Here is a 60,948-nt window from a genome sequence, read left to right on the forward strand (position 1 = left end):
GGGCTGAAAGCACTCCATCAAGCCTGAAACCACCCCGTCGGGGCTGAAACCACTCCGCCGAGCCTAAAACAACTCTGTCAGGGCCAAAATCACTCCGCCGAGCCTAAAACCACTGCGTCAGGGCCAAAACCACTCTGCCGAGCCTAAAACCACTCCGTCGGGGCTGAAACCACTGTGCTGGGGCAGAAATTGCTCCGTCAGGCTTAAAAGCACTGTGTCAGGCCGAAAACCACTGCGTCGGGGCGGAAACCACTCCGCCGACATTAAGACCACTACGCCAAGCCAAAACCACTGCGTCGGGGCTGAAAGCACTCCGCCGAGCCTAAAACCACTGCGTCGGGGCCCAAACCACTCCGCCGAGCCTGAAACCACCCCGTCGGGGCCGAAATCACTCTGCTGAGCCTAAAACAACTCCATCGGGGCCAAAATCACTCCGCCGAGCCTAAAACCACTGCGTCGGGACTGAAACCACTCCGCCGACATTAAGACCACTGCGCCAAGCCTAAAACCACTCCGCCGATCCTGAAACCACTCCGTCGGGGCCGAAACCACTCCGCCAAGCCTAAAACCACTGCGTCGGGACTGAAACCACTCCGCTGGGGCCGAAACCACTCCACCGGGGCTGAAACCACTCCACTGGGTCTGAAACCACTCCGCCAGCGCCAAAACCACTCTGTCGGGGCCGAAACCACTCCGCCGGCCTTAAAACAACTCCGTCGGGGCCGAAACCCATCCGCCGGGGCCGAAAACACTCCGCCGAGCCTGAAACCACTCCGCCGAGCCTGAAACCACTCCGCCAAACCTGAAACCACTTCGCCGAGCCTGAAACCACTCCGTCGGGGCTGAAACCACTCCGCTGGGGCTGAAACCACTCCGCCAAGCCTAAAACCACTCCGTTGGGGCCGAAACCACGCCGCTGGGGCTGAAACCAGTCCGTCGGAGCTGAAACCAGTCCACCAAGCCCAAAACCACTGCACCGGGGCGGAAACCGCTCCGTTAGGGCACAACCACTGCGTTGGGGCTGAAACCACTCCGTCGGGGCTGAAACCACTCCGCCAAGTCCAAAACCACTACAAGAGGCCGAAAACCACTCTGTCGGGGCCGAAACCACTCTGCCAAGCATAAAACCACTCCGTCGGGGCTGAAACCACTCCGCTGGGGCTGAAACCTCTGCGTTGGGGCTGAAACCAGTCTGTCGGGCCTAAAACCACTCCGCCGAGCCTGAAAACACTGCATCAGGGCTGAAACCAATCCGTCAGGGTCAAAACCACTGCTTTGGGGCTGAAACCACTCCGCCAAGCCCCAAACCACTGCGTTGGGGCTGAAACCACTCCGCCAGGACCAAAACCACTCCGCTGACATTAAAACCACTGCACCAAGCCTAAAACCACTCCATCGGGGCTGAAACCACTCCGCCGAGCCGAAAACCACTGCGTCGGGGCTGAAAGCACTCCATCAAGCCTGAAACCACCCCGTCGGGGCTGAAACCACTCCGCCGAGCCTAAAACAACTCTGTCAGGGCCAAAATCACTCCGCCGAGCCTAAAACCACTGCGTCAGGGCCAAAACCACTCTGCCGAGCCTAAAACCACTCCGTCGGGGCTGAAACCACTGTGCTGGGGCAGAAATTGCTCCGTCAGGCTTAAAAGCACTGTGTCAGGCCGAAAACCACTGCGTCGGGGCGGAAACCACTCCGCCGACATTAAGACCACTACGCCAAGCCAAAACCACTGCGTCGGGGCTGAAAGCACTCCGCCGAGCCTAAAACCACTGCGTCGGGGCTGAAACCACTCCGCCGAGCCTGAATCCACCCCGTCGGGCCTAAAACCACTCCGCCAAGCCTAAAACCACTCTGTTGGGGCAGAAGCTACTCCGCTGAGGCTGAAACTACTCCGTCGGGCCTGAACCCACTGTGGCAGGACCGAAACGAAGCCGTCGGGGCTGAAACCACCCCGTCGGGGCTGAAACCACTCGGCTGACCTTCAAACCACTCCATAAAGCCTAAAACTACTCCGTCGGGGCTGAAACCACTGTGCTGGGGCGGAAACTGCTGCGTCAGGCTGAAAAGCACAGTGTCAGGCCGAAAACCACTCCACCAGGGCCAAAACCACTCTGCCGACATTAAGACCACTCCGCCAAGCCTAAAACACCTCTGCCAAGCCTAAAACCACTCCGTCAGGACTAAAACCACTCCGCTGAGGCTAAAACCCCTCCGTCAGGGCAGAAACCACTGCGCCGAGCCTAAAACCACTCCATCGGGGTTGAAATCACTCTGCCAAGCCTAAAACCACTCCGTCGGGGCCGAAACCACTCCGTCGGGGCCGAAACCACTCCGTCGGGGGGAAATCCACTCCATCAAGCCTAAAACCAGTGCGTCAGGGCTGAAACGACTCCGCGAGGGCCAAAACCACTCGGCTGAACTTAAAACCACTCCGTCGGGGCTGAAACCACTCCGCCGAGCCTAAAACAACTCCGTCGGGGCCGAAACCACTGTGCCAAGCCTAAAACCACTCCGCCGGGGCTAAAACCACTCCGTCAGGGCCAAAACCACTCCGCAGAGCCTAAAACCACTCCGTCGGGGCTGAAACCACTGTGCTGGGGCAGAAATTGCTCCGTCAGGCTTAAAAGCACTGTGTCAGGCCGAAAACCACTGCGTCGGGGCGGAAACCACTCCGCTGACATTAAGACCACTACGCCAAGCCAAAACCACTGCGTCGGGGCTGAAACCACTCCAGCAAGCCTAAAACCACTGCGTCGGGGCGGAAACCACTCCGCCGAGCCTGAAACCACCCCGTCGGGGCCGAAATCACTCTGCCGAGCCTAAAACAACTCCGTCAGGGCCAAAATCACTCCGCCGAGCCTGAAACCACTGCGTCGGGGCTGAAACCACTCCGCCGAGCCTAAAACCACTCCGTCGGGCCTGAAACCACTGTGCTGGGGCAGAAATTGCTCCGTCAGGCTTAAAAGCACTGTGTCAGGCCGAAAACCACTGCGTCGGGGCTGAAAGCACTCCGCCGAGCCGAAAACCACTGCGTCGGGGCCGAAACCACTCCGCCGAGCCTAAAACCACTGCGTCGGGGCTGAAACCACTCTGCCGACATTAAGACCACTGCGGCAAGCCGAAAACCACTGCGTCGGGGCTGAAACCACTCCGCCGAGCCGAAAACCACTGCGTCGGGGCTGAAACCACTCCGCCGAGCCTAAAACCACTGCGTCTGGGCTGAAAGCACTCCATCAAGCCTAAAACCACTGCGTCGGGGCTGAAAGCACTCCGCCGAGCCTAAAACCACTGCGTCGGGGCTGAAACCACTGCATCAAGCCTAAAACCACTCCGTCGGGGCTGAAACCACTCCGCCAAGCCTAAAACCACTGCGTCGGGGCTGAAACCACTCCATCAAGCCTGAAACCACTCCATCGGGACTGAAACCACTCCATCAAGCCTAAAACCACTGCGTCGGGGCTGAAAGCACTCCATCAAGCCTAAAACCACTGCGTCGGGGCTGAAAGCACTCCATCAAGCCTAAAACCGCTGCGTCGGGGCTGAAACCACTCCATCAAGCCTAAAACCACTGCGTCGGGGCTGAAACCACTCCGCCAAGCCTAAAACCACTGTGTCGGGGCTGAAACCTCTCCGCCGAGCCTAAAACCACTGCGTCGGGGCCGAAATCACTCTGCCGAGCCTAAAACCACTGCATCGGGGCTGAAAGCACTCCATCAAGCCTGAAACCACTGCGTCGGGGCTGAAACCACTGTGCTGGGGCGGAAACTGCTGCGTCAGGCTGAAAAACACTGTGTCAGGCCGAAAACCACTCCACCAGGGCCAAAACCACTCTGCCGACATTAAGACCACTCCACCAAGCCTAAAAGCACTCTGCCAAGCCTAAAACCACTCCGTCAGGACTAAAAGCACTCCGCTGAGCCTAAAGCCACTCCGTGGGGCTGAAACCACTGTGCCAGGACCAAAACCACTCCGTCTGGGCGGAAACCACACTGTCAAGCTGAAAAGCACTGCATCAGGCCGAAAACCACTCCGTCGGGGCTGAAAGCGTTCCTCCAGGGCCAAAACCACTCCGCTGACATTAAAACCACTGCGCAGAGCCTAAAACCACTGCGTCGGGGCTGAAACCACTCCGCCGAGCCGAAAACCACTGCGTCGGGGCCGAAACCACTCCGCCAAGCCTGAAACCACCCCATCGGGGCCGAAATCACTCTGCCGAGCCTAAAACAACTCCGTCAGGGCCAAAATCACTCCGCCGAGCCTAAAACCACTGCGTCGGGGCTGAAACCACTCCGCCGAGCCTAAAACCACTCCGTTGGGGCTGAAACCACTGTGCTGGGGCAGAAATTGCTCCGTCAGGCTTAAAAGCACTGCGGCAAGCCGAAAACCACTGCGTCGGGGCTGAAACCACTCCGCCGAGCCTAAAACCACTCCGTTGGGGCTGAAACCACTCTGCTGGGGCAGAAATTGCTCCGTCAGGCTTAAAAGCACTGCGGCAAGCCAAAAACCACTGCGTCGGGGCTGAAACCACTCCGCCGAGCCTAAAACCACTACGTCGGGGCTGAAAGCACTCCGCCGAGCCTAAAACCACTGCGTCGGGGCTGAAACCACTCCGCCGAGCTTAAAACCACTGTGTCGGGGCCGAAACCACTCCGTCAAGCCTGAAACCACCCCGTCGGGGCCGAAATCACTCTGGCAAGCCTAAAACCACTGTGTCGGGGCTGAAACCACTCCGCCGAGCCGAAAACCACTGCGTCGGGGCCGAAACCACTCTCGCAAGCCTAAAACCACTCCGTCGGGGCTGAAACTGCTCCGCCGAGCCTAAAACCACTTCGTCGGGGCTGAAACCAGTGCCTCAGGCCTAAAACCACTGCGTCGGGGCTGAAAACACTGCATCAAGCCTAAAACCACTGCGTCGGGGCTGAAACCACTCCGCCGAGCCGAAAACCACTGCGTCGGGGCTGAAACCTCTCCGCCGAGCCTAAAACCACTCCGTCGGGGCTGAAACCACTCCGCCGAGCCTAAAACCACCCCGTCGGGGCCGAAATCACTCTGCCGAGCCTAAAACCACTGCGTCGGGGCTGAAACTGCTCCGCCGAGCCTAAAACCACTTCGTCGGGGCTGAAACCAGTGCCTCAGGCCTAAAATCACTGCGTCGGGGCTGAAACCACTCCATCAAGCCTAAAACCACTGCGTCGGGGCTGAAAACACTGCATCAAGCCTAAAACCACTGCGTCGGGGCTGAAACCACTCCGCCGAGCCGAAAACCACTGCGTCGGGGCTGAAACCTCTCCGCCGAGCCTAAAACCACTCCGTCGGGGCTGAAACCACTCCGCCGAGCCTAAAACCACTGTGCTGGGGCTGAAACCACTCCGCCGAGCCTAAAACCACTGCGTCGGGGCTGAAACCACTCCGCCCGCATTAAGACCACTGCGACAAGCCTAAAACCACTTTGCTGGGGCTGAAACCACTCCACCGAGCCTAAAACCACTGCGTCGGGGCTGAAACCACTCTGGCAAGCCTAAAACCACTGCGTCGGGGCCGAAACAACTCCGCCGAGCCAGAAACCACCCCGTCGGGGCCGAAATCACTCTGCCGAGCCTAAAACCACTTTGCTGGGGCCGAAACCACTCTGCCGAGCCTAAAACCAATGCGTCGGGGCTGAAACCAGTGCATCAGGCCTAAAAACCACTGCATCGGGGCTGAAAGCACTGCATCAAGCCTAAAACCACTCCGTCGGGGCCGAAACCACTCCGCCAAGCCTAAAACCACTGCGTCGGGGCTGAAACCACTCCGCTGGGGCTGAAACCTCTGCGTTGGGGCTGAAACCAGTCTGTCGGGCCTAAAACCACTCCGCCGAGCCTGAAAACACTGCATCAGGGCTGAAACCAATCCGTCAGGGTCAAAACCACTGCTTTGGGGCTGAAACCACTCCGCCAAGCCCCAAACCACTGCCTCGGGGCTGAAAGCGTTCCACCAGGGCCAAAACCACTCCGCCGACTTTAAAAACACTGCGCCAAGCCTAAAACCACTCCATCGGGGCTGAAAAGCACTCCGCCGAGCCTAAAACCACTGCGTCGGGGCTGAAACCACTCCATCAAGCCTGAAACCACCCCGTCGGGCCTAAAACCACTCCGCCAAGCCTAAAACCACTCTGTCGGGGCAGAAGCTACTCCGCTGAGGCTGAAACTACTCCGTCGGGCCTGAAACCACTGTGCCAGGACCGAAACGAAGCCGTCGGGGCTGAAACCACCCCGTCGGGGCTGAAACCACTCGGCTGACCTTCAAACCACTCCATAAAGCCTAAAACTACTCCGTTGGGGCTGAAACCACTGTGCTGGGGCGGAAACTGCTGCGTCAGGCTGAAAAGCACAGTGTCAGGCCGAAAACCACTCCACCAGGGCCAAAACCACTCTGCCGACATTAAGACCACTCCGCCAAGCCTAAAACACCTCTGCCAAGCCTAAAACCACTCCGTCAGGACTAAAACCACTCCGCTGAGGCTAAAACCCCTCCGTCAGGGCGGAAACCACTGCGCCGAGCCTAAAACCACTCCATCGGGGTTGAAATCACTCTGCCAAGCCTAAAACCACTCCGTCGGGGCCGAAACCACTCCGTCAGGGCCAAAACCACTCCGCAGAGCCTAAAACCACTCCGTCGGGGCTGAAACCACTGTGCTGGGGCAGAAATTGCTCCGTCAGGCTTAAAAGCACTGTGTCAGGCCGAAAACCACTGCATCGGGGCGGAAACCACTCCGCTGACATTAAGACCACTACGCCAAGCCAAAACCACTGCGTCGGGGCTGAAACCACTCCAGCAAGCCTAAAACCACTGCGTCGGGGCGGAAACCACTCCGCCGAGCCTGAAACCACTCCGTCGGGGCTGAAACCACTCTGGCAAGCCTAAAACAACTCCGTCAGGGCCAAAATCACTCCGCCGAGCCTGAAACCACTGCGTCGGGGCTGAAACCACTCCGCCGAGCCTAAAACCACTCCGTCGGGCCTGAAACCACTGTGCTGGGGCAGAAATTGCTCCGTCAGGCTTAAAAGCACTGTGTCAGGCCGAAAACCACTGCGTCGGGGCGGAAAGCACTCCGCCGAGCCTAAAACCACTGCGTCGGGGCTGAAACCACTCCGCCGAGCCGAAAACCACTGCGTCGGGGCTGAAACCACTCCGCCGAGCCTAAAACCACTGTGTCTGGGCTGAAAGCACTCCATCAAGCCTAAAACCACTGCGTCGGGGCTGAAAGCACTCCGCCGAGCCTAAAACCACTGGGTCGGGGCTGAAACCACTGCATCAAGCCTAAAACCACTCCGTCGGGGCTGAAACCACTCCGCCAAGCCTAAAACCTCTCTGTCGGGGCTGAAACCACTCCGCCGAGCCTAAAACCACTGCGTCGGGGCTGAAACCACTCCGCCGAGCCTAAAACCACTCCGTCGGGGCTGAAACCACTCCATCAAGCCTAAAACCACTGCGTCGGGGCTGAAAGCACTCCATCAAGCCTAAAACCGCTGCGTCGGGGCTGAAACCACTCCATCAAGCCTAAAACCACTGCGTCGGGGCTGAAACCACTCCGCCAAGCCTAAAACCACTGCGTCGGGGCTGAAACCACTCTGCCAAGCCTAAAACCTCTCCGTCGGGGCTGAAACCTCTCCGCCGAGCCTAAAACCACTCCGTCGGGGCTGAAACCAGTGTGCTGGGGTGGAAAATGCTCCGTCAGGCTGAAAAGCACTGTGTCAGGCCGAAAACCACTCCACCAGGGCCAAAACCACTCTGCCCGACATTAAGACCACGGCACCAAGCCTAAAAGCACTCTGCCAAGCCTAAAACCACTCCGTCAGGACTAAAACCACTCCGCTGAGCCTAAAGCCACTCCGTGGGACTGAAACCACTGTGCCAGGACCAAAACCACTCCGTCGGGGTGGAAACCACACTGTCAGGCTGAAAAGCACTGCATCAGGCCGAAAACCACTCCGTCGGGGCTGAAACCACTCCTTCGGGGCTGAAAGCGTTCCACCAGGGCCAAAACCACTCCGCTGACATTAAAACCACTCCGCCGAGCCTAAAACCACTGTGCTGGAGCTGAAACCACTCCGCCGAGCCTAAAACCACTGCGTCGGGGCTGAAACCACTCCGCCGAGCCTAAAACCACTCCATCGGGGCTGAAACCACTCCGCTGAGCCTAAAACAACTCCGTCAGGGCCAAAATCACTCCTCCGAGCCTAAAACCACTGCGTCAGGGCCAAAACCACTCCGCCGAGCCTAAAACCACTGCGTCGGGTCTGAAACCACTCCGCCGAGCCTGAAACCACTCCGTCGGGGCTGAAACCACGTGGCTTACTCCGTTCTGCACGGGTCCACGACCCCCCGTGAACAACCCCAAATCCTCAGGTCTCCTCATCACTTACAAAGCCCAGGTTATCCCTCTCCCAGACTATGCCTGTAGTGGCCTCAGGGCCAGGTAAGTAGAGACTGGAGGCTTTTGGCCTTTGCCCTTGTCTGTTCTCCCTCGCCTGTCAGGTTCAGGTCTCTGTGGAGTTTTCTTCTCACTTGCCCCTTGGTCCTCGATCAGGTAACCTTAATGAAGCAGAGGCTCTCGCCAGCCACAAACCCTCCCAACGTCTCCCCAGCACTCTCCTGCTCGCCCCCTCCCCATGTTCCCCCAGCAACAAGGCTCAGCACCTTCTCCACAAAGGCACCTCAACGCACACGCGCGCACTGCACACACGCCCCAGTGCTCTCCTGAGGAAAAAAAAAAAAAAAGCCCCTCGAGTGGTTATGTGTGGAAAAGACGAGGCATTGGCCAGGTGATGCTTCCAGGTAGCACCAGCGTGCGGAGGGCACAAGTAGGAAGGGGGTGCTGCCGAGCGTGCCCTTTGCAAGTGAACAAGCTCTTTCCTGAGCAGCTCTTGCTCCTTTCATTGAAGAGGCCAATTTCTGCTCTGCCAAGCAGAGAGAGGTTGACATCTCGGACACTTTGCCATGGCCTTCCCCCAGGCTTCGGACACCTCTGTACCACATACACGCAAGCGAGCGCTTCTTTGTCCCACTCCCGTTGCACTTGGGTGAGCAGAGGCACACGGACAGGAAGGTGACAGAAGGCTTGCCTACACATGGACCTGTCTTTGGTGGATGTTCTCCTCCCGAGCTGCGTGAATATGCTCTCCTGCAGAGACACGGGCATGCTTACACAACTCTCCGGCTCCGGAAGAGGCACCGGCGCCCTGAGCGGGCTGCCTTCCTGGGCTGTTGAAGCCAGGGGCTCTCGGCAGCCTTTCTGTCCCTGTTGGCTTTCTTGGGCTGCGCAGTCGTGTGCCTTGCAACCGCCTCGGTTGCCCCCTTGGCATCCTCCAGGCTCCTTTGGGCACCCTCAGATCCCTTCTCCAGGCACGCTCACGTGCTCTCTGCCCCTCTGCCTGTGCTCAGATCCCCTCTCTTCCCCTCATGCATGCTCAAGTCTCCTCTGGTCCTCTCCCTGCAGCCTCCCAGTCCTTCCATTTCCCTCTGCGAAGCACCTCCTCCACGGGGAACCCAAGCAGTGTGAGGGCGCTGCGAGTATTGTAGGCTGTGTGCGAGCATCACATTTTTCTTCTGCAAAATGAGTGACTTTGGACTGAAAATGGGGATTTCGGCTCATGAGGATCACATTTTTCAACCCTCCCCCCTCCCCCAAATTAGCACCCACCCCAAGCCCACTATTCCCAGTGGATGTCCCTAATGCAGAGGCTTTTTAGTGCCGAGGGAAAGAAATGACCATTGCCAAAAAGGGTTTGGGTTCTGCTTTGTTTTTCTTTTATTTTTCCCAGGCTTTGACACTGTTGGGACACATTCCTGGTGCATTTGTCTGAACGCAGTTCTCAGGGTGAGAGAGCAAACCCCTCTGCTGCTTCACTAGGCTCGGCCAGCTCCATGCTCGTGGCCTAGGGAAGCAACAGCTAGGGCTCGGCCCTTCCTGCCCACAAGATCACTGAGGGCAGTCACAGTCTTCCTCTGTGTTCATTCGGTTGCTCCCTTAGGCCTGCCTTCCTCAGCAGAGCCTCTCCTTGCCAGCAGGTGTAGCCCAGCATCCCCGAGGTGGGGACATGGCAGGGCTGGAAGGCCTGAGGGGAGCCCCAGCCTGGGGAAGCCCTCCTGTGGCTGCGCCTGCCCCCTGGCGGCCTCGGGGAGTGGGCAGGGAGGTGGGGGCATCTCCCCTAAAGTGCCCCAGGCAGCTCCCCTTCCCCTTGCAGGGCCCATCTTGGCAGGGCCTGGCCGGTCAATGCGTCCCTGCAGCCCCTCTGTGACATGGGCTGGGGCAGGACGCAGTGAGCGCATCACAGCAACAGCTTCCCCCTGCCCACATCGCCCCGGGAGCCTGAGCTGAGCCCACGCGCTTGGCGGTGCTCTCGCTACTGCTCTGCTCTGCTCTGCTCTGCTCTGGAGGAGCTGCTGGGCCGGGAGCAGGAGGAGGCGAGAGGAGGTGGTGGGACAGCGCGAGACGCTGTTTGGTGAGGTTCCCAGCAGGACGTTGGAGAGCAGCGGCTTCTCCTGGCCGCAAGACCTATTTGGACTAACTCGGGAGGCTGCGAATTCCCTCTGGGCCCCTAGGGAAGTCCTCTGGCCTGCTGGAAATTGCCCGCTGTGGGAGCCCCTCCATTATAGGGCGCTGTCGGGGCTGCACAACTTCCACGCTTAGAATCTTGGCTCCCCAGCAACACGTCCACCCCCGTGTCACTCGTGCCTCCTCAGCTGTGGTGAGAGGACCTTTGGCCCTTGCTCCAATAACTGCCTCCTCCTTTGCTGCTGCCAACACAGGTTTCTCCTGTGACGAGTGTTCATGTAGCTGTGGGTTTCGGAGTTACGCTTGTGCTCCTTGGTATGGTGGAGCCAACCTGGTTGGCAGGAGTGTTTTGTGCAGTCATGGCTACTCCAGTCTTTGAGGACTGAGAGGGTGCGTGAGAGGAGGAATCATAAAGGTGCTTCATGTCTGCAGAAGCTGCAGGCAGCTCCTGCGTAACTCCCTGCTGCTGGCTGAGGTTTTGCATTATCATTCCAACTAGACCTTCCGACTACTGGCTCTCGTGTCTACGGGCTCAGCAATTTCTCTAGTGTCTTGTGAACCAAACACTTGCTTCACTTTCAGCAGATTTCCCTTGTCCTCTTCAGCAGTTTTCATTGCCTGAGAAACTGCCTCAGGAGTAAAGAGCTTCTCTTGCATGCTTCCAAAAGTTGACATGTGCTTCATATGCTGCTTGAGCTCAGGTTCGGAGGAAGCATGGACCTCAGGCAGACTGAAGGAGTCCTTGCAGAAGAAGTCAAAACGTCTTTACCTTCCTCTTTCTCAGTAAGTTCTGTCTTCCACCCAGCACTCTGATGCCCTTGCACTTTTCACGCAGCTGAACAAACGCCTTCCAAAGTGCACTGCGCTCCACAAGAGCCTCTGTCTTTGCTCCCTGTAGGCGTGCTATAGCCTGAGAGAAAGGAAATCATCTGTCATATGCTATCAAGCTCCACTGGAAAGTACGTTAGAGGCAGCCTTTCTCGGAAGGGCTAATTCCCCACGCCTAAGCGGGGACATGAAAATGTCCGTGCGCACAGCGCAGTCCCAAAGTAGAGCTAGCTTCTGTCATTGTAGGGCCATCAAAGGCAGGTGAACGCCACACAGGGGAAGATGGCCGCGACTCTCCCAAGGACTATTACCTTCGACCCCGGAACGCCGTCGTCCAGTACCAAGAGCCATCGGAATGTGGGTTACAGGCACCGTTGGCCTGAAGGGCTGGTTGCTTCTGATTAAGGGTGGGGGAGTAGAACTTCTGGAATGAGAAGGTACATAGGCAGAGACAAACCAGAAATGATGCCTGGGCACTGTAATTACAGGGTCCTCAGAAGACGAGCAGACAGAGGATGATGGCGAAGGTACTCCCCGGGCACCTCACCTCAGGCAAACTGCTGAGGACACTCCCGCTCCCCGGGAAGGTAGGCTAGATGCAGAGCCTCTCTGAAGGGCTCGTTGCTTGTGTGTAAGTGGGATACAGGGTGGGCAATGCAAATGCATACACACACAGACCAATCAGAAGCTCTGTCTAGGCTCTGTGATTACAGGGGCAACGCGGGAAGGTGAAGGCCGGCAAGGGGAAGATGGCAAAGGTCCCTGGAAGCAGTATAACCTTCGAGCCAGGAAGACTGTTGCCTACTACCAGGAGGCATTGGAAGGTAGGTTCCACGCACAGTTTCTCGGGAGAGCTGATTTCTTGTGCAGAGTGGGCTCCACGTGGCTAAAGGAAAACAACTGTCATTGACATGCCCTGCCTTCATTCTGCAGGTCAGGCTCTCCCTTTGTCATTGAGATGCCTGTATCCTGTGCATGTTGCGTTTCTTGGCCGGCGTGCAGGCTCATTGCTGCTTTTTGTTTCTTCAGGCCCATCTTCTGAAGTCAGACAAAGAGCTGCGTCTCGCCGTGCCCGGTCACGAAGCCCGTGCTGCAGAAGAACGAGCAGGTCGGTGTATGGCTAGTGATAGTTCTCAGGGAGCCGTAGCGGTGCCTCTCCCATCACTGAGTAACACTTGTAAAGCTTTCCCGAGGGACGGTCACGAGGGGAAAATCACAGCATTGTAGCTGTGACAGTCGGAGGGTCTAGAGGAAGCAAGGCTTTTCCTCTGGGAGAGAAGATAGCTTTCATTAGCCAAGAGCTTGTAAAAAGGCAGGATTTGGGGGGGGGGGGGGGGAAGGAGCCAGTGATGAAGGATGAGGGTGGAGGTCCTGGCTGAGACTGGGTAACTGAAGCCAGAAGCCCCTGCCACAAATCGTCAGTAGACAATTTCATGGTGAAGTAGAACAATGATTTTCTTAACCCAGGTAGGCAATTTAGTGAGACCTAGAGGGAGAGTGTCTTGCTACGCTTGAGTAAAATGTCAGTCTCTTCTGTCCCATGATTGAAAATAGGTCAGTTTAAATTGGACAGGTGGCTCGAACCAAATTCTTCTTGCCTCTGAGAAATGAATATAGCTTCACAACATCCACGTTTATGCCAGTGTATAAGTGCTTCCACACTCTCTTGCAACAGGAAAAGCGCAGCTATCCCTCTACCTGCAGGTTCATTTAGAAAGCCCCTTGCCCTTTCTCCTTCTTGCACAACAGGGGTCTTCCCCTACACTCTGGGAAGGATGAACGCGAGGGAAAGCACGCGGAGGGAAGGAAAACGGGAACCAGCCTGCCGCAAGTGGACCCAGTGCAAACCGAGAGTTCGGTGAGGAGTGGGAACTCACTGAGGCGGTGGGGACCTTTCCAGTGTTCATGAGAACCTTCCTGACTGTGGCTGTCAACAGCTCCCGTGCTTCACGGTTTACTCTCGGGGAACTGCCAGGTCATCCTGAACCTTCCCTTTGGGCTGGCATAGGATACATTGGGAGGAAGGCTTTTTTGGCTAGGCTGCAGCTTTCTCTGACCTCTGACACGTCTCCTCTTGAATGTTTCCCTAGGTATGCTTTGATGGTGTCGGTGGTCTCGCTGACCACATTGCCGCTTTAAAGGAGATGGTGCTGTTTCCCTTGCTTTACCCCGAGTTCTTTGAGCGATTCCAAATCCGACCCCCCAGGTAACACACGCTGCCTTAGAACTACAACATGCTAATTGCGCTCTTCTCCGGAGAACATGAAGCGCAGGTGCCAGCACACCTGTGTGCTTCCACATTTCTGCCCGGGCACAGTTTGCCCAGTGGCAGTAAACAGGAATTCCTTACAAATGGCTTACGCCCAGGCTAGACCTACTTTCACACCACAAGCAATGCTTTGTTGCAGTCAAAGGCTTGCTGTCCAGGGCTGTCAAAGCTGAAGACGCTGCAGAAGGCTCCTGGTTTAAGAAGGTGGCTTTGGGAGTGCTTCTGCTGGTTGGCTTCTGAGTGTTTTGGAAAAGTCCCCTTGACTAGTTTATAAGCGGGAAGGCACGAGGTCCGGCAAGTCACCTCTAAGCTGTTGTTTGACAGACCTGCTGACTTCCCGCCTCCCTCTCTTTGTAAGGCTCAGTCAAAGAGCTTCCGACTTTTTCCACCAGAAAGACAGGCTTTGTTTGCTCTCAAATCTTGCCTCTTGGGAACACTGGCACCTGTCTGGACTTTCCTCCCACTGGAGCTCTTCCTGCGCTCTAATACTGCAAGTGTTCTGGTCAGGCGGGAAGGCTGCTTTGCTTTCAGGACGGCGGTTGCCACAGGCACTTTCCCATGTCTTTTTATTGTAGCTACGGACATCTCTTTTTGTCATGTTGCAGAGGCTGTCTGTTCTGTGGGCCACCAGGCACTGGAAAGACACTGGTGGCTCGAGCGCTCGCAAATGAATGTAGGCAGGGAGACAAGAGAATAGCCTTCTTTGTGAGAAAAGGTGCCGACTGCCTCAGTCAATGGGTCGGAGAATCCGAGCGGCAGCTCCGCTCCTTATTTGAGCAGGTAAGGAGGAAATAGGTTGGGCCAGAGTTGTACCTGTACTTGTCCGCGGTGGACGTCTGTCAGCAGAACTCGGCCTCCTGCCTAGTTTGGCCGTGTCTCCTGTTGACATGGGAACATCAGTGTTCCCTTCTCCCGTGCCGTCCGGCTTGGCCTGAAGGGCTGGAAACCTTGCAGATGGGTTGGGGCCAGCACAGGCTCCGTGCCTTTGCAGCCACAAGGATCATCCTGCGTGTTCTTGCTGAGTAGGGCTGTGTTTTACATACACTCAGTAGCCCTGCATCTGTGCTTCCCTTCCAGGCCTATGAGAAGCGGCCTTCGATTATTTTCTTCGATGAGATCGACGGTCTGGCTCCTGTGCGCTCCAGTCACCAAGATCAGATTCACAGGTACCACCTTTTCCTTGCATTGCCACGTAATCGGCTTCGTTTCCTTTCCCGAGGGAAAAAGACCCAGCTGGTCCCCTGGAGATGACACACGCACTTCTTCTGAACTCCTCTAGTACCATGACACAGAGGTTCACAGGATTTTAAAGACAAGAGTTGAAATCGAGTCCCTAAGCTTGGTTTCTGGACAAGGCCTCTCTTGCCTTACCTCGGTGTTTGGGGCCTACCATGAGTCCTTTCCCTAATCAACAGCTCTTCCAGAAAAGCTTATCCTTTTTGAGTGACGTGACTTTGGAGAAAGTCGGGCGGCATGTAACAGCAGCTACTAAACCAGGCAATCCAACAACATTTCCTTGCCAGTTCAATTGTCACCACGCTGCTGGCACTCATGGATGGCTTAGACAGCAGAGGCGAGGTCGTGGTCATCGGCGCCACCAACAGGCCAGACTCCCTGGATCCTGCTTTGCGAAGGCCTGGCCGCTTTGACAGGGAGTTCCTTTTCACCTTGCCAAACAGACAGGTAAGGCTCTTCCAGCAACCTTCCTGCTACGGTGCCAAGGCCTCTCTTTACAAGAACACCCTGTTGCCACACACTGTCTCCGAGAGGGAGGAAGCAAAGAGGTGCCCTACGTGCTGGAGACCTCCCTGTTCCCCGAGCAGAACTGGGAGGGAGGCTGCAAACAGGAGTTTCACGGAGCCTGGAGCACACGGGCTTTCTTCCTCGCCCAAGCGGTTGCGCTTGGCTTCGTTCCTTAGTCCACCCAGGCCCTTGCCTCCTGAAGTTGCCTCCTCGCTCTCACTCCTCCACTTGGGAGAAGCTTAGGTGAAAGCTTGTGCTTGAGTGTGGCCGCGCTGGGAATCCTGGGAGCCGCCCAGGAGCATTTAGGGAGCTGCCATTGTAACTGGTCTGAGCAGGCAGCTGGATGGAGACGGGAAGGACACTGCCCAGATGCAACACTGGGGAAGCTTTCTAGTGGCAAGGCTTGGGACGCTTGCAGTTCTTTGGCAACATCCAAGCAGGGACCACAGAGCTACAGAGCAACCAGAAGTAACTGTTTCCTTTAGAAAATAGAAACTCCAGGAGAAAGTGGAGCCCCGGCTTTGGTGCTTTCTTTCCTTTTCTTTTTTTTTTTTTTTTCCCCCCCCTCTTGGCTATCCCAGATTCTTTTTTCTTGAGTTAGCGTGTGGGGAGCGGAGAGGAAGGAGAAACACATTATTGGATCGAAGGCTCGTAACAATGCACAACACAGTAAGAAAACAGGAAAGAAACAGGAAAACAGGAAAGAAACAGGAAACACTTCCCTGAATCTCTGGCAAAGGTCGGAGATGAGCATAGGCACAGCTTGACGTTTGCTCGTTCAGGGGTAGAGGTTTGAGTCAGAATTATTGTTTCTCCTACTGTAGTTACTCCTCCTACCTACTGGGGAAGTACTGAGCTTCGAGAAGCAGGCAGTGTGTTACTAGAATGCACACATTTCTTAACTTTAGCAGAGGAAGACAAGCAAGTACGGGAATGTGACAGTGGGGCTTTTGCGGATGTTTCTTTTGTTTCTGAGAAAAAGGTTGCAGACAAGCCCAAATGTAACCATCTGGCTTGTAGGCTCGCAAAGAGATTTTCAGGATCCACACGAGAGGCTGGAGCCCAAAGCCATCGGACACGCTGCTTGAAGAGCTGGCTGAAACATGTGTCGGTAAGATGAAAAAGCGCTCCGAGTTCCTGCCTCTGACTGGGTCCTGACAGCGTCTGAGCTTGTGCCAGGCAGTAGCCAAGCTCCCGAGCCTTCCCTTCCCTTGTCTCTCACCACACGGGAGGCTGTGCCTCCCAGAACGGAGCGTCCCTTGGCAAAGCCTGTCCTTGGCTCCTCTGAGCTGCCTGAGACTGACGGACCTTTTGCTTCTGCTCTGCTGAATTAGGATACTGTGGGGCCGACATTCAAGCCCTCTGCGCTGAAGCTGCCCTCTGCGCTCTCCATCGCCACTATCCCCACATCTACACCAGCAGTCAGAAGCTGCAGATCAACGTGGCTTCCATTGAGATCACTGCAACCGATTTTGTGCTGGCTATGCAGAAGACTGCACCAGCTTCACAGAGGGCCGTGGCTTCCCCCGGGCAACCACTCCCACCCGCCTCCAAGCCACTGCTTCAGAACACGCTAGAGAGGCTCCTAAAAGGCGTGCAGAGGGTATTTCCCCACGCAGCCCTTGCACTCCAGAAGCACCAACAGCCAGGTAGGGCCGTTACGTTCACTGCCGTCAGCCTCTCCCAAAGCAAACCCTGCTAGTTTGCGCCAACAACAGAAAGAAACCCTTGCGGCAGGCGGAGGGTAAATGGAATGAACGGTAGAGAGGGCAGAGCTGGGAACTCCTCCCGGTTCACAGCAAGGGAACTATGCGTTCTCCACTGAAGCAGCCAGCTTCTGGAGGTTGTCAGCATCATCTTTCCTGGGGTTTGGCACTGATTTAAGGCTTGAAAGAGGAGGCAATATGAGGGAGTGTTAGGCCGTGCCCTTCCCTTCCTTTCCACACTGGGAGTGTGGGCTCCCGCTGCAGAAAGAAGTGGCCTTGCTGGCTGCTTTAGGTGTCCAGGAACTGCGGAAGGGCTTCCTGCTTGTCCTCTAGCTGTACTGTAAGGAGAAGAGGAGTTTTTGCCACCAGTAAAACATAGCTTAGGCAAAGGCAGACAGTTTGGGGGAAATGGCATTATTCCGTGTATGCCCAGGCAGTGAAGACATACAAGGCAGTGGGTTTCAGCCCTCAGTTAGAAGCTGGCTTAGTGCAAGGGAGGGCTGCAGACCTTCAGGAGAGTTAACAAGCCTCTCTTACCTTCTCACGGTACCAATCCTTCTGTAGAAAACGCCTGCATGGAGAGTGAGGAGGCATCACCTTCTGGACAGCAAAAGGAAACCTTCCTCCACTTTAACAGGTTGTTAAACTGCCCGCGACCTTTTGAGTGAAATGCTTCTGATTGATTGCTGGGGCTTTCCCAAGTGTCTTGGCGGTTGCAGGTGGGAGGGGTGGTAGATGAGGGAGGAAAGAAGACCTTGCCCAGGGTGTCTGGTATCCAAAACTGCAAGAAGCAAGCACAGAGATAGAACTAGGTGCTACAGTTGTAAGAAAGCAAGGAGCTGCAGCCGATCAAGCTGAAGGGGGCAGCCTCCTTTTCCTCCCCCAAAGACATCCACAGACATTAGGGCATGCTGCCCTAATTTCATGCACGCTATTCCTCAAGGAGAGTTGCACTTGCAACCTAGGAGACAGCACCCAAGGACAGATGAAACAATTGGAACGCAAGAATCAAGCAAGTAGCCCCCATTTCTATGGGCTTACAGGAATGTTGTTATTGAGCCTAGCCACTTTTGCCCTTCCTCACATACAGCTAAGGGCTCTCAAAGCCCGCGTCATTTGCTTTCCCAGAAGGCTTGTTCTGCCCCTTCGTGACCACCACCTCCGTTACCAGCTGACCACTTTCACCTAAGCTTGACCAGTGCGGAGAACTCAAGGCTCCTCAACTCAGGACATCCTGAGCGTGAGAGCTTCAGCGGGGAAGACAGGCAGACTGGTGTGTGCTGGACAAAGACAGACACCTTCACCAGCTGTGTCTTGACTCATCGCTTTCTTTCCAAACTGCTTGTCTTGCAGCTCTTCTCCTAGCAATGCTTGTGGCCAGCCAGCATGTCACCGGCCCAGGTTCCTAATAGCTGGAGAGCCCGGCTACGGGCAAACTTCTCACTTGGCGCCTGCACTCTTACACACGCTGGAGAGGTTTGCCGTTCACGTGCTGGACCTGCCGGCTCTCTTTGCTAGCAGCACGCCACCTGAAGAAAGATGCACACAGGTACCGCTTCTCTCTGCAGTCTCACAGCATTAATAGACTTCACGGGCTTAGCGGAGGTGGCCTGGCTTTCCTGTGCTTTCTGTGGTGTTTATGTTGTGCTGAAGGAACCCTTTTCTTGTACACTGAACAGCAGAGAAGCAGCATGTTGTGCAGGAGCATCTTTTCCATTGCAAGTGCTGCACAGTAAGGCTGTTGCTAGCAGCTCAGGGAGCTCCAAGATGCTCTTGAGAAACCTCTCTTCCTGGCAAGAGCTGCTGCTGCTGGCAGCGGGCTCCGCAGAGCTGTTTCCCTTGCCTCTTCAGGCTCTCTAGCTCCCAGGAGGCGCCTCTGCATCTGCCTGACTGCTGGTCATGCCCTTTCGCCAGCCTCCTTCTTTAGCAGACTGAACGGCAACCCCGGTTTGGGGCCAAAGAAAAGGGTTTCTTTTCTCTCAGCATACCACAGGTATGCTGCTACTCGCTTCAGTGGTCTTCCCCAAACTTCCTTCTTACTAGTTGGTCCGAGAAGCCCAGAGGACAGCACCCAGCATCATTTATATGCCACACATCCATGCCTGGTGGGAGGCTGCTGGAGTCACCTTGAGAGCTACGCTCACCACACTGCTAGAGCGCATTCCACCTTACGCTCCAGTGCTGTTGCTCGCTACTTCGGATGTTTGCCATGCAGATCTCCCGGAAGAGGTATTTCTGCCACCGCTTTGCCCGCTTTTCTCAGTCTCATGATAATTTATCACTCCCTGAAGTACCTCAATCCTGTGCCCTCCTAAGCACTTGGACATTGCTATTTCTAGGGCACCCTGCTGGCATCTCCTCCCTCGGGAGTTGCCACAAGGCTTCCAAGTGAAGGGCGGCAAGGCAAGGCAATCCACTGCAGGCCACCTAGGAGCTGGTGCGTGCCCTCCCTGGCCTCACTGGAACCTCGGCTCGCTGCCCTGAGCTTTCATCCTGGAGGTCTTCCTTACAGAAGACGCCCTCCAGTGCCGGGCTGACCCACTACAATCTTGCCGTGAAGGCCAAGAAGCAAACTTGTTCTAGTCTCCCCCTTATTCAAAGCATTCCTCGGCTTCCCTGAAAACAGTTTTCACCTGCTTGGAGTAGAGCACGAATCTGCGGGGGGCCTTAGGGCTGCACTGTCTTTTCTCCTCCCGCCTCAGGTGCAAGCTTTGTTTTCGGAGCTTTATGGAGAAGTCTTCAATGTCCAGCCACCCAGCAAGGAGGAAGGGAGAAAGCTTTTTGAGGACTTGCTTCTCCACCAAGCTGCTCCACCTGCTGCACCACAAAGGAGAGCAGGTGGGAACTGTCCTACACATAGAGCTTTGCCATCGGTAGCTTAGCAGCTCTTTGGCATGTGTTTGGGTATTTGATTTCCTGGCATGACTTTGTACTCTGCTTGTGTCGGACTGCCATCGCTTGGCTAACCTGTTCTGGTTGACTGAAGGTTGCCACGCACTGGAAGTCCTGCCTGTGGCATCCCCACCTGAGCCTCGACTGCTGGCGGAGGAGGAAGAGCGGCAGCTGGAGGAGCAAGAGGAGCACACATTGCCAGCGGTGCCTGCAGATGCCAGTACGCCCCTGCCTGGTGGCAAGTTCCCTCCTGTTTTCCTTTTTGTCTTGTTTTGCCTTGTGCACCAAGTAAGAGGACGATGCTCGATTTGGAAGACAGAACTGCTTAGGTAACGCTTTGGCTTGCTGCTTCTGCTATCTCTGTGCAGCTGTATGCAGACGAAAGCGAAGGCGGCCCACATCGCCCTCGGAGAGCCAGGCAGAGAAGAGGAGGAGATGGTCACCCGCTGCTGAGAAGGAAACTCACATCTGGCTCAGGGTAGGTTGCAGCTCGCTCATCTACCTTTCCTTCCCGCTCTGCTGCCGAGCCTGGAGCTCTCCAATATGCCAGCGGAGCTGCAGGCAGGGCCAACATGCAGCTAACACAACTGGAGCCTTGCTCTTTCTCTCAAGTAGGTCCAAGGAGCTCATTTCCTCCATGGAAATCCGGTGCCATGCTTAAGTCTGTTCCCTGACGTTTCACTCCTCCTTTATTTAGCGATACGAGAAAGTAGGATGAGAGTTGTGTTGGACTGCCTTCTTGTGTGTGTGTGAACACATCGAGAGCCTGCTCAGAAGATCTCGTGCTACTGTAAATGTCTACTGTCTGGCTTTTTTCTTCAGCAGCTGCTGAATGCTGTGGGCGAGGCAACCAAGGACTGCAGCATACGCCACCTCGAGAAACTCCATCTGCTGCTCAGCCAGTGTATTTACCACCACCGGCAGGACAATGACAAAACTCAGTTAATCGAGGTAATTTGCTAAGTAGAGCCAAGCAGCAATTGTATGCATCTACAGATCCTTTTATTTTCTCTAAAGAACTCAGCTACCGAGGGTTTGCGTTTGTCTTCCAGCTTATAGCAAGCTTGTCTTTGTTTGGTTGGTGACTATTATTATTTTTTATCTTCTTTTTTTTTGTTTTAGGAAATGAAGGAAGCAATTGAAAACTTCTCCCGTGCTCAGTAACGTGAAACTCAGAAAAGGGGCGTCTAGAATATATGAATAAAGCTCATGTCAATCCTTTGAAGGTGTCTTCCTGGCTGTTTTGCTATTGTTGCTCCTTCAGAAGCCTCGCAGTGCTGTTCAGAGGCCCCTCTTGCACCCCTCCATCCCATTCCCCCTCTTTCTTCCTCCTTGATCCCCTGCCCCACACATTGCTTACTCCGTTCTGCACGGGTCCACTACCCCCCGTGAACAACCCCAAATCCTCAGGACTCCTCATCACTTGCAAAGCCCAGGTTATCCCTCTCCCAGACTATGCCTGTAGTGGCCTCAGGGCCAGGTAAGTAGAGACTGGAGGCTTTTGGCCTTTGCCCTTGTCTGTTCTCCCTCGCCTGTCAGGTTCAGGTCTCTGTGGAGTTTTCTTCTCACTTGCCCCTTGGTCCTCGATCAGGTAACCTTAATGAAGCAGAGGCTCTCGCCAGCCACAAACCCTCCCAACGTCTCCCCAGCACTCTCCTGCTCGCCCCCTCCCCATGTTCCCCCAGCAACAAGGCTCAGCACCTTCTCCACAAAGGCACCTCAACGCACACGCGCGCACTGCACACACGCCCCAGTGCTCTCCTGAGGAAAAAAAAAAAAAAAGCCCCTCGAGTGGTTATGTGTGGAAAAGACGAGGCATTGGCCAGGTGATGCTTCCAGGTAGCACCAGCGTGCGGAGGGCACAAGTAGGAAGGGGGTGCTGCCGAGCGTGCCCTTTGCAAGTGAACAAGCTCTTTCCTGAGCAGCTCTTGCTCCTTTCATTGAAGAGGCCAATTTCTGCTCTGCCAAGCAGAGAGAGGTTGACATCTCGGACACTTTGCCATGGCCTTCCCCCAGGCTTCGGACACCTCTGTACCACATACACGCAAGCGAGCGCTTCTTTGTCCCACTCCCGTTGCACTTGGGTGAGCAGAGGCACACGGACAGGAAGGTGACAGAAGGCTTGCCTACACATGGACCTGTCTTTGGTGGATGTTCTCCTCCCGAGCTGCGTGAATATGCTCTCCTGCAGAGACACGGGCATGCTTACACAACTCTCCGGCTCCGGAAGAGGCACCGGCGCCCTGAGCGGGCTGCCTTCCTGGGCTGTTGAAGCCAGGGGCTCTCGGCAGCCTTTCTGTCCCTGTTGGCTTTCTTGGGCTGCGCAGTCGTGTGCCTTGCAACCGCCTCGGTTGCCCCCTTGGCATCCTCCAGGCTCCTTTGGGCACCCTCAGATCCCTTCTCCAGGCACGCTCACGTGCTCTCTGCCCCTCTGCCTGTGCTCAGATCCCCTCTCTTCCCCTCATGCATGCTCAAGTCTCCTCTGGTCCTCTCCCTGCAGCCTCCCAGTCCTTCCATTTCCCTCTGCGAAGCACCTCCTCCACGGGGAACCCAAGCAGTGTGAGGGCGCTGCGAGTATTGTAGGCTGTGTGCGAGCATCACATTTTTCTTCTGCAAAATGAGTGACTTTGGACTGAAAATGGGGATTTCGGCTCATGAGGATCACATTTTTCAACCCTCCCCCCTCCCCCAAATTAGCACCCACCCCAAGCCCACTATTCCCAGTGGATGTCCCTAATGCAGAGGCTTTTTAGTGCCGAGGGAAAGAAATGACCATTGCCAAAAAGGGTTTGGGTTCTGCTTTGTTTTTCTTTTATTTTTCCCAGGCTTTGACACTGTTGGGACACATTCCTGGTGCATTTGTCTGAACGCAGTTCTCAGGGTGAGAGAGCAAACCCCTCTGCTGCTTCACTAGGCTCGGCCAGCTCCATGCTCGTGGCCTAGGGAAGCAACAGCTAGGGCTCGGCCCTTCCTGCCCACAAGATCACTGAGGGCAGTCACAGTCTTCCTCTGTGTTCATTCGGTTGCTCCCTTAGGCCTGCCTTCCTCAGCAGAGCCTCTCCTTGCCAGCAGGTGTAGCCCAGCATCCCCGAGGTGGGGACATGGCAGGGCTGGAAGGCCTGAGGGGAGCCCCAGCCTGGGGAAGCCCTCCTGTGGCTGCGCCTGCCCCCTGGCGGCCTCGGGGAGTGGGCAGGGAGGTGGGGGCATCTCCCCTAAAGTGCCCCAGGCAGCTCCCCTTCCCCTTGCAGGGCCCATCTTGGCAGGGCCTGGCCGGTCAATGCGTCCCTGCAGCCCCTCTGTGACATGGGCTGGGGCAGGACGCAGTGAGCGCATCACAGCAACAGCTTCCCCCTGCCCACATCGCCCCGGGAGCCTGAGCTGAGCCCACGCGCTTGGCGGTGCTCTCGCTACTGCTCTGCTCTGCTCTGCTCTGCTCTGGAGGAGCTGCTGGGCCGGGAGCAGGAGGAGGCGAGAGGAGGTGGTGGGACAGCGCGAGACGCTGTTTGGTGAGGTTCCCAGCAGGACGTTGGAGAGCAGCGGCTTCTCCTGGCCGCAAGACCTATTTGGACTAACTCGGGAGGCTGCGAATTCCCTCTGGGCCCCTAGGGAAGTCCTCTGGCCTGCTGGAAATTGCCCGCTGTGGGAGCCCCTCCATTATAGGGCGCTGTCGGGGCTGCACAACTTCCACGCTTAGAATCTTGGCTCCCCAGCAACACGTCCACCCCCGTGTCACTCGTGCCTCCTCAGCTGTGGTGAGAGGACCTTTGGCCCTTGCTCCAATAACTGCCTCCTCCTTTGCTGCTGCCAACACAGGTTTCTCCTGTGACGAGTGTTCATGTAGCTGTGGGTTTCGGAGTTACGCTTGTGCTCCTTGGTATGGTGGAGCCAACCTGGTTGGCAGGAGTGTTTTGTGCAGTCATGGCTACTCCAGTCTTTGAGGACTGAGAGGGTGCGTGAGAGGAGGAATCATAAAGGTGCTTCATGTCTGCAGAAGCTGCAGGCAGCTCCTGCGTAACTCCCTGCTGCTGGCTGAGGTTTTGCATTATCATTCCAACTAGACCTTCCGACTACTGGCTCTCGTGTCTACGGGCTCAGCAATTTCTCTAGTGTCTTGTGAACCAAACACTTGCTTCACTTTCAGCAGATTTCCCTTGTCCTCTTCAGCAGTTTTCATTGCCTGAGAAACTGCCTCAGGAGTAAAGAGCTTCTCTTGCATGCTTCCAAAAGTTGACATGTGCTTCATATGCTGCTTGAGCTCAGGTTCGGAGGAAGCATGGACCTCAGGCAGACTGAAGGAGTCCTTGCAGAAGAAGTCAAAACGTCTTTACCTTCCTCTTTCTCAGTAAGTTCTGTCTTCCACCCAGCACTCTGATGCCCTTGCACTTTTCACGCAGCTGAACAAACGCCTTCCAAAGTGCACTGCGCTCCACAAGAGCCTCTGTCTTTGCTCCCTGTAGGCGTGCTATAGCCTGAGAGAAAGGAAATCATCTGTCATATGCTATCAAGCTCCACTGGAAAGTACGTTAGAGGCAGCCTTTCTCGGAAGGGCTAATTCCCCACGCCTAAGCGGGGACATGAAAATGTCCGTGCGCACAGCGCAGTCCCAAAGTAGAGCTAGCTTCTGTCATTGTAGGGCCATCAAAGGCAGGTGAACGCCACACAGGGGAAGATGGCCGCGACTCTCCCAAGGACTATTACCTTCGACCCCGGAACGCCGTCGTCCAGTACCAAGAGCCATCGGAATGTGGGTTACAGGCACCGTTGGCCTGAAGGGCTGGTTGCTTCTGATTAAGGGTGGGGGAGTAGAACTTCTGGAATGAGAAGGTACATAGGCAGAGACAAACCAGAAATGATGCCTGGGCACTGTAATTACAGGGTCCTCAGAAGACGAGCAGACAGAGGATGATGGCGAAGGTACTCCCCGGGCACCTCACCTCAGGCAAACTGCTGAGGACACTCCCGCTCCCCGGGAAGGTAGGCTAGATGCAGAGCCTCTCTGAAGGGCTCGTTGCTTGTGTGTAAGTGGGATACAGGGTGGGCAATGCAAATGCATACACACACAGACCAATCAGAAGCTCTGTCTAGGCTCTGTGATTACAGGGGCAACGCGGGAAGGTGAAGGCCGGCAAGGGGAAGATGGCAAAGGTCCCTGGAAGCAGTATAACCTTCGAGCCAGGAAGACTGTTGCCTACTACCAGGAGGCATTGGAAGGTAGGTTCCACGCACAGTTTCTCGGGAGAGCTGATTTCTTGTGCAGAGTGGGCTCCACGTGGCTAAAGGAAAACAACTGTCATTGACATGCCCTGCCTTCATTCTGCAGGTCAGGCTCTCCCTTTGTCATTGAGATGCCTGTATCCTGTGCATGTTGCGTTTCTTGGCCGGCGTGCAGGCTCATTGCTGCTTTTTGTTTCTTCAGGCCCATCTTCTGAAGTCAGACAAAGAGCTGCGTCTCGCCGTGCCCGGTCACGAAGCCCGTGCTGCAGAAGAACGAGCAGGTCGGTGTATGGCTAGTGATAGTTCTCAGGGAGCCGTAGCGGTGCCTCTCCCATCACTGAGTAACACTTGTAAAGCTTTCCCGAGGGACGGTCACGAGGGGAAAATCACAGCATTGTAGCTGTGACAGTCGGAGGGTCTAGAGGAAGCAAGGCTTTTCCTCTGGGAGAGAAGATAGCTTTCATTAGCCAAGAGCTTGTAAAAAGGCAGGATTTGGGGGGGGGGGGGGGGAAGGAGCCAGTGATGAAGGATGAGGGTGGAGGTCCTGGCTGAGACTGGGTAACTGAAGCCAGAAGCCCCTGCCACAAATCGTCAGTAGACAATTTCATGGTGAAGTAGAACAATGATTTTCTTAACCCAGGTAGGCAATTTAGTGAGACCTAGAGGGAGAGTGTCTTGCTACGCTTGAGTAAAATGTCAGTCTCTTCTGTCCCATGATTGAAAATAGGTCAGTTTAAATTGGACAGGTGGCTCGAACCAAATTCTTCTTGCCTCTGAGAAATGAATATAGCTTCACAACATCCACGTTTATGCCAGTGTATAAGTGCTTCCACACTCTCTTGCAACAGGAAAAGCGCAGCTATCCCTCTACCTGCAGGTTCATTTAGAAAGCCCCTTGCCCTTTCTCCTTCTTGCACAACAGGGGTCTTCCCCTACACTCTGGGAAGGATGAACGCGAGGGAAAGCACGCGGAGGGAAGGAAAACGGGAACCAGCCTGCCGCAAGTGGACCCAGTGCAAACCGAGAGTTCGGTGAGGAGTGGGAACTCACTGAGGCGGTGGGGACCTTTCCAGTGTTCATGAGAACCTTCCTGACTGTGGCTGTCAACAGCTCCCGTGCTTCACGGTTTACTCTCGGGGAACTGCCAGGTCATCCTGAACCTTCCCTTTGGGCTGGCATAGGATACATTGGGAGGAAGGCTTTTTTGGCTAGGCTGCAGCTTTCTCTGACCTCTGACACGTCTCCTCTTGAATGTTTCCCTAGGTATGCTTTGATGGTGTCGGTGGTCTCGCTGACCACATTGCCGCTTTAAAGGAGATGGTGCTGTTTCCCTTGCTTTACCCCGAGTTCTTTGAGCGATTCCAAATCCGACCCCCCAGGTAACACACGCTGCCTTAGAACTACAACATGCTAATTGCGCTCTTCTCCGGAGAACATGAAGCGCAGGTGCCAGCACACCTGTGTGCTTCCACATTTCTGCCCGGGCACAGTTTGCCCAGTGGCAGTAAACAGGAATTCCTTACAAATGGCTTACGCCCAGGCTAGACCTACTTTCACACCACAAGCAATGCTTTGTTGCAGTCAAAGGCTTGCTGTCCAGGGCTGTCAAAGCTGAAGACGCTGCAGAAGGCTCCTGGTTTAAGAAGGTGGCTTTGGGAGTGCTTCTGCTGGTTGGCTTCTGAGTGTTTTGGAAAAGTCCCCTTGACTAGTTTATAAGCGGGAAGGCACGAGGTCCGGCAAGTCACCTCTAAGCTGTTGTTTGACAGACCTGCTGACTTCCCGCCTCCCTCTCTTTGTAAGGCTCAGTCAAAGAGCTTCCGACTTTTTCCACCAGAAAGACAGGCTTTGTTTGCTCTCAAATCTTGCCTCTTGGGAACACTGGCACCTGTCTGGACTTTCCTCCCACTGGAGCTCTTCCTGCGCTCTAATACTGCAAGTGTTCTGGTCAGGCGGGAAGGCTGCTTTGCTTTCAGGACGGCGGTTGCCACAGGCACTTTCCCATGTCTTTTTATTGTAGCTACGGACATCTCTTTTTGTCATGTTGCAGAGGCTGTCTGTTCTGTGGGCCACCAGGCACTGGAAAGACACTGGTGGCTCGAGCGCTCGCAAATGAATGTAGGCAGGGAGACAAGAGAATAGCCTTCTTTGTGAGAAAAGGTGCCGACTGCCTCAGTCAATGGGTCGGAGAATCCGAGCAGCAGCTCCGCTCCTTATTTGAGCAGGTAAGGAGGAAATAGGTTGGGCCAGAGTTGTACCTGTACTTGTCCGCGGTGGACGTCTGTCAGCAGAACTCGGCCTCCTGCCTAGTTTGGCCGTGTCTCCTGTTGACATGGGAACATCAGTGTTCCCTTCTCCCGTGCCGTCCGGCTTGGCCTGAAGGGCTGGAAACCTTGCAGATGGGTTGGGGCCAGCACAGGCTCCGTGCCTTTGCAGCCACAAGGATCATCCTGCGTGTTCTTGCTGAGTAGGGCTGTGTTTTACATACACTCAGTAGCCCTGCATCTGTGCTTCCCTTCCAGGCCTATGAGAAGCGGCCTTCGATTATTTTCTTCGATGAGATCGACGGTCTGGCTCCTGTGCGCTCCAGTCACCAAGATCAGATTCACAGGTACCACCTTTTCCTTGCATTGCCACGTAATCGGCTTCGTTTCCTTTCCCGAGGGAAAAAGACCCAGCTGGTCCCCTGGAGATGACACACGCACTTCTTCTGAACTCCTCTAGTACCATGACACAGAGGTTCACAGGATTTTAAAGACAAGAGTTGAAATCGAGTCCCTAAGCTTGGTTTCTGGACAAGGCCTCTCTTGCCTTACCTCGGTGTTTGGGGCCTACCATGAGTCCTTTCCCTAATCAACAGCTCTTCCAGAAAAGCTTATCCTTTTTGAGTGACGTGACTTTGGAGAAAGTCGGGCGGCATGTAACAGCAGCTACTAAACCAGGCAATCCAACAACATTTCCTTGCCAGTTCAATTGTCACCACGCTGCTGGCACTCATGGATGGCTTAGACAGCAGAGGCGAGGTCGTGGTCATCGGCGCCACCAACAGGCCAGACTCCCTGGATCCTGCTTTGCGAAGGCCTGGCCGCTTTGACAGGGAGTTCCTTTTCACCTTGCCAAACAGACAGGTAAGGCTCTTCCAGCAACCTTCCTGCTACGGTGCCAAGGCCTCTCTTTACAAGAACACCCTGTTGCCACACACTGTCTCCGAGAGGGAGGAAGCAAAGAGGTGCCCTACGTGCTGGAGACCTCCCTGTTCCCCGAGCAGAACTGGGAGGGAGGCTGCAAACAGGAGTTTCACGGAGCCTGGAGCACACGGGCTTTCTTCCTCGCCCAAGCAGTTGCGCTTGGCTTCGTTCCTTAGTCCACCCAGGCCCTTGCCTCCTGAAGTTGCCTCCTCGCTCTCACTCCTCCACTTGGGAGAAGCTTAGGTGAAAGCTTGTGCTTGAGTGTGGCCGCGCTGGGAATCCTGGGAGCCGCCCAGGAGCCTTTAGGGAGCTGCCATTGTAACTGGTCTGAGCAGGCAGCTGGATGGAGACGGGAAGGACACTGCCCAGATGCAACACTGGGGAAGCTTTCTAGTGGCAAGGCTTGGGACGCTTGCAGTTCTTTGGCAACATCCAAGCAGGGACCACAGAGCTACAGAGCAACCAGAAGTAACTGTTTCCTTTAGAAAATAGAAACTCCAGGAGAAAGTGGAGCCCCGGCTTTGGTGCTTTCTTTCCTTTTCTTTTTTTTTTTTTTTTCCCCCCCCTCTTGGCTATCCCAGATTCTTTTTTCTTGAGTTAGCGTGTGGGGAGCGGAGAGGAAGGAGAAACACATTATTGGATCGAAGGCTCGTAACAATGCACAACACAGTAAGAAAACAGGAAAGAAACAGGAAAACAGGAAAGAAACAGGAAACACTTCCCTGAATCTCTGGCAAAGGTCGGAGATGAGCATAGGCACAGCTTGACGTTTGCTCGTTCAGGGGTAGAGGTTTGAGTCAGAATTATTGTTTCTCCTACTGTAGTTACTCCTCCTACCTACTGGGGAAGTACTGAGCTTCGAGAAGCAGGCAGTGTGTTACTAGAATGCACACATTTCTTAACTTTAGCAGAGGAAGACAAGCAAGTACGGGAATGTGACAGTGGGGCTTTTGCGGATGTTTCTTTTGTTTCTGAGAAAAAGGTTGCAGACAAGCCCAAATGTAACCATCTGGCTTGTAGGCTCGCAAAGAGATTTTCAGGATCCACACGAGAGGCTGGAGCCCAAAGCCATCGGACACGCTGCTTGAAGAGCTGGCTGAAACATGTGTCGGTAAGATGAAAAAGCGCTCCGAGTTCCTGCCTCTGACTGGGTCCTGACAGCGTCTGAGCTTGTGCCAGGCAGTAGCCAAGCTCCCGAGCCTTCCCTTCCCTTGTCTCTCACCACACGGGAGGCTGTGCCTCCCAGAACGGAGCGTCCCTTGGCAAAGCCTGTCCTTGGCTCCTCTGAGCTGCCTGAGACTGACGGACCTTTTGCTTCTGCTCTGCTGAATTAGGATACTGTGGGGCCGACATTCAAGCCCTCTGCGCTGAAGCTGCCCTCTGCGCTCTCCATCGCCACTATCCCCACATCTACACCAGCAGTCAGAAGCTGCAGATCAACGTGGCTTCCATTGAGATCACTGCAACCGATTTTGTGCTGGCTATGCAGAAGACTGCACCAGCTTCACAGAGGGCCGTGGCTTCCCCCGGGCAACCACTCCCACCCGCCTCCAAGCCACTGCTTCAGAACACGCTAGAGAGGCTCCTAAAAGGCGTGCAGAGGGTATTTCCCCACGCAGCCCTTGCACTCCAGAAGCACCAACAGCCAGGTAGGGCCGTTACGTTCACTGCCGTCAGCCTCTCCCAAAGCAAACCCTGCTAGTTTGCGCCAACAACAGAAAGAAACCCTTGCGGCAGGCGGAGGGTAAATGGAATGAACGGTAGAGAGGGCAGAGCTGGGAACTCCTCCCGGTTCACAGCAAGGGAACTATGCGTTCTCCACTGAAGCAGCCAGCTTCTGGAGGTTGTCAGCATCATCTTTCCTGGGGTTTGGCACTGATTTAAGGCTTGAAAGAGGAGGCAATATGAGGGAGTGTTAGGCCGTGCCCTTCCCTTCCTTTCCACACTGGGAGTGTGGGCTCCCGCTGCAGAAAGAAGTGGCCTTGCTGGCTGCTTTAGGTGTCCAGGAACTGCGGAAGGGCTTCCTGCTTGTCCTCTAGCTGTACTGTAAGGAGAAGAGGAGTTTTTGCCACCAGTAAAACATAGCTTAGGCAAAGGCAGACAGTTTGGGGGAAATGGCATTATTCCGTGTATGCCCAGGCAGTGAAGACATACAAGGCAGTGGGTTTCAGCCCTCAGTTAGAAGCTGGCTTAGTGCAAGGGAGGGCTGCAGACCTTCAGGAGAGTTAACAAGCCTCTCTTACCTTCTCACGGTACCAATCCTTCTGTAGAAAACGCCTGCATGGAGAGTGAGGAGGCATCACCTTCTGGACAGCAAAAGGAAACCTTCCTCCACTTTAACAGGTTGTTAAACTGCCCGCGACCTTTTGAGTGAAATGCTTCTGATTGATTGCTGGGGCTTTCCCAAGTGTCTTGGCGGTTGCAGGTGGGAGGGGTGGTAGATGAGGGAGGAAAGAAGACCTTGCCCAGGGTGTCTGGTATCCAAAACTGCAAGAAGCAAGCACAGAGATAGAACTAGGTGCTACAGTTGTAAGAAAGCAAGGAGCTGCAGCCGATCAAGCTGAAGGGGGCAGCCTCCTTTTCCTCCCCCAAAGACATCCACAGACATTAGGGCATGCTGCCCTAATTTCATGCACGCTATTCCTCAAGGAGAGTTGCACTTGCAACCTAGGAGACAGCACCCAAGGACAGATGAAACAATTGGAACGCAAGAATCAAGCAAGTAGCCCCCATTTCTATGGGCTTACAGGAATGTTGTTATTGAGCCTAGCCACTTTTACCCTTCCTCACATACAGCTAAGGGCTCTCAAAGCCCGCGTCATTTGCTTTCCCAGAAGGCTTGTTCTGCCCCTTCGTGACCACCACCTCCGTTACCAGCTGACCACTTTCACCTAAGCTTGACCAGTGCGGAGAACTCAAGGCTCCTCAACTCAGGACATCCTGAGCGTGAGAGCTTCAGCGGGGAAGACAGGCAGACTGGTGTGTGCTGGACAAAGACAGACACCTTCACCAGCTGTGTCTTGACTCATCGCTTTCTTTCCAAACTGCTTGTCTTGCAGCTCTTCTCCTAGCAATGCTTGTGGCCAGCCAGCATGTCACCGGCCCAGGTTCCTAATAGCTGGAGAGCCCGGCTACGGGCAAACTTCTCACTTGGCGCCTGCACTCTTACACGCGCTGGAGAGGTTTGCCGTTCACGTGCTGGACCTGCCGGCTCTCTTTGCTAGCAGCACGCCACCTGAAGAAAGATGCACACAGGTACCGCTTCTCTCTGCAGTCTCACAGCATTAATAGACTTCACGGGCTTAGCGGAGGCGGCCTGGCTTTCCTGTGCTTTCTGTGGTGTTTATGTTGTGCTGAAGGAACCCTTTTCTTGTACACTGAACAGCAGAGAAGCAGCATGTTGTGCAGGAGCATCTTTTCCATTGCAAGTGCCGCACAGTAAGGCTGTTGCTAGCAGCTCAGGGAGCTCCAAGATGCTCTTGAGAAACCTCTCTTCCTGGCAAGAGCTGCTGCTGCTGGCAGCGGGCTCCGCAGAGCTGTTTCCCTTGCCTCTTCAGGCTCTCTAGCTCCCAGGAGGCGCCTCTGCATCTGCCTGACTGCTGGTCATGCCCTTTCGCCAGCCTCCTTCTTTAGCAGACTGAACGGCAACCCCGGTTTGGGGCCAAAGAAAAGGGTTTCTTTTCTCTCAGCATACCACAGGTATGCTGCTACTCGCTTCAGTGGTCTTCCCCAAACTTCCTTCTTACTAGTTGGTCCGAGAAGCCCAGAGGACAGCACCCAGCATCATTTATATGCCACACATCCATGCCTGGTGGGAGGCTGCTGGAGTCACCTTGAGAGCTACGCTCACCACACTGCTAGAGCGCATTCCACCTTACGCTCCAGTGCTGTTGCTCGCTACTTCGGATGTTTGCCATGCAGATCTCCCGGAAGAGGTATTTCTGCCACCGCTTTGCCCGCTTTTCTCAGTCTCATGATAATTTATCACTCCCTGAAGTACCTCAATCCTGTGCCCTCCTAAGCACTTGGACATTGCTATTTCTAGGGCACCCTGCTGGCATCTCCTCCCTCGGGAGTTGCCACAAGGCTTCCAAGTGAAGGGCGGCAAGGCAAGGCAATCCACTGCAGGCCACCTAGGAGCTGGTGCGTGCCCTCCCTGGCCTCACTGGAACCTCGGCTCGCTGCCCTGAGCTTTCATCCTGGAGGTCTTCCTTACAGAAGACGCCCTCCAGTGCCGGGCTGACCCACTACAATCTTGCCGTGAAGGCCAAGAAGCAAACTTGTTCTAGTCTCCCCCTTATTCAAAGCATTCCTCGGCTTCCCTGAAAACAGTTTTCACCTGCTTGGAGTAGAGCACGAATCTGCGGGGGGCCTTAGGGCTGCACTGTCTTTTCTCCTCCCGCCTCAGGTGCAAGCTTTGTTTTCGGAGCTTTATGGAGAAGTCTTCAATGTCCAGCCACCCAGCAAGGAGGAAGGGAGAAAGCTTTTTGAGGACTTGCTTCTCCACCAAGCTGCTCCACCTGCTGCACCACAAAGGAGAGCAGGTGGGAACTGTCCTACACATAGAGCTTTGCCATCGGTAGCTTAGCAGCTCTTTGGCATGTGTTTGGGTATTTGATTTCCTGGCATGACTTTGTACTCTGCTTGTGTCGGACTGCCATCGCTTGGCTAACCTGTTCTGGTTGACTGAAGGTTGCCACGCACTGGAAGTCCTGCCTGTGGCATCCCCACCTGAGCCTCGACTGCTGGCGGAGGAGGAAGAGCGGCAGCTGGAGGAGCAAGAGGAGCACACATTGCCAGCGGTGCCTGCAGATGCCAGTACGCCCCTGCCTGGTGGCAAGTTCCCTCCTGTTTTCCTTTTTGTCTTGTTTTGCCTTGTGCACCAAGTAAGAGGACGATGCTCGATTTGGAAGACAGAACTGCTTAGGTAACGCTTTGGCTTGCTGCTTCTGCTATCTCTGTGCAGCTGTATGCAGACGAAAGCGAAGGCGGCCCACATCGCCCTCGGAGAGCCAGGCAGAGAAGAGGAGGAGATGGTCACCCGCTGCTGAGAAGGAAACTCACATCTGGCTCAGGGTAGGTTGCAGCTCGCTCATCTACCTTTCCTTCCCGCTCTGCTGCCGAGCCTGGAGCTCTCCAATATGCCAGCGGAGCTGCAGGCAGGGCCAACATGCAGCTAACACAACTGGAGCCTTGCTCTTTCTCTCAAGTAGGTCCAAGGAGCTCATTTCCTCCATGGAAATCCGGTGCCATGCTTAAGTCTGTTCCCTGACGTTTCACTCCTCCTTTATTTAGCGATACGAGAAAGTAGGATGAGAGTTGTGTTGGACTGCCTTCTTGTGTGTGTGTGAACACATCGAGAGCCTGCTCAGAAGATCTCGTGCTACTGTAAATGTCTACTGTCTGGCTTTTTTCTTCAGCAGCTGCTGAATGCTGTGGGCGAGGCAACCAAGGACTGCAGCATACGCCACCTCGAGAAACTCCATCTGCTGCTCAGCCAGTGTATTTACCACCACCGGCAGGACAATGACAAAACTCAGTTAATCGAGGTAATTTGCTAAGTAGAGCCAAGCAGCAATTGTATGCATCTACAGATCCTTTTATTTTCTCTAAAGAACTCAGCTACCGAGGGTTTGCGTTTGTCTTCCAGCTTATAGCAAGCTTGTCTTTGTTTGGTTGGTGACTATTATTATTTTTTATCTTCTTTTTTTTGTTTTAGGAAATGAAGGAAGCAATTGAAAACTTCTCCCGTGCTCAGTAACGTGAAACTCAGAAAAGGGGCGTCTAGAATATATGAATAAAGCTCATGTCAATCCTTTGAAGGTGTCTTCCTGGCTGTTTTGCTATTGTTGCTCCTTCAGAAGCCTCGCAGTGCTGTTCAGAGGCCCCTCTTGCACCCCTCCATCCCATTCCCCCTCTTTCTTCCTCCTTGATCCCCTGCCCCACACATTGCTTACTCCGTTCTGCACGGGTCCACTACCCCCCGTGAACAACCCCAAATCCTCAGGACTCCTCATCACTTGCAAAGCCCAGGTTATCCCTCTCCCAGACTATGCCTGTAGTGGCCTCAGGGCCAGGTAAGTAGAGACTGGAGGCTTTTGGCCTTTGCCCTTGTCTGTTCTCCCTCGCCTGTCAGGTTCAGGTCTCTGTGGAGTTTTCTTCTCACTTGCCCCTTGGTCCTCGATCAGGTAACCTTAATGAAGCAGAGGCTCTCGCCAGCCACAAACCCTCCCAACGTCTCCCCAGCACTCTCCTGCTCGCCCCCTCCCCATGTTCCCCCAGCAACAAGGCTCAGCACCTTCTCCACAAAGGCACCTCAACGCACACGCGCGCACTGCACACACGCCCCAGTGCTCTCCTGAGGAAAAAAAAAAAAAAAGCCCCTCGAGTGGTTATGTGTGGAAAAGACGAGGCATTGGCCAGGTGATGCTTCCAGGTAGCACCAGCGTGCGGAGGGCACAAGTAGGAAGGGGGTGCTGCCGAGCGTGCCCTTTGCAAGTGAACAAGCTCTTTCCTGAGCAGCTCTTGCTCCTTTCATTGAAGAGGCCAATTTCTGCTCTGCCAAGCAGAGAGAGGTTGACATCTCGGACACTTTGCCATGGCCTTCCCCCAGGCTTCGGACACCTCTGTACCACATACACGCAAGCAAGCGCTTCTTTGTCCCACTCCCGTTGCACTTGGGTGAGCAGAGGCACACGGACAGGAAGGTGACAGAAGGCTTGCCTACACATGGACCTGTCTTTGGTGGATGTTCTCCTCCCGAGCTGCGTGAATATGCTCTCCTGCAGAGACACGGGCATGCTTACACAACTCTCCGGCTCCGGAAGAGGCACCGGCGCCCTGAGCGGGCTGCCTTCCTGGGCTGTTGAAGCCAGGGGCTCTCGGCAGCCTTTCTGTCCCTGTTGGCTTTCTTGGGCTGCGCAGTCGTGTGCCTTGCAACCGCCTCGGTTGCCCCCTTGGCATCCTCCAGGCTCCTTTGGGCACCCTCAGATCCCTTCTCCAGGCACGCTCACGTGCTCTCTGCCCCTCTGCCTGTGCTCAGATCCCCTCTCTTCCCCTCATGCATGCTCAAGTCTCCTCTGGTCCTCTCCCTGCAGCCTCCCAGTCCTTCCATTTCCCTCTGCGAAGCACCTCCTCCACGGGGAACCCAAGCAGTGTGAGGGCGCTGCGAGTATTGTAGGCTGTGTGCGAGCATCACATTTTTCTTCTGCAAAATGAGTGACTTTGGACTGAAAATGGGGATTTCGGCTCATGAGGATCACATTTTTCAACCCTCCCCCCTCCCCCAAATTAGCACCCACCCCAAGCCCACTATTCCCAGTGGATGTCCCTAATGCAGAGGCTTTTTAGTGCCGAGGGAAAGAAATGACCATTGCCAAAAAGGGTTTGGGTTCTGCTTTGTTTTTCTTTTATTTTTCCCAGGCTTTGACACTGTTGGGACACATTCCTGGTGCATTTGTCTGAACGCAGTTCTCAGGGTGAGAGAGCAAACCCCTCTGCTGCTTCACTAGGCTCGGCCAGCTCCATGCTCGTGGCCTAGGGAAGCAACAGCTAGGGCTCGGCCCTTCCTGCCCACAAGATCACTGAGGGCAGTCACAGTCTTCCTCTGTGTTCATTCGGTTGCTCCCTTAGGCCTGCCTTCCTCAGCAGAGCCTCTCCTTGCCAGCAGGTGTAGCCCAGCATCCCCGAGGTGGGGACATGGCAGGGCTGGAAGGCCTGAGGGGAGCCCCAGCCTGGGGAAGCCCTCCTGTGGCTGCGCCTGCCCCCTGGCGGCCTCGGGGAGTGGGCAGGGAGGTGGGGGCATCTCCCCTAAAGTGCCCCAGGCAGCTCCCCTTCCCCTTGCAGGGCCCATCTTGGCAGGGCCTGGCCGGTCAATGCGTCCCTGCAGCCCCTCTGTGACATGGGCTGGGGCAGGACGCAGTGAGCGCATCACAGCAACAGCTTCCCCCTGCCCACATCGCCCCGGGAGCCTGAGCTGAGCCCACGCGCTTGGCGGTGCTCTCGCTACTGCTCTGCTCTGCTCTGCTCTGCTCTGGAGGAGCTGCTGGGCCGGGAGCAGGAGGAGGCGAGAGGAGGTGGTGGGACAGCGCGAGACGCTGTTTGGTGAGGTTCCCAGCAGGACGTTGGAGAGCAGCGGCTTCTCCTGGCCGCAAGACCTATTTGGACTAACTCGGGAGGCTGCGAATTCCCTCTGGGCCCCTAGGGAAGTCCTCTGGCCTGCTGGAAATTGCCCGCTGTGGGAGCCCCTCCATTATAGGGCGCTGTCGGGGCTGCACAACTTCCACGCTTAGAATCTTGGCTCCCCAGCAACACGTCCACCCCCGTGTCACTCGTGCCTCCTCAGCTGTGGTGAGAGGACCTTTGGCCCTTGCTCCAATAACTGCCTCCTCCTTTGCTGCTGCCAACACAGGTTTCTCCTGTGACGAGTGTTCATGTAGCTGTGGGTTTCGGAGTTACGCTTGTGCTCCTTGGTATGGTGGAGCCAACCTGGTTGGCAGGAGTGTTTTGTGCAGTCATGGCTACTCCAGTCTTTGAGGACTGAGAGGGTGCGTGAGAGGAGGAATCATAAAGGTGCTTCATGTCTGCAGAAGCTGCAGGCAGCTCCTGCGTAACTCCCTGCTGCTGGCTGAGGTTTTGCATTATCATTCCAACTAGACCTTCCGACTACTGGCTCTCGTGTCTACGGGCTCAGCAATTTCTCTAGTGTCTTGTGAACCAAACACTTGCTTCACTTTCAGCAGATTTCCCTTGTCCTCTTCAGCAGTTTTCATTGCCTGAGAAACTGCCTCAGGAGTAAAGAGCTTCTCTTGCATGCTTCCAAAAGTTGACATGTGCTTCATATGCTGCTTGAGCTCAGGTTCGGAGGAAGCATGGACCTCAGGCAGACTGAAGGAGTCCTTGCAGAAGAAGTCAAAACGTCTTTACCTTCCTCTTTCTCAGTAAGTTCTGTCTTCCACCCAGCACTCTGATGCCCTTGCACTTTTCACGCAGCTGAACAAACGCCTTCCAAAGTGCACTGCGCTCCACAAGAGCCTCTGTCTTTGCTCCCTGTAGGCGTGCTATAGCCTGAGAGAAAGGAAATCATCTGTCATATGCTATCAAGCTCCACTGGAAAGTACGTTAGAGGCAGCCTTTCTCGGAAGGGCTAATTCCCCACGCCTAAGCGGGGACATGAAAATGTCCGTGCGCACAGCGCAGTCCCAAAGTAGAGCTAGCTTCTGTCATTGTAGGGCCATCAAAGGCAGGTGAACGCCACACAGGGGAAGATGGCCGCGACTCTCCCAAGGACTATTACCTTCGACCCCGGAACGCCGTCGTCCAGTACCAAGAGCCATCGGAATGTGGGTTACAGGCACCGTTGGCCTGAAGGGCTGGTTGCTTCTGATTAAGGGTGGGGGAGTAGAACTTCTGGAATGAGAAGGTACATAGGCAGAGACAAACCAGAAATGATGCCTGGGCACTGTAATTACAGGGTCCTCAGAAGACGAGCAGACAGAGGATGATGGCGAAGGTACTCCCCGGGCACCTCACCTCAGGCAAACTGCTGAGGACACTCCCGCTCCCCGGGAAGGTAGGCTAGATGCAGAGCCTCTCTGAAGGGCTCGTTGCTTGTGTGTAAGTGGGATACAGGGTGGGCAATGCAAATGCATACACACACAGACCAATCAGAAGCTCTGTCTAGGCTCTGTGATTACAGGGGCAACGCGGGAAGGTGAAGGCCGGCAAGGGGAAGATGGCAAAGGTCCCTGGAAGCAGTATAACCTTCGAGCCAGGAAGACTGTTGCCTACTACCAGGAGGCATTGGAAGGTAGGTTCCACGCACAGTTTCTCGGGAGAGCTGATTTCTTGTGCAGAGTGGGCTCCACGTGGCTAAAGGAAAACAACTGTCATTGACATGCCCTGCCTTCATTCTGCAGGTCAGGCTCTCCCTTTGTCATTGAGATGCCTGTATCCTGTGCATGTTGCGTTTCTTGGCCGGCGTGCTCATTGCTGCTTTTTGTTTCTTCAGGCCCATCTTCTGAAGTCAGACAAAGAGCTGCGTCTCGCCGTGCCCGGTCACGAAGCCCGTGCTGCAGAAGAACGAGCAGGTCGGTGTATGGCTAGTGATAGTTCTCAGGGAGCCGTAGCGGTGCCTCTCCCATCACTGAGTAACACTTGTAAAGCTTTCCCGAGGGACGGTCACGAGGGGAAAATCACAGCATTGTAGCTGTGACAGTCGGAGGGTCTAGAGGAAGCAAGGCTTTTCCTCTGGGAGAGAAGATAGCTTTCATTAGCCAAGAGCTTGTAAAAAGGCAGGATTTGGGGGGGGGGGGGGGGGAAGGAGCCAGTGATGAAGGATGAGGGTGGAGGTCCTGGCTGAGACTGGGTAACTGAAGCCAGAAGCCCCTGCCACAAATCGTCAGTAGACAATTTCATGGTGAAGTAGAACAATGATTTTCTTAACCCAGGTAGGCAATTTAGTGAGACCTAGAGGGAGAGTGTCTTGCTACGCTTGAGTAAAATGTCAGTCTCTTCTGTCCCATGATTGAAAATAGGTCAGTTTAAATTGGACAGGTGGCTCGAACCAAATTCTTCTTGCCTCTGAGAAATGAATATAGCTTCACAACATCCACGTTTATGCCAGTGTATAAGTGCTTCCACACTCTCTTGCAACAGGAAAAGCGCAGCTATCCCTCTACCTGCAGGTTCATTTAGAAAGCCCCTTGCCCTTTCTCCTTCTTGCACAACAGGGGTCTTCCCCTACACTCTGGGAAGGATGAACGCGAGGGAAAGCACGCGGAGGGAAGGAAAACGGGAACCAGCCTGCCGCAAGTGGACCCAGTGCAAACCGAGAGTTCGGTGAGGAGTGGGAACTCACTGAGGCGGTGGGGACCTTTCCAGTGTTCATGAGAACCTTCCTGACTGTGGCTGTCAACAGCTCCCGTGCTTCACGGTTTACTCTCGGGGAACTGCCAGGTCATCCTGAACCTTCCCTTTGGGCTGGCATAGGATACATTGGGGGGAAGGCTTTTTTGGCTAGGCTGCAGCTTTCTCTGACCTCTGACACGTCTCCTCTTGAATGTTTCCCTAGGTATGCTTTGATGGTGTCGGTGGTCTCGCTGACCACATTGCCGCTTTAAAGGAGATGGTGCTGTTTCCCTTGCTTTACCCCGAGTTCTTTGAGCGGTTCCAAATCCGACCCCCCAGGTAACACACGCTGCCTTAGAACTACAACATGCTAATTGCGCTCTTCTCCGGAGAACATGAAGCGCAGGTGCCAGCACACCTGTGTGCTTCCACATTTCTGCCCGGGCACAGTTTGCCCAGTGGCAGTAAACAGGAATTCCTTACAAATGGCTTACGCCCAGGCTAGACCTACTTTCACACCACAAGCAATGCTTTGTTGCAGTCAAAGGCTTGCTGTCCAGGGCTGTCAAAGCTGAAGACGCTGCAGAAGGCTCCTGGTTTAAGAAGGTGGCTTTGGGAGTGCTTCTGCTGGTTGGCTTCTGAGTGTTTTGGAAAAGTCCCCTTGACTAGTTTATAAGCGGGAAGGCACGAGGTCCGGCAAGTCACCTCTAAGCTGTTGTTTGACAGACCTGCTGACTTCCCGCCTCCCTCTCTTTGTAAGGCTCAGTCAAAGAGCTTCCGACTTTTTCCACCAGAAAGACAGGCTTTGTTTGCTCTCAAATCTTGCCTCTTGGGAACACTGGCACCTGTCTGGACTTTCCTCCCACTGGAGCTCTTCCTGCGCTCTAATACTGCAAGTGTTCTGGTCAGGCGGGAAGGCTGCTTTGCTTTCAGGACGGCGGTTGCCACAGGCACTTTCCCATGTCTTTTTATTGTAGCTACGGACATCTCTTTTTGTCATGTTGCAGAGGCTGTCTGTTCTGTGGGCCACCAGGCACTGGAAAGACACTGGTGGCTCGAGCGCTCGCAAATGAATGTAGGCAGGGAGACAAGAGAATAGCCTTCTTTGTGAGAAAAGGTGCCGACTGCCTCAGTCAATGGGTCGGAGAATCCGAGCGGCAGCTCCGCTCCTTATTTGAGCAGGTAAGGAGGAAATAGGTTGGGCCAGAGTTGTACCTGTACTTGTCCGCGGTGGACGTCTGTCAGCAGAACTCGGCCTCCTGCCTAGTTTGGCCGTGTCTCCTGTTGACATGGGAACATCAGTGTTCCCTTCTCCCGTGCCGTCCGGCTTGGCCTGAAGGGCTGGAAACCTTGCAGATGGGTTGGGGCCAGCACAGGCTCCGTGCCTTTGCAGCCACAAGGATCATCCTGCGTGTTCTTGCTGAGTAGGGCTGTGTTTTACATACACTCAGTAGCCCTGCATCTGTGCTTCCCTTCCAGGCCTATGAGAAGCGGCCTTCGATTATTTTCTTCGATGAGATCGACGGTCTGGCTCCTGTGCGCTCCAGTCACCAAGATCAGATTCACAGGTACCACCTTTTCCTTGCATTGCCACGTAATCGGCTTCGTTTCCTTTCCCGAGGGAAAAAGACCCAGCTGGTCCCCTGGAGATGACACACGCACTTCTTCTGAACTCCTCTAGTACCATGACACAGAGGTTCACAGGATTTTAAAGACAAGAGTTGAAATCGAGTCCCTAAGCTTGGTTTCTGGACAAGGCCTCTCTTGCCTTACCTCGGTGTTTGGGGCCTACCATGAGTCCTTTCCCTAATCAACAGCTCTTCCAGAAAAGCTTATCCTTTTTGAGTGACGTGACTTTGGAGAAAGTCGGGCGGCATGTAACAGCAGCTACTAAACCAGGCAATCCAACAACATTTCCTTGCCAGTTCAATTGTCACCACGCTGCTGGCACTCATGGATGGCTTAGACAGCAGAGGCGAGGTCGTGGTCATCGGCGCCACCAACAGGCCAGACTCCCTGGATCCTGCTTTGCGAAGGCCTGGCCGCTTTGACAGGGAGTTCCTTTTCACCTTGCCAAACAGACAGGTAAGGCTCTTCCAGCAACCTTCCTGCTACGGTGCCAAGGCCTCTCTTTACAAGAACACCCTGTTGCCACACACTGTCTCCGAGAGGGAGGAAGCAAAGAGGTGCCCTACGTGCTGGAGACCTCCCTGTTCCCCGAGCAGAACTGGGAGGGAGGCTGCAAACAGGAGTTTCACGGAGCCTGGAGCACACGGGCTTTCTTCCTCGCCCAAGCGGTTGCGCTTGGCTTCGTTCCTTAGTCCACCCAGGCCCTTGCCTCCTGAAGTTGCCTCCTCGCTCTCACTCCTCCACTTGGGAGAAGCTTAGGTGAAAGCTTGTGCTTGAGTGTGGCCGCGCTGGGAATCCTGGGAGCCGCCCAGGAGCATTTAGGGAGCTGCCATTGTAACTGGTCTGAGCAGGCAGCTGGATGGAGACGGGAAGGACACTGCCCAGATGCAACACTGGGGAAGCTTTCTAGTGGCAAGGCTTGGGACGCTTGCAGTTCTTTGGCAACATCCAAGCAGGGACCACAGAGCTACAGAGCAACCAGAAGTAACTGTTTCCTTTAGAAAATAGAAACTCCAGGAGAAAGTGGAGCCCCGGCTTTGGTGCTTTCTTTCCTTTTCTTTTTTTTTTTTTTTTCCCCCCCCTCTTGGCTATCCCAGATTCTTTTTTCTTGAGTTAGCGTGTGGGGAGCGGAGAGGAAGGAGAAACACATTATTGGATCGAAGGCTCGTAACAATGCACAACACAGTAAGAAAACAGGAAAGAAACAGGAAAACAGGAAAGAAACAGGAAACACTTCCCTGAATCTCTGGCAAAGGTCGGAGATGAGCATAGGCACAGCTTGACGTTTGCTCGTTCAGGGGTAGAGGTTTGAGTCAGAATTATTGTTTCTCCTACTGTAGTTACTCCTCCTACCTACTGGGGAAGTACTGAGCTTCGAGAAGCAGGCAGTGTGTTACTAGAATGCACACATTTCTTAACTTTAGCAGAGGAAGACAAGCAAGTACGGGAATGTGACAGTGGGGCTTTTGCGGATGTTTCTTTTGTTTCTGAGAAAAAGGTTGCAGACAAGCCCAAATGTAACCATCTGGCTTGTAGGCTCGCAAAGAGATTTTCAGGATCCACACGAGAGGCTGGAGCCCAAAGCCATCGGACACGCTGCTTGAAGAGCTGGCTGAAACATGTGTCGGTAAGATGAAAAAGCGCTCCGAGTTCCTGCCTCTGACTGGGTCCTGACAGCGTCTGAGCTTGTGCCAGGCAGTAGCCAAGCTCCCGAGCCTTCCCTTCCCTTGTCTCTCACCACACGGGAGGCTGTGCCTCCCAGAACGGAGCGTCCCTTGGCAAAGCCTGTCCTTGGCTCCTCTGAGCTGCCTGAGACTGACGGACCTTTTGCTTCTGCTCTGCTGAATTAGGATACTGTGGGGCCGACATTCAAGCCCTCTGCGCTGAAGCTGCCCTCTGCGCTCTCCATCGCCACTATCCCCACATCTACACCAGCAGTCAGAAGCTGCAGATCAACGTGGCTTCCATTGAGATCACTGCAACCGATTTTGTGCTGGCTATGCAGAAGACTGCACCAGCTTCACAGAGGGCCGTGGCTTCCCCCGGGCAACCACTCCCACCCGCCTCCAAGCCACTGCTTCAGAACACGCTAGAGAGGCTCCTAAAAGGCGTGCAGAGGGTATTTCCCCACGCAGCCCTTGCACTCCAGAAGCACCAACAGCCAGGTAGGGCCGTTACGTTCACTGCCGTCAGCCTCTCCCAAAGCAAACCCTGCTAGTTTGCGCCAACAACAGAAAGAAACCCTTGCGGCAGGCGGAGGGTAAATGGAATGAACGGTAGAGAGGGCAGAGCTGGGAACTCCTCCCGGTTCACAGCAAGGGAACTATGCGTTCTCCACTGAAGCAGCCAGCTTCTGGAGGTTGTCAGCATCATCTTTCCTGGGGTTTGGCACTGATTTAAGGCTTGAAAGAGGAGGCAATATGAGGGAGTGTTAGGCCGTGCCCTTCCCTTCCTTTCCACACTGGGAGTGTGGGCTCCCGCTGCAGAAAGAAGTGGCCTTGCTGGCTGCTTTAGGTGTCCAGGAACTGCGGAAGGGCTTCCTGCTTGTCCTCTAGCTGTACTGTAAGGAGAAGAGGAGTTTTTGCCACCAGTAAAACATAGCTTAGGCAAAGGCAGACAGTTTGGGGGAAATGGCATTATTCCGTGTATGCCCAGGCAGTGAAGACATACAAGGCAGTGGGTTTCAGCCCTCAGTTAGAAGCTGGCTTAGTGCAAGGGAGGGCTGCAGACCTTCAGGAGAGTTAACAAGCCTCTCTTACCTTCTCACGGTACCAATCCTTCTGTAGAAAACGCCTGCATGGAGAGTGAGGAGGCATCACCTTCTGGACAGCAAAAGGAAACCTTCCTCCACTTTAACAGGTTGTTAAACTGCCCGCGACCTTTTGAGTGAAATGCTTCTGATTGATTGCTGGGGCTTTCCCAAGTGTCTTGGCGGTTGCAGGTGGGAGGGGTGGTAGATGAGGGAGGAAAGAAGACCTTGCCCAGGGTGTCTGGTATCCAAAACTGCAAGAAGCAAGCACAGAGATAGAACTAGGTGCTACAGTTGTAAGAAAGCAAGGAGCTGCAGCCGATCAAGCTGAAGGGGGCAGCCTCCTTTTCCTCCCCCAAAGACATCCACAGACATTAGGGCATGCTGCCCTAATTTCATGCACGCTATTCCTCAAGGAGAGTTGCACTTGCAACCTAGGAGACAGCACCCAAGGACAGATGAAACAATTGGAACGCAAGAATCAAGCAAGTAGCCCCCATTTCTATGGGCTTACAGGAATGTTGTTATTGAGCCTAGCCACTTTTACCCTTCCTCACATACAGCTAAGGGCTCTCAAAGCCCGCGTCATTTGCTTTCCCAGAAGGCTTGTTCTGCCCCTTCGTGACCACCACCTCCGTTACCAGCTGACCACTTTCACCTAAGCTTGACCAGTGCGGAGAACTCAAGGCTCCTCAACTCAGGACATCCTGAGCGTGAGAGCTTCAGCGGGGAAGACAGGCAGACTGGTGTGTGCTGGACAAAGACAGACACCTTCACCAGCTGTGTCTTGACTCATCGCTTTCTTTCCAAACTGCTTGTCTTGCAGCTCTTCTCCTAGCAATGCTTGTGGCCAGCCAGCATGTCACCGGCCCAGGTTCCTAATAGCTGGAGAGCCCGGCTACGGGCAAACTTCTCACTTGGCGCCTGCACTCTTACACGCGCTGGAGAGGTTTGCCGTTCACGTGCTGGACCTGCCGGCTCTCTTTGCTAGCAGCACGCCACCTGAAGAAAGATGCACACAGGTACCGCTTCTCTCTGCAGTCTCACAGCATTAATAGACTTCACGGGCTTAGCGGAGGCGGCCTGGCTTTCCTGTGCTTTCTGTGGTGTTTATGTTGTGCTGAAGGAACCCTTTTCTTGTACACTGAACAGCAGAGAAGCAGCATGTTGTGCAGGAGCATCTTTTCCATTGCAAGTGCCGCACAGTAAGGCTGTTGCTAGCAGCTCAGGGAGCTCCAAGATGCTCTTGAGAAACCTCTCTTCCTGGCAAGAGCTGCTGCTGCTGGCAGCGGGCTCCGCAGAGCTGTTTCCCTTGCCTCTTCAGGCTCTCTAGCTCCCAGGAGGCGCCTCTGCATCTGCCTGACTGCTGGTCATGCCCTTTCGCCAGCCTCCTTCTTTAGCAGACTGAACGGCAACCCCGGTTTGGGGCCAAAGAAAAGGGTTTCTTTTCTCTCAGCATACCACAGGTATGCTGCTACTCGCTTCAGTGGTCTTCCCCAAACTTCCTTCTTACTAGTTGGTCCGAGAAGCCCAGAGGACAGCACCCAGCATCATTTATATGCCACACATCCATGCCTGGTGGGAGGCTGCTGGAGTCACCTTGAGAGCTACGCTCACCACACTGCTAGAGCGCATTCCACCTTACGCTCCAGTGCTGTTGCTCGCTACTTCGGATGTTTGCCATGCAGATCTCCCGGAAGAGGTATTTCTGCCACCGCTTTGCCCGCTTTTCTCAGTCTCATGATAATTTATCACTCCCTGAAGTACCTCAATCCTGTGCCCTCCTAAGCACTTGGACATTGCTATTTCTAGGGGACCCTGCTGGCATCTCCTCCCTCGGGAGTTGCCACAAGGCTTCCAAGTGAAGGGCGGCAAGGCAAGGCAATCCACTGCAGGCCACCTAGGAGCTGGTGCGTGCCCTCCCTGGCCTCACTGGAACCTCGGCTCGCTGCCCTGAGCTTTCATCCTGGAGGTCTTCCTTACAGAAGACGCCCTCCAGTGCCGGGCTGACCCACTACAATCTTGCCGTGAAGGCCAAGAAGCAAACTTGTTCTAGTCTCCCCCTTATTCAAAGCATTCCTCGGCTTCCCTGAAAACAGTTTTCACCTGCTTGGAGTAGAGCACGAATCTGCGGGGGGCCTTAGGGCTGCACTGTCTTTTCTCCTCCCGCCTCAGGTGCAAGCTTTGTTTTCGGAGCTTTATGGAGAAGTCTTCAATGTCCAGCCACCCAGCAAGGAGGAAGGGAGAAAGCTTTTTGAGGACTTGCTTCTCCACCAAGCTGCTCCACCTGCTGCACCACAAAGGAGAGCAGGTGGGAACTGTCCTACACATAGAGCTTTGCCATCGGTAGCTTAGCAGCTCTTTGGCATGTGTTTGGGTATTTGATTTCCTGGCATGACTTTGTACTCTGCTTGTGTCGGACTGCCATCGCTTGGCTAACCTGTTCTGGTTGACTGAAGGTTGCCACGCACTGGAAGTCCTGCCTGTGGCATCCCCACCTGAGCCTCGACTGCTGGCGGAGGAGGAAGAGCGGCAGCTGGAGGAGCAAGAGGAGCACACATTGCCAGCGGTGCCTGCAGATGCCAGTACGCCCCTGCCTGGTGGCAAGTTCCCTCCTGTTTTCCTTTTTGTCTTGTTTTGCCTTGTGCACCAAGTAAGAGGACGATGCTCGATTTGGAAGACAGAACTGCTTAGGTAACGCTTTGGCTTGCTGCTTCTGCTATCTCTGTGCAGCTGTATGCAGACGAAAGCGAAGGCGGCCCACATCGCCCTCGGAGAGCCAGGCAGAGAAGAGGAGGAGATGGTCACCCGCTGCTGAGAAGGAAACTCACATCTGGCTCAGGGTAGGTTGCAGCTCGCTCATCTACCTTTCCTTCCCGCTCTGCTGCCGAGCCTGGAGCTCTCCAATATGCCAGCGGAGCTGCAGGCAGGGCCAACATGCAGCTAACACAACTGGAGCCTTGCTCTTTCTCTCAAGTAGGTCCAAGGAGCTCATTTCCTCCATGGAAATCCGGTGCCATGCTTAAGTCTGTTCCCTGACGTTTCACTCCTCCTTTATTTAGCGATACGAGAAAGTAGGATGAGAGTTGTGTTGGACTGCCTTCTTGTGTGTGTGTGAACACATCGAGAGCCTGCTCAGAAGATCTCGTGCTACTGTAAATGTCTACTGTCTGGCTTTTTTCTTCAGCAGCTGCTGAATGCTGTGGGCGAGGCAACCAAGGACTGCAGCATACGCCACCTCGAGAAACTCCATCTGCTGCTCAGCCAGTGTATTTACCACCACCGGCAGGACAATGACAAAACTCAGTTAATCGAGGTAATTTGCTAAGTAGAGCCAAGCAGCAATTGTATGCATCTACAGATCCTTTTATTTTCTCTAAAGAACTCAGCTACCGAGGGTTTGCGTTTGTCTTCCAGCTTATAGCAAGCTTGTCTTTGTTTGGTTGGTGACTATTATTATTTTTTATCTTCTTTTTTTTTGTTTTAGGAAATGAAGGAAGCAATTGAAAACTTCTCCCGTGCTCAGTAACGTGAAACTCAGAAAAGGGGCGTCTAGAATATATGAATAAAGCTCATGTCAATCCTTTGAAGGTGTCTTCCTGGCTGTTTTGCTATTGTTGCTCCTTCAGAAGCCTCGCAGTGCTGTTCAGAGGCCCCTCTTGCACCCCTCCATCCCATTCCCCCTCTTTCTTCCTCCTTGATCCCCTGCCCCACACATTGCTTACTCCGTTCTGCACGGGTCCACTACCCCCCGTGAACAACCCCAAATCCTCAGGACTCCTCATCACTTGCAAAGCCCAGGTTATCCCTCTCCCAGACTATGCCTGTAGTGGCCTCAGGGCCAGGTAAGTAGAGACTGGAGGCTTTTGGCCTTTGCCCTTGTCTGTTCTCCCTCGCCTGTCAGGTTCAGGTCTCTGTGGAGTTTTCTTCTCACTTGCCCCTTGGTCCTCGATCAGGTAACCTTAATGAAGCAGAGGCTCTCGCCAGCCACAAACCCTCCCAACGTCTCCCCAGCACTCTCCTGCTCGCCCCCTCCCCATGTTCCCCCAGCAACAAGGCTCAGCACCTTCTCCACAAAGGCACCTCAACGCACACGCGCGCACTGCACACACGCCCCAGTGCTCTCCTGAGGAAAAAAAAAAAAAAAGCCCCTCGAGTGGTTATGTGTGGAAAAGACGAGGCATTGGCCAGGTGATGCTTCCAGGTAGCACCAGCGTGCGGAGGGCACAAGTAGGAAGGGGGTGCTGCCGAGCGTGCCCTTTGCAAGTGAACAAGCTCTTTCCTGAGCAGCTCTTGCTCCTTTCATTGAAGAGGCCAATTTCTGCTCTGCCAAGCAGAGAGAGGTTGACATCTCGGACACTTTGCCATGGCCTTCCCCCAGGCTTCGGACACCTCTGTACCACATACACGCAAGCGAGCGCTTCTTTGTCCCACTCCCGTTGCACTTGGGTGAGCAGAGGCACACGGACAGGAAGGTGACAGAAGGCTTGCCTACACATGGACCTGTCTTTGGTGGATGTTCTCCTCCCGAGCTGCGTGAATATGCTCTCCTGCAGAGACACGGGCATGCTTACACAACTCTCCGGCTCCGGAAGAGGCACCGGCGCCCTGAGCGGGCTGCCTTCCTGGGCTGTTGAAGCCAGGGGCTCTCGGCAGCCTTTCTGTCCCTGTTGGCTTTCTTGGGCTGCGCAGTCGTGTGCCTTGCAACCGCCTCGGTTGCCCCCTTGGCATCCTCCAGGCTCCTTTGGGCACCCTCAGATCCCTTCTCCAGGCACGCTCACGTGCTCTCTGCCCCTCTGCCTGTGCTCAGATCCCCTCTCTTCCCCTCATGCATGCTCAAGTCTCCTCTGGTCCTCTCCCTGCAGCCTCCCAGTCCTTCCATTTCCCTCTGCGAAGCACCTCCTCCACGGGGAACCCAAGCAGTGTGAGGGCGCTGCGAGTATTGTAGGCTGTGTGCGAGCATCACATTTTTCTTCTGCAAAATGAGTGACTTTGGACTGAAAATGGGGATTTCGGCTCATGAGGATCACATTTTTCAACCCTCCCCCCTCCCCCAAATTAGCACCCACCCCAAGCCCACTATTCCCAGTGGATGTCCCTAATGCAGAGGCTTTTTAGTGCCGAGGGAAAGAAATGACCATTGCCAAAAAGGGTTTGGGTTCTGCTTTGTTTTTCTTTTATTTTTCCCAGGCTTTGACACTGTTGGGACACATTCCTGGTGCATTTGTCTGAACGCAGTTCTCAGGGTGAGAGAGCAAACCCCTCTGCTGCTTCACTAGGCTCGGCCAGCTCCATGCTCGTGGCCTAGGGAAGCAACAGCTAGGGCTCGGCCCTTCCTGCCCACAAGATCACTGAGGGCAGTCACAGTCTTCCTCTGTGTTCATTCGGTTGCTCCCTTAGGCCTGCCTTCCTCAGCAGAGCCTCTCCTTGCCAGCAGGTGTAGCCCAGCATCCCCGAGGTGGGGACATGGCAGGGCTGGAAGGCCTGAGGGGAGCCCCAGCCTGGGGAAGCCCTCCTGTGGCTGCGCCTGCCCCCTGGCGGCCTCGGGGAGTGGGCAGGGAGGTGGGGGCATCTCCCCTAAAGTGCCCCAGGCAGCTCCCCTTCCCCTTGCAGGGCCCATCTTGGCAGGGCCTGGCCGGTCAATGCGTCCCTGCAGCCCCTCTGTGACATGGGCTGGGGCAGGACGCAGTGAGCGCATCACAGCAACAGCTTCCCCCTGCCCACATCGCCCCGGGAGCCTGAGCTGAGCCCACGCGCTTGGCGGTGCTCTCGCTACTGCTCTGCTCTGCTCTGCTCTGCTCTGGAGGAGCTGCTGGGCCGGGAGCAGGAGGAGGCGAGAGGAGGTGGTGGGACAGCGCGAGACGCTGTTTGGTGAGGTTCCCAGCAGGACGTTGGAGAGCAGCGGCTTCTCCTGGCCGCAAGACCTATTTGGACTAACTCGGGAGGCTGCGAATTCCCTCTGGGCCCCTAGGGAAGTCCTCTGGCCTGCTGGAAATTGCCCGCTGTGGGAGCCCCTCCATTATAGGGCGCTGTCGGGGCTGCACAACTTCCACGCTTAGAATCTTGGCTCCCCAGCAACACGTCCACCCCCGTGTCACTCGTGCCTCCTCAGCTGTGGTGAGAGGACCTTTGGCCCTTGCTCCAATAACTGCCTCCTCCTTTGCTGCTGCCAACACAGGTTTCTCCTGTGACGAGTGTTCATGTAGCTGTGGGTTTCGGAGTTACGCTTGTGCTCCTTGGTATGGTGGAGCCAACCTGGTTGGCAGGAGTGTTTTGTGCAGTCATGGCTACTCCAGTCTTTGAGGACTGAGAGGGTGCGTGAGAGGAGGAATCATAAAGGTGCTTCATGTCTGCAGAAGCTGCAGGCAGCTCCTGCGTAACTCCCTGCTGCTGGCTGAGGTTTTGCATTATCATTCCAACTAGACCTTCCGACTACTGGCTCTCGTGTCTACGGGCTCAGCAATTTCTCTAGTGTCTTGTGAACCAAACACTTGCTTCACTTTCAGCAGATTTCCCTTGTCCTCTTCAGCAGTTTTCATTGCCTGAGAAACTGCCTCAGGAGTAAAGAGCTTCTCTTGCATGCTTCCAAAAGTTGACATGTGCTTCATATGCTGCTTGAGCTCAGGTTCGGAGGAAGCATGGACCTCAGGCAGACTGAAGGAGTCCTTGCAGAAGAAGTCAAAACGTCTTTACCTTCCTCTTTCTCAGTAAGTTCTGTCTTCCACCCAGCACTCTGATGCCCTTGCACTTTTCACGCAGCTGAACAAACGCCTTCCAAAGTGCACTGCGCTCCACAAGAGCCTCTGTCTTTGCTCCCTGTAGGCGTGCTATAGCCTGAGAGAAAGGAAATCATCTGTCATATGCTATCAAGCTCCACTGGAAAGTACGTTAGAGGCAGCCTTTCTCGGAAGGGCTAATTCCCCACGCCTAAGCGGGGACATGAAAATGTCCGTGCGCACAGCGCAGTCCCAAAGTAGAGCTAGCTTCTGTCATTGTAGGGCCATCAAAGGCAGGTGAACGCCACACAGGGGAAGATGGCCGCGACTCTCCCAAGGACTATTACCTTCGACCCCGGAACGCCGTCGTCCAGTACCAAGAGCCATCGGAATGTGGGTTACAGGCACCGTTGGCCTGAAGGGCTGGTTGCTTCTGATTAAGGGTGGGGGAGTAGAACTTCTGGAATGAGAAGGTACATAGGCAGAGACAAACCAGAAATGATGCCTGGGCACTGTAATTACAGGGTCCTCAGAAGACGAGCAGACAGAGGATGATGGCGAAGGTACTCCCCGGGCACCTCACCTCAGGCAAACTGCTGAGGACACTCCCGCTCCCCTGGAAGGTAGGCTAGATGCAGAGCCTCTCTGAAGGGCTCGTTGCTTGTGTGTAAGTGGGATACAGGGTGGGCAATGCAAATGCATACACACACAGACCAATCAGAAGCTCTGTCTAGGCTCTGTGATTACAGGGGCAACGCGGGAAGGTGAAGGCCGGCAAGGGGAAGATGGCAAAGGTCCCTGGAAGCAGTATAACCTTCGAGCCAGGAAGACTGTTGCCTACTACCAGGAGGCATTGGAAGGTAGGTTCCACGCACAGTTTCTCGGGAGAGCTGATTTCTTGTGCAGAGTGGGCTCCACGTGGCTAAAGGAAAACAACTGTCATTGACATGCCCTGCCTTCATTCTGCAGGTCAGGCTCTCCCTTTGTCATTGAGATGCCTGTATCCTGTGCATGTTGCGTTTCTTGGCCGGCGTGCAGGCTCATTGCTGCTTTTTGTTTCTTCAGGCCCATCTTCTGAAGTCAGACAAAGAGCTGCGTCTCGCCGTGCCCGGTCACGAAGCCCGTGCTGCAGAAGAACGAGCAGGTCGGTGTATGGCTAGTGATAGTTCTCAGGGAGCCGTAGCGGTGCCTCTCCCATCACTGAGTAACACTTGTAAAGCTTTCCCGAGGGACGGTCACGAGGGGAAAATCACAGCATTGTAGCTGTGACAGTCGGAGGGTCTAGAGGAAGCAAGGCTTTTCCTCTGGGAGAGAAGATAGCTTTCATTAGCCAAGAGCTTGTAAAAAGGCAGGATTTGGGGGGGGGGGGGGGGGGAAGGAGCCAGTGATGAAGGATGAGGGTGGAGGTCCTGGCTGAGACTGGGTAACTGAAGCCAGAAGCCCCTGCCACAAATCGTCAGTAGACAATTTCATGGTGAAGTAGAACAATGATTTTCTTAACCCAGGTAGGCAATTTAGTGAGACCTAGAGGGAGAGTGTCTTGCTACGTTTGAGTAAAATGTCAGTCTCTTCTGTCCCATGATTGAAAATAGGTCAGTTTAAATTGGACAGGTGGCTCGAACCAAATTCTTCTTGCCTCTGAGAAATGAATATAGCTTCACAACATCCACGTTTATGCCAGTGTATAAGTGCTTCCACACTCTCTTGCAACAGGAAAAGCGCAGCTATCCCTCTACCTGCAGGTTCATTTAGAAAGCCCCTTGCCCTTTCTCCTTCTTGCACAACAGGGGTCTTCCCCTACACTCTGGGAAGGATGAACGCGAGGGAAAGCACGCGGAGGGAAGGAAAACGGGAACCAGCCTGCCGCAAGTGGACCCAGTGCAAACCGAGAGTTCGGTGAGGAGTGGGAACTCACTGAGGCGGTGGGGACCTTTCCAGTGTTCATGAGAACCTTCCTGACTGTGGCTGTCAACAGCTCCCGTGCTTCACGGTTTACTCTCGGGGAACTGCCAGGTCATCCTGAACCTTCCCTTTGGGCTGGCATAGGATACATTGGGGGGAAGGCTTTTTTGGCTAGGCTGCAGCTTTCTCTGACCTCTGACACGTCTCCTCTTGAATGTTTCCCTAGGTATGCTTTGATGGTGTCGGTGGTCTCGCTGACCACATTGCCGCTTTAAAGGAGATGGTGCTGTTTCCCTTGCTTTACCCCGAGTTCTTTGAGCGATTCCAAATCCGACCCCCCAGGTAACACACGCTGCCTTAGAACTACAACATGCTAATTGCGCTCTTCTCCGGAGAACATGAAGCGCAGGTGCCAGCACACCTGTGTGCTTCCACATTTCTGCCCGGGCACAGTTTGCCCAGTGGCAGTAAACAGGAATTCCTTACAAATGGCTTACGCCCAGGCTAGACCTACTTTCACACCACAAGCAATGCTTTGTTGCAGTCAAAGGCTTGCTGTCCAGGGCTGTCAAAGCTGAAGACGCTGCAGAAGGCTCCTGGTTTAAGAAGGTGGCTTTGGGAGTGCTTCTGCTGGTTGGCTTCTGAGTGTTTTGGAAAAGTCCCCTTGACTAGTTTATAAGCGGGAAGGCACGAGGTCCGGCAAGTCACCTCTAAGCTGTTGTTTGACAGACCTGCTGACTTCCCGCCTCCCTCTCTTTGTAAGGCTCAGTCAAAGAGCTTCCGACTTTTTCCACCAGAAAGACAGGCTTTGTTTGCTCTCAAATCTTGCCTCTTGGGAACACTGGCACCTGTCTGGACTTTCCTCCCACTGGAGCTCTTCCTGCGCTCTAATACTGCAAGTGTTCTGGTCAGGCGGGAAGGCTGCTTTGCTTTCAGGACGGCGGTTGCCACAGGCACTTTCCCATGTCTTTTTATTGTAGCTACGGACATCTCTTTTTGTCATGTTGCAGAGGCTGTCTGTTCTGTGGGCCACCAGGCACTGGAAAGACACTGGTGGCTCGAGCGCTCGCAAATGAATGTAGGCAGGGAGACAAGAGAATAGCCTTCTTTGTGAGAAAAGGTGCCGACTGCCTCAGTCAATGGGTCGGAGAATCCGAGCGGCAGCTCCGCTCCTTATTTGAGCAGGTAAGGAGGAAATAGGTTGGGCCAGAGTTGTACCTGTACTTGTCCGCGGTGGACGTCTGTCAGCAGAACTCGGCCTCCTGCCTAGTTTGGCCGTGTCTCCTGTTGACATGGGAACATCAGTGTTCCCTTCTCCCGTGCCGTCCGGCTTGGCCTGAAGGGCTGGAAACCTTGCAGATGGGTTGGGGCCAGCACAGGCTCCGTGCCTTTGCAGCCACAAGGATCATCCTGCGTGTTCTTGCTGAGTAGGGCTGTGTTTTACATACACTCAGTAGCCCTGCATCTGTGCTTCCCTTCCAGGCCTATGAGAAGCGGCCTTCGATTATTTTCTTCGATGAGATCGACGGTCTGGCTCCTGTGCGCTCCAGTCACCAAGATCAGATTCACAGGTACCACCTTTTCCTTGCATTGCCACGTAATCGGCTTCGTTTCCTTTCCCGAGGGAAAAAGACCCAGCTGGTCCCCTGGAGATGACACACGCACTTCTTCTGAACTCCTCTAGTACCATGACACAGAGGTTCACAGGATTTTAAAGACAAGAGTTGAAATCGAGTCCCTAAGCTTGGTTTCTGGACAAGGCCTCTCTTGCCTTACCTCGGTGTTTGGGGCCTACCATGAGTCCTTTCCCTAATCAACAGCTCTTCCAGAAAAGCTTATCCTTTTTGAGTGACGTGACTTTGGAGAAAGTCGGGCGGCATGTAACAGCAGCTACTAAACCAGGCAATCCAACAACATTTCCTTGCCAGTTCAATTGTCACCACGCTGCTGGCACTCATGGATGGCTTAGACAGCAGAGGCGAGGTCGTGGTCATCGGCGCCACCAACAGGCCAGACTCCCTGGATCCTGCTTTGCGAAGGCCTGGCCGCTTTGACAGGGAGTTCCTTTTCACCTTGCCAAACAGACAGGTAAGGCTCTTCCAGCAACCTTCCTGCTACAGTGCCAAGGCCTCTCTTTACAAGAACACCCTGTTGCCACACACTGTCTCCGAGAGGGAGGAAGCAAAGAGGTGCCCTACGTGCTGGAGACCTCCCTGTTCCCCGAGCAGAACTGGGAGGGAGGCTGCAAACAGGAGTTTCACGGAGCCTGGAGCACACGGGCTTTCTTCCTCGCCCAAGCGGTTGCGCTTGGCTTCGTTCCTTAGTCCACCCAGGCCCTTGCCTCCTGAAGTTGCCTCCTCGCTCTCACTCCTCCACTTGGGAGAAGCTTAGGTGAAAGCTTGTGCTTGAGTGTGGCCGCGCTGGGAATCCTGGGAGCCGCCCAGGAGCATTTAGGGAGCTGCCATTGTAACTGGTCTGAGCAGGCAGCTGGATGGAGACGGGAAGGACACTGCCCAGATGCAACACTGGGGAAGCTTTCTAGTGGCAAGGCTTGGGACGCTTGCAGTTCTTTGGCAACATCCAAGCAGGGACCACAGAGCTACAGAGCAACCAGAAGTAACTGTTTCCTTTAGAAAATAGAAACTCCAGGAGAAAGTGGAGCCCCGGCTTTGGTGCTTTCTTTCCTTTTCTTTTTTTTTTTTTTTTCCCCCCCCTCTTGGCTATCCCAGATTCTTTTTTCTTGAGTTAGCGTGTGGGGAGCGGAGAGGAAGGAGAAACACATTATTGGATCGAAGGCTCGTAACAATGCACAACACAGTAAGAAAACAGGAAAGAAACAGGAAAACAGGAAAGAAACAGGAAACACTTCCCTGAATCTCTGGCAAAGGTCGGAGATGAGCATAGGCACAGCTTGACGTTTGCTCGTTCAGGGGTAGAGGTTTGAGTCAGAATTATTGTTTCTCCTACTGTAGTTACTCCTCCTACCTACTGGGGAAGTACTGAGCTTCGAGAAGCAGGCAGTGTGTTACTAGAATGCACACATTTCTTAACTTTAGCAGAGGAAGACAAGCAAGTACGGGAATGTGACAGTGGGGCTTTTGCGGATGTTTCTTTTGTTTCTGAGAAAAAGGTTGCAGACAAGCCCAAATGTAACCATCTGGCTTGTAGGCTCGCAAAGAGATTTTCAGGATCCACACGAGAGGCTGGAGCCCAAAGCCATCGGACACGCTGCTTGAAGAGCTGGCTGAAACATGTGTCGGTAAGATGAAAAAGCGCTCCGAGTTCCTGCCTCTGACTGGGTCCTGACAGCGTCTGAGCTTGTGCCAGGCAGTAGCCAAGCTCCCGAGCCTTCCCTTCCCTTGTCTCTCACCACACGGGAGGCTGTGCCTCCCAGAACGGAGCGTCCCTTGGCAAAGCCTGTCCTTGGCTCCTCTGAGCTGCCTGAGACTGACGGACCTTTTGCTTCTGCTCTGCTGAATTAGGATACTGTGGGGCCGACATTCAAGCCCTCTGCGCTGAAGCTGCCCTCTGCGCTCTCCATCGCCACTATCCCCACATCTACACCAGCAGTCAGAAGCTGCAGATCAACGTGGCTTCCATTGAGATCACTGCAACCGATTTTGTGCTGGCTATGCAGAAGACTGCACCAGCTTCACAGAGGGCCGTGGCTTCCCCCGGGCAACCACTCCCACCCGCCTCCAAGCCACTGCTTCAGAACACGCTAGAGAGGCTCCTAAAAGGCGTGCAGAGGGTATTTCCCCACGCAGCCCTTGCACTCCAGAAGCACCAACAGCCAGGTAGGGCCGTTACGTTCACTGCCGTCAGCCTCTCCCAAAGCAAACCCTGCTAGTTTGCGCCAACAACAGAAAGAAACCCTTGCGGCAGGCGGAGGGTAAATGGAATGAACGGTAGAGAGGGCAGAGCTGGGAACTCCTCCCGGTTCACAGCAAGGGAACTATGCGTTCTCCACTGAAGCAGCCAGCTTCTGGAGGTTGTCAGCATCATCTTTCCTGGGGTTTGGCACTGATTTAAGGCTTGAAAGAGGAGGCAATATGAGGGAGTGTTAGGCCGTGCCCTTCCCTTCCTTTCCACACTGGGAGTGTGGGCTCCCGCTGCAGAAAGAAGTGGCCTTGCTGGCTGCTTTAGGTGTCCAGGAACTGCGGAAGGGCTTCCTGCTTGTCCTCTAGCTGTACTGTAAGGAGAAGAGGAGTTTTTGCCACCAGTAAAACATAGCTTAGGCAAAGGCAGACAGTTTGGGGGAAATGGCATTATTCCGTGTATGCCCAGGCAGTGAAGACATACAAGGCAGTGGGTTTCAGCCCTCAGTTAGAAGCTGGCTTAGTGCAAGGGAGGGCTGCAGACCTTCAGGAGAGTTAACAAGCCTCTCTTACCTTCTCACGGTACCAATCCTTCTGTAGAAAACGCCTGCATGGAGAGTGAGGAGGCATCACCTTCTGGACAGCAAAAGGAAACCTTCCTCCACTTTAACAGGTTGTTAAACTGCCCGCGACCTTTTGAGTGAAATGCTTCTGATTGATTGCTGGGGCTTTCCCAAGTGTCTTGGCGGTTGCAGGTGGGAGGGGTGGTAGATGAGGGAGGAAAGAAGACCTTGCCCAGGGTGTCTGGTATCCAAAACTGCAAGAAGCAAGCACAGAGATAGAACTAGGTGCTACAGTTGTAAGAAAGCAAGGAGCTGCAGCCGATCAAGCTGAAGGGGGCAGCCTCCTTTTCCTCCCCCAAAGACATCCACAGACATTAGGGCATGCTGCCCTAATTTCATGCACGCTATTCCTCAAGGAGAGTTGCACTTGCAACCTAGGAGACAGCATCCAAGGACAGATGAAACAATTGGAACGCAAGAATCAAGCAAGTAGCCCCCATTTCTATGGGCTTACAGGAATGTTGTTATTGAGCCTAGCCACTTTTGCCCTTCCTCACATACAGCTAAGGGCTCTCAAAGCCCGCGTCATTTGCTTTCCCAGAAGGCTTGTTCTGCCCCTTCGTGACCACCACCTCCGTTACCAGCTGACCACTTTCACCTAAGCTTGACCAGTGCGGAGAACTCAAGGCTCCTCAACTCAGGACATCCTGAGCGTGAGAGCTTCAGCGGGGAAGACAGGCAGACTGGTGTGTGCTGGACAAAGACAGACACCTTCACCAGCTGTGTCTTGACTCATCGCTTTCTTTCCAAACTGCTTGTCTTGCAGCTCTTCTCCTAGCAATGCTTGTGGCCAGCCAGCATGTCACCGGCCCAGGTTCCTAATAGCTGGAGAGCCCGGCTACGGGCAAACTTCTCACTTGGCGCCTGCACTCTTACACGCGCTGGAGAGGTTTGCCGTTCACGTGCTGGACCTGCCGGCTCTCTTTGCTAGCAGCACGCCACCTGAAGAAAGATGCACACAGGTACCGCTTCTCTCTGCAGTCTCACAGCATTAATAGACTTCACGGGCTTAGCGGAGGCGGCCTGGCTTTCCTGTGCTTTCTGTGGTGTTTATGTTGTGCTGAAGGAACCCTTTTCTTGTACACTGAACAGCAGAGAAGCAGCATGTTGTGCAGGAGCATCTTTTCCATTGCAAGTGCCGCACAGTAAGGCTGTTGCTAGCAGCTCAGGGAGCTCCAAGATGCTCTTGAGAAACCTCTCTTCCTGGCAAGAGCTGCTGCTGCTGGCAGCGGGCTCCGCAGAGCTGTTTCCCTTGCCTCTTCAGGCTCTCTAGCTCCCAGGAGGCGCCTCTGCATCTGCCTGACTGCTGGTCATGCCCTTTCGCCAGCCTCCTTCTTTAGCAGACTGAACGGCAACCCCGGTTTGGGGCCAAAGAAAAGGGTTTCTTTTCTCTCAGCATACCACAGGTATGCTGCTACTCGCTTCAGTGGTCTTCCCCAAACTTCCTTCTTACTAGTTGGTCCGAGAAGCCCAGAGGACAGCACCCAGCATCATTTATATGCCACACATCCATGCCTGGTGGGAGGCTGCTGGAGTCACCTTGAGAGCTACGCTCACCACACTGCTAGAGCGCATTCCACCTTACGCTCCAGTGCTGTTGCTCGCTACTTCGGATGTTTGCCATGCAGATCTCCCGGAAGAGGTATTTCTGCCACCGCTTTGCCCGCTTTTCTCAGTCTCATGATAATTTATCACTCCCTGAAGTACCTCAATCCTGTGCCCTCCTAAGCACTTGGACATTGCTATTTCTAGGGCACCCTGCTGGCATCTCCTCCCTCGGGAGTTGCCACAAGGCTTCCAAGTGAAGGGCGGCAAGGCAAGGCAATCCACTGCAGGCCACCTAGGAGCTGGTGCGTGCCCTCCCTGGCCTCACTGGAACCTCGGCTCGCTGCCCTGAGCTTTCATCCTGGAGGTCTTCCTTACAGAAGACGCCCTCCAGTGCCGGGCTGACCCACTACAATCTTGCCGTGAAGGCCAAGAAGCAAACTTGTTCTAGTCTCCCCCTTATTCAAAGCATTCCTCGGCTTCCCTGAAAACAGTTTTCACCTGCTTGGAGTAGAGCACGAATCTGCGGGGGGCCTTAGGGCTGCACTGTCTTTTCTCCTCCCGCCTCAGGTGCAAGCTTTGTTTTCGGAGCTTTATGGAGAAGTCTTCAATGTCCAGCCACCCAGCAAGGAGGAAGGGAGAAAGCTTTTTGAGGACTTGCTTCTCCACCAAGCTGCTCCACCTGCTGCACCACAAAGGAGAGCAGGTGGGAACTGTCCTACACATAGAGCTTTGCCATCGGTAGCTTAGCAGCTCTTTGGCATGTGTTTGGGTATTTGATTTCCTGGCATGACTTTGTACTCTGCTTGTGTCGGACTGCCATCGCTTGGCTAACCTGTTCTGGTTGACTGAAGGTTGCCACGCACTGGAAGTCCTGCCTGTGGCATCCCCACCTGAGCCTCGACTGCTGGCGGAGGAGGAAGAGCGGCAGCTGGAGGAGCAAGAGGAGCACACATTGCCAGCGGTGCCTGCAGATGCCAGTACGCCCCTGCCTGGTGGCAAGTTCCCTCCTGTTTTCCTTTTTGTCTTGTTTTGCCTTGTGCACCAAGTAAGAGGACGATGCTCGATTTGGAAGACAGAACTGCTTAGGTAACGCTTTGGCTTGCTGCTTCTGCTATCTCTGTGCAGCTGTATGCAGACGAAAGCGAAGGCGGCCCACATCGCCCTCGGAGAGCCAGGCAGAGAAGAGGAGGAGATGGTCACCCGCTGCTGAGAAGGAAACTCACATCTGGCTCAGGGTAGGTTGCAGCTCGCTCATCTACCTTTCCTTCCCGCTCTGCTGCCGAGCCTGGAGCTCTCCAATATGCCAGCGGAGCTGCAGGCAGGGCCAACATGCAGCTAACACAACTGGAGCCTTGCTCTTTCTCTCAAGTAGGTCCAAGGAGCTCATTTCCTCCATGGAAATCCGGTGCCATGCTTAAGTCTGTTCCCTGACGTTTCACTCCTCCTTTATTTAGCGATACGAGAAAGTAGGATGAGAGTTGTGTTGGACTGCCTTCTTGTGTGTGTGTGAACACATCGAGAGCCTGCTCAGAAGATCTCGTGCTACTGTAAATGTCTACTGTCTGGCTTTTTTCTTCAGCAGCTGCTGAATGCTGTGGGCGAGGCAACCAAGGACTGCAGCATACGCCACCTCGAGAAACTCCATCTGCTGCTCAGCCAGTGTATTTACCACCACCGGCAGGACAATGACAAAACTCAGTTAATCGAGGTAATTTGCTAAGTAGAGCCAAGCAGCAATTGTATGCATCTACAGATCCTTTTATTTTCTCTAAAGAACTCAGCTACCGAGGGTTTGCGTTTGTCTTCCAGCTTATAGCAAGCTTGTCTTTGTTTGGTTGGTGACTATTATTATTTTTTATCTTCTTTTTTTTTGTTTTAGGAAATGAAGGAAGCAATTGAAAACTTCTCCCGTGCTCAGTAACGTGAAACTCAGAAAAGGGGCGTCTAGAATATATGAATAAAGCTCATGTCAATCCTTTGAAGGTGTCTTCCTGGCTGTTTTGCTATTGTTGCTCCTTCAGAAGCCTCGCAGTGCTGTTCAGAGGCCCCTCTTGCACCCCTCCATCCCATTCCCCCTCTTTCTTCCTCCTTGATCCCCTGCCCCACACATTGCTTACTCCGTTCTGCACGGGTCCACTACCCCCCGTGAACAACCCCAAATCCTCAGGACTCCTCATCACTTGCAAAGCCCAGGTTATCCCTCTCCCAGACTATGCCTGTAGTGGCCTCAGGGCCAGGTAAGTAGAGACTGGAGGCTTTTGGCCTTTGCCCTTGTCTGTTCTCCCTCGCCTGTCAGGTTCAGGTCTCTGTGGAGTTTTCTTCTCACTTGCCCCTTGGTCCTCGATCAGGTAACCTTAATGAAGCAGAGGCTCTCGCCAGCCACAAACCCTCCCAACGTCTCCCCAGCACTCTCCTGCTCGCCCCCTCCCCATGTTCCCCCAGCAACAAGGCTCAGCACCTTCTCCACAAAGGCACCTCAACGCACACGCGCGCACTGCACACACGCCCCAGTGCTCTCCTGAGGAAAAAAAAAAAAAAAGCCCCTCGAGTGGTTATGTGTGGAAAAGACGAGGCATTGGCCAGGTGATGCTTCCAGGTAGCACCAGCGTGCGGAGGGCACAAGTAGGAAGGGGGTGCTGCCGAGCGTGCCCTTTGCAAGTGAACAAGCTCTTTCCTGAGCAGCTCTTGCTCCTTTCATTGAAGAGGCCAATTTCTGCTCTGCCAAGCAGAGAGAGGTTGAC

The 60,948-nt window shown here is 54.5% G+C and overlaps 4 protein-coding genes across 4 annotated transcripts; all 4 read left to right on the forward strand.

The window, feature by feature from the left end:
• The first annotated feature begins 12,221 nt into the window (after positions 1–12,221).
• Positions 12,222–20,693, forward strand: LOC138068796 (ATPase family AAA domain-containing protein 2-like). Its single transcript, XM_068957508.1, has 14 exons — positions 12,222–12,473; positions 13,115–13,223; positions 13,456–13,571; positions 14,240–14,414; positions 14,712–14,800; positions 15,158–15,317; positions 16,398–16,488; positions 16,712–16,989; positions 17,417–17,451; positions 18,437–18,632; positions 19,127–19,312; positions 19,786–19,921; positions 20,070–20,263; positions 20,673–20,693. The coding sequence occupies exons 1-14, from the start codon at positions 12,277–12,279 to the stop codon at positions 20,691–20,693; spliced, it is 1,983 nt and encodes a 660-aa protein (XP_068813609.1). The 5' UTR covers positions 12,222–12,276.
• A 4,525-nt stretch (positions 20,694–25,218) lies between these two features.
• Positions 25,219–33,690, forward strand: LOC138068797 (ATPase family AAA domain-containing protein 2-like). The gene is made up of 14 exons (XM_068957509.1): positions 25,219–25,470; positions 26,112–26,220; positions 26,453–26,568; positions 27,237–27,411; positions 27,709–27,797; positions 28,155–28,314; positions 29,395–29,485; positions 29,709–29,986; positions 30,414–30,448; positions 31,434–31,629; positions 32,124–32,309; positions 32,783–32,918; positions 33,067–33,260; positions 33,670–33,690. The coding sequence occupies exons 1-14, from the start codon at positions 25,274–25,276 to the stop codon at positions 33,688–33,690; spliced, it is 1,983 nt and encodes a 660-aa protein (XP_068813610.1). The 5' UTR covers positions 25,219–25,273.
• A 736-nt stretch (positions 33,691–34,426) lies between these two features.
• LOC138068798 (ATPase family AAA domain-containing protein 2-like) lies at positions 34,427–46,683 on the forward strand. The gene is made up of 18 exons (XM_068957510.1): positions 34,427–34,451; positions 35,797–35,852; positions 37,568–37,715; positions 38,072–38,182; positions 38,384–38,462; positions 39,105–39,213; positions 39,446–39,561; positions 40,230–40,404; positions 40,702–40,790; positions 41,148–41,307; positions 42,388–42,478; positions 42,702–42,979; positions 43,407–43,441; positions 44,427–44,622; positions 45,117–45,302; positions 45,776–45,911; positions 46,060–46,253; positions 46,663–46,683. Exons 1-18 carry the CDS (start codon positions 34,427–34,429, stop codon positions 46,681–46,683), a joined length of 2,205 nt encoding a protein of 734 aa, XP_068813611.1.
• Positions 46,684–51,208: 4,525 nt separating this feature from the next.
• Positions 51,209–59,682, forward strand: LOC138068802 (ATPase family AAA domain-containing protein 2-like). The gene is made up of 14 exons (XM_068957523.1): positions 51,209–51,460; positions 52,104–52,212; positions 52,445–52,560; positions 53,229–53,403; positions 53,701–53,789; positions 54,147–54,306; positions 55,387–55,477; positions 55,701–55,978; positions 56,406–56,440; positions 57,426–57,621; positions 58,116–58,301; positions 58,775–58,910; positions 59,059–59,252; positions 59,662–59,682. Exons 1-14 carry the CDS (start codon positions 51,264–51,266, stop codon positions 59,680–59,682), a joined length of 1,983 nt encoding a protein of 660 aa, XP_068813624.1. The 5' UTR covers positions 51,209–51,263.
• The last annotated feature ends 1,266 nt before the right edge of the window (positions 59,683–60,948 follow it).

Source organism: Struthio camelus, chromosome 11, assembly GCF_040807025.1.
Source record: "Struthio camelus isolate bStrCam1 chromosome 11, bStrCam1.hap1, whole genome shotgun sequence".
In the NCBI taxonomy this organism is placed as follows: Eukaryota; Metazoa; Chordata; class Aves; order Struthioniformes; family Struthionidae; genus Struthio; species Struthio camelus.

Excerpts from the sequence above, each read along its gene's own strand:
- LOC138068797 (XM_068957509.1), top strand. The coding sequence starts at position 25,274 with ATGCCCTGCCTTCATTCTGCAGGTCAGGCTCTCCCTTTGTCATTGAGA. Across the intron at positions 26,569-27,236 it reads TTCCAAATCCGACCCCCCAG|AGGCTGTCTGTTCTGTGGGC; the intron begins GTAACACACGCT and ends GTCATGTTGCAG. Across the intron at positions 32,310-32,782 it reads ATGCAGATCTCCCGGAAGAG|GTGCAAGCTTTGTTTTCGGA; the intron begins GTATTTCTGCCA and ends CTCCCGCCTCAG.
- LOC138068798 (XM_068957510.1), top strand. The coding sequence starts at position 34,427 with ATGCCTGTAGTGGCCTCAGGGCCAG. Across the intron at positions 37,716-38,071 it reads GTACCAAGAGCCATCGGAAT|GGGCAACGCGGGAAGGTGAA; the intron begins GTGGGTTACAGG and ends CTGTGATTACAG. Across the intron at positions 39,214-39,445 it reads CAGTGCAAACCGAGAGTTCG|GTATGCTTTGATGGTGTCGG; the intron begins GTGAGGAGTGGG and ends ATGTTTCCCTAG.
- LOC138068796 (XM_068957508.1), top strand. The coding sequence starts at position 12,277 with ATGCCCTGCCTTCATTCTGCAGGTCAGGCTCTCCCTTTGTCATTGAGA. Across the intron at positions 13,224-13,455 it reads CAGTGCAAACCGAGAGTTCG|GTATGCTTTGATGGTGTCGG; the intron begins GTGAGGAGTGGG and ends ATGTTTCCCTAG. Across the intron at positions 14,801-15,157 it reads CACCAAGATCAGATTCACAG|TTCAATTGTCACCACGCTGC; the intron begins GTACCACCTTTT and ends TTTCCTTGCCAG.
- LOC138068802 (XM_068957523.1), top strand. The coding sequence starts at position 51,264 with ATGCCCTGCCTTCATTCTGCAGGTCAGGCTCTCCCTTTGTCATTGAGA. Across the intron at positions 51,461-52,103 it reads TGCTGCAGAAGAACGAGCAG|GGGTCTTCCCCTACACTCTG; the intron begins GTCGGTGTATGG and ends CTTGCACAACAG. Across the intron at positions 59,253-59,661 it reads TGTTTTGCCTTGTGCACCAA|CGATACGAGAAAGTAGGATG; the intron begins GTAAGAGGACGA and ends TCCTTTATTTAG.